Genomic DNA, 70,536 nt, shown 5'->3' on the forward strand with positions numbered 1-70,536 from the left:
ATTAAGATGAGAATGTAATCTCAGGAAGCAAAACTGGAAGTGACTAATTCAGTCAGCAAAAACTGATTCACTTATCTATACAATGTTATGAGATATTTCTATGTAGATTGGCCTATAAAAACATAACTGCCAATCTTTACCTACTACTGGTCAAGGAACAGACCCAAAATCCAGAGACTATTTTCCTCCCTTGGAAAACATATACTGTTCTTTGGCAGAGATCATTTATCAGGTCTCATCATGATCAAATTAAAGCCCCTCAGAATGACTCACCTGTTTGTTCTAATCCACTGTTTGCCATACCTGTTCATTTGTTTTTTCTTTTTAATTTTTACTTTTCACTCTTATAGACTAAAATATGTTAATCAGTTTTGGGGCACGATAGCAATAAGATCCTTCTTTTCCTCCCTCCCTCCTTTCCTTCCTTTCTTTCTTTCTTCAACTTAGGGCCTTGCTGCATATGCTAGGCAAGCACACTACACTAAAGCTATATCCTTAGCCCAAGATCACATTCTTCTTATTTTGGGTCCAGTCGTGGGGCCTGAACTCTGGGCCTGGGCGCTGTCCCTCAGCTCTTCAGCTCAAGGCTAGCACTCTACCACTTGAGCCACAGCGCCACTTCCAGCTTTTTTCTTTTTGCTTATGTGGTGCTGAGGAATCGAACCCAGGGCCTCATGCGTGCAAGGCAAGTGCTCTACCACTGAGCCACCTTCCCAGCCTTGAAGATCACATTCTTAACTATAATGATCAAATTAATATAATCTTAGAATCAAGCTAATACTATCTCTGATAAATGAGTACCTAATCATTCCTATTACATACTGACCCTAGTACCTATCCTTTAAGTGTGTGTGCGCGTGTGGGAGGGGGAGTAGCAGAGAGGAGAGGGGAGGGGAGAGGACAAAATGTCCTCACTATTGTAAAATTCTACCTTACTATGAACTGAATAAAAATCAGAAATGACTGCATTAGACCGACAAGAATAAATCAAAATGGGTACAAGAATGGAAGGAGGAAGGATAAGTAAATGTAGTCATTATATTCCATTTTCATTATATTAAAGAAAATCAACTATGTAACTTGAGGATAGGGATAGGAGGAAAAAATGGGGGAAAACAAAAGAAAGGGTGACACTGACCAAGAAGCGTTGTATTTATAACCTGATTTATGGAGTTGTAACCCCTTTTTTAAAACTGCATAATGATGATGATGATAATAATAATAATAAAAATAAAGAATAAGTCAAAGTGAATTCACAGTTTTATTATTTTTCTGGAACAAAAATACTTTGAAATCAAAAGCACACAGGGAGCTGAGGCAGAAGGATCTTGAAAATTCAAGGCCAGTGTTGGCTACACACACACACACACACACACACACACACACACACACACACACACACACACGAAAACATCTAGTCTAAATACACACACACACACACACACACACACACACACACACACACACACACACACACACACACACACACACACACACACACACACACACTTGAAAACATCTAGTCTAAATTAACAGATAAAAGGACAGAAAAAATTGTGCTGGATAAACTGACAATACATAGAAAATTTCCACACAGTACACATGTTCTCTTTTCTGCCACTGAATGTGACAGTGCTCAATACTGACTAAACCTATTGAAAGAGCACCTTCTTACATTTTATTTTTGGCAATATTGGGAATTGAACTCAGTGCCTTGTACTTGTTAGGTAGGCACAATCCCTGGACTTCAATCCTATTTATTCCTCCCAAATAGCTGGCATGACAGGCACAAGACCACCATTCCCAGTTTTTTGTTTTTGGTCATAGGGCTTGCAATCTGGGCCTGGGTGCTATCCTTGAGTTCTTCATCTCAAGGTGAGTGCTCTACCACTTGAGCCACAGTGCCACTTCTGGTTTTCTGGTAGTTAATTGGACATAAGAGTCTCAGAGACTTTTCCTGCCCAGGCTGACTTTGAACTGTAATCCTCAGATCTCAACCTCTTGAGTAGCTAGGATTACAGGCGTGAATCTGGCTTTTTTTTTTTTTTTAAATGATGAGAGGCTCACTATCCTTCCTAATCCTACCTCTTGGGAAGCCAGGATAACAAGCCACTGTGATTTGTTGTTGTTTTAATTAAAACTTCAGTTTTAAAATATATTACTGAAAGATGGTAGATAATCTATCCTAATTTTTTTAGAAGTCCTTTTCTGTCTGAGGAGCTAGACTCCTTTAAGGAATTAATGAAAATTTCGAAGAGATATCCTTCCTTAAAATAGCATCCTATTACGCTTAATTTTGGGCAGTCATGGGAATTAATTAAATTTGTAGGGGGGTGGGTCTACCAGAGACCTTTGTAGAGCACATTTTCCCCCTTTGTTGTCCATGGCTGGTTTTACTTTAAACTTGAATTACCATTGAAAAAAATCCCCTACTTTCAAAAACCGGGCGCGACGTTCCAGCTCCAGAAACCGCCCCTCTCACTTAATGATTTTACACAAAAATACAGGTTTCAGACCTCCCTGGGATAAAGGTCAAAAGTTCTTCTCTCTTTAGGACAGCCTGCCAGTGGGATCTTAAAGAGTCCTGAGAAGCCAACTGTGATCTCCAGTGGTTATCGTTCTCGTATCTATTTGATTAATTCCCCCTTTTCTTTTTTTCCCTCGTTCTTTGAAAGAGAAAAACCAAAGGCACAATTCATTGGTTAAGTATTCACTGAGACTCTTCTCTGCCCCCACCAACGACAGGTTAATTTACCAGAGTTAGCAGAGGTCTGAATCTGGAAAGGCCCACGACGACGACAGAGGACTCCTAAGGGCGGGTGCCACCAGTAAACCGATCAGGGTAGACCCACCGCCTCTAGAACGACGGTAGAATTAAGTCATGCAAAGTTCTGAGGGCCGGGACTGGATCCAAGTGAACCACGCACGTACGAAGGCCTGGTCTCAATTTCCAGTGTGGGGTGAGTGTGAGGGTTCTGCACCTATGTACTTGGTGTATTTATTAAGAAATCTAATCTGGGCTCTTCTAAATTAGGACCTTTTCTAATTGTCTAAGCAGCCAACGCCAGCTCACAGAAGGGGAGCACAGGCACAGCTGCGCCCAGCTCTAGATCGAATTACCCGCAAACCGCCTTCTGGACTAGCAGCGAGCTCCGTAGAAGCCCCGGTTTCCGGAGCAACCGCTGGGCCTTCCTCCTTTGGCCCCGCCCCCGAGTCTTTCCCGCCAAAGGCTGTTAGCGCCGCGGTGCATGGTGGGACAGAGTTCTTGGATAGGTTTCACCAAATCCTTTCAAAGCGCGGCGTTGTTTTTATAGAGGACCGTGGCCGAGAAAGCAGGCTATTCTTGAAGGCACGGAAGGGACTAATCACCTCTTTCAGGAGAGAAATATAATTTTCGCCAAAGGGCTTGGTCGCCCCACCTAGCCACGGTGCACTCGGGGCAGCGTGGGATGGGGTGGGGGGGACTTTTTTCCTCTCCGGGCGGAGGGCGACGACGCGCGTGCGCGAGCGTCGTTCTCTTAAACCCGTTACGCTCTTGCGCGTGCGTGTTAAGATAAAAAAGCCGCTTCCTCCCGCTTCTCTTCCTTTTCCCCCCCTCCCATATCCGTGCGCCGCGCAGATAAAGGCGCCATTTTGGAGGGGCCGCGGAAGACGTGGTGCCGCCGCGGGCTCGCTCTGCCTTTCGCTAGGCTTGGTGGGAAGGCCTCGTCTCGAGTCCGCGCTTTTTCGTCGCCGCCATGTCGGGAGGTGGTGTGATTCGTGGCCCGGCAGGGAACAACGACTGCCGCATCTACGTGGGAAACTTACCTCCAGACATCCGAACCAAGGACATTGAGGACGTGTTTTATAAATACGGCGCTATCCGCGACATCGACCTCAAGAATCGCCGCGGAGGACCGCCCTTCGCCTTCGTTGAGTTCGAGGACCCGCGGTGAGGCAGCGTGGGGCTTGCGGCCTTACGGAAATAGGCTGGAGTAGTTGGGGCAGGCTCCCGAGGCCTGCACATAATGGGGAAGGAGGGGCTCTTAGGCTGGGGACGAGGCGCTATCGCCCCTGCAGGAGTCGGGTAAGGAACCGAGTCGGTGTGGCCTCTCCGGTGACGGGGGTGCCTTGGACGCCCCCCTCCCCCCGCCCGCAGAACCCATCCGCAGGGCCGGAGCGGGAAACTGAGGCGCGGAGGGCTGGTGTCGCGGTCGCGAGCCTGGCGTGTCCCGGGGTGGGGGAGGGGCCGGCCTATTATGCGGCGCATGTGGGGCTCTTCCAGCGTGGGTGCGCATGTGCGGGGTCCGCTCCTTCCGGACCGGGTGAAGCGTCCCCTGCGGGTCTCTCTCTCTCCCTTCCCTCATCCCGTGTGCTTTTCTGTGATCACGCAGAGACGCGGAGGACGCGGTGTACGGTCGCGACGGCTACGATTACGATGGATACCGTCTGCGGGTGGAGTTTCCTCGAAGCGGCCGCGGAACCGGCCGAGGCGGCGGCGGGGGTGGAGGTGGTGGAGCTCCCCGAGGCCGCTATGGTCCCCCATCGAGGCGTTCTGAAAACAGAGTGGTTGTCTCTGGTGAGTTCGCTTACTCCTCTCTTTGTTGGGTTAAATTTTTTTAGCCTTGCATGACGGGTTTGACGGTGACAATTTTTTTTTTTTTCATGGTAGGTCTTAAATTACTTCATTTTGGGGGTTGAATTTAGTAAATAAAGATTACTGTGGTTGGTGATTTGCCCAAATTAGGTTGCGGTACTAGAATACGAAGATCCTTTACAAATAAATTTGGACTCTGGATCTTACCAGCTCTTTACCTGGACACACTTAAGTACCATCAAGCATTTTAAAATAATCTTTGTTCCGATGTGCTTGTAAGAAACTTGAGATGATTGGTACTAAGGAGGGGGAAATCACTTTTTCAGGACTCCCTCCAAGTGGAAGCTGGCAGGATTTAAAGGATCACATGCGTGAAGCAGGTGATGTATGTTATGCTGATGTTTACCGAGATGGCACTGGTGTCGTGGAGTTTGTACGGAAGGAAGATATGACCTATGCAGTTCGAAAACTGGATAACACTAAGTTTAGATCTCACGAGGTAGGTTATACACTTATTTTTTTTCTTTGGCCAGAATTGGATACAATGATCTTAACAGTGGAATTGCAGGTAAGGATTCAGGCAAGAGTGTCCAAGTAAATTGCCAGATACCTGGTTTTAGTTACTTTGTGTTCATTCAGCATGCCTGAAGACAGGTGAAAGCTTAGATCTTTCAATGGAAAGTTCTGTCTATCCAATAGGGAGAAACTGCCTACATCCGAGTTAAAGTTGATGGGCCCAGAAGTCCAAGTTATGGAAGATCTCGATCTCGAAGCCGTAGTCGTAGCAGAAGCCGTAGCAGAAGCAACAGCAGGAGTCGCAGTTACTCCCCAAGGAGAAGCAGAGGATCACCACGCTATTCTCCCCGTCATAGCAGATCTCGCTCTCGTACATAAAATGATTGGTGACACTTTTTGTAGAACCCATGTTGTATACAGTTTTCCTTTACTCAGTACAATCTTTTCATTTTTTAATTCAAACTGTTTTGTTCAGAATGGGCTAAAGTGTTGAATTGCATTCTTGTGTAATATCCCTTTGCTCCTAACATCTACATTCCCCTCATGTCTTTGACAAATTGTATTTTAAGTGATGTCATAGACAGGATTGTTTAAATTTAGTTAACTTTCCATGCTCTTCAGACTGTGATACTGTGTAAATGTCTATTCTGCTCTGGTTTGTGTGAACTGGGATGTTGGGGATATTTGTGGTTCTTACCTGGGGAAGTTCTTATGTTTATCTTGCTTTTCATGTGTCTTTCTGTAGACATATCTGAAGAGATGGATTAAGAATGCTTTGGATTAAGGATTGTGGAGCACATTTCAATCATTTTAGGATTGTCAAAAGGAGGATTGAGGAGGATCAGATCAATAATGGAGGCAATGGTATGACTCCAAGTGCTATTGTCACAGATGAAATTGGCAGTATTGACCTTATACTAAAGGCAAATATTAAAATTGACTTTATGTATCTTAAAACATTTGCAAACATGCAGTTAACTTCAGCTACAATTGCTGCTCTTTAAACCTTGGCAATTGTGGCAAAATTACATGGCCCATTTTGTAACAATTATTTTGCCCCCCCCCTTTTTGTTTTAATAGGGACTAATGTGGGAAGAAATGGCTAATTTGTCACAGTCCTTAGTTACAACTGTTAATGTGTGATCTCCTGTTGGTGTACATGTGGGTACAGGGTGTCTTTTAAGTCCAACCAGATAGAGTATAATATCAATACTGCTAAATCTGCATGTCCTCTGTGTGACTGATAGAGCGTTGCAATTTCATTTTTTTAAGACAAAATTACAGCAAAATATAGAATTCCAACATATTGATGTAGATAATCTAGTTGGGAGTATTTTTTAAGTCACCTTCCCCCTTTATAAGCTAATACTCATAATTGACTCATGTTTAAAACACTTTAATTTACAAATTAAATTACAGATGGGAGTATTAGATTTAGTTTAGACTTAGATGGGTAGCAGTACCAGTAAACTTTCAACTACATAACACTTTGCAACCACAAAGCCGTGATATGCTGTACAGTAACAAGTGTTGGCATTATCAGTTGAACTGTAAATATAAAATGCTTCTTCCAATTAGTCTCTATGATAATTAAGTTTCTAAAGTTTATCTGACACCATACAGAAACTTGTTTTGGGGAATTTGATAGTTATTGATGTACATCTGTTAAACTGATGACAGACATAACTCATCATTCCCCAGAAACCTTTTTTGATTACAGTATCTAACGTTTTGCCTCCTCTTTTTTGGTTTTGCTGGTTATAAAGGTTTGGATTGGAGAGGGCTCACTGGATCCCAATCCTTGGAGCTGGATCATTGGATTCAAATCATAATGTGGATAGGATAGGGAGGATGAATTACAAGGATTCATGGAGCGGGATCAGATTACCAGGAACATAGGAGTGGATTCCTGCCCCAACCAAACCGCATTCGTGTGGATTTTTTCTTTATTCAACTTAATTGGCTATTCCAAAGATTTTTTTTTTCCTATTTTTGACGATTGGAGCCCTTAAGATGCACGATGGAATTGTGTTTTGCATTTTTTGGTAAAAGGAGCAAAGCGAGGACCTGGAGATAATACGCTGGAGCAATCTCCTTGGAAGGATTCAGCACGAGTAGATGGTAAACATTTAAAGGGGAAAGGGGGGGTTTGTTTAAAATAGTAAATCAGTAAGTCACTTCTAAATTTAAAGAAAACAAATTGGAGTTGAAGAATGAATAGGTTTCCAATTGGCTATTGCCGTTTTTCTTTGAAAAAATAAACATTTTTTAAAAAACTATGCATGGTTGTCCTTTTTCCTCTTCATATAAGATTTTAACTGGGTAACTAGTCTCTTAACAATTGATCCTTTATTTTGATAAGTAAGATAAGATCCTGATTTTTGTGTTTATTAGTAAAGAGTCTTGAAAGGCAAGCTAATAAATGGTATTAACTGACTCTTAACTGTTAATTGTGAAAGTTTTAAAGGAATGAAAAAATGTTAAGGGAGTTACATATGTAATATGGCAATGGAGGATGATGTAGTCTGAAAAAGTAACTACTTCGCTAAATGGAAAAAAGCCAGATAGTGCTTATTGGTCATTTAATTAACAGACTTGTGTAGAATTGGTGATGACTAGTAAATACTAGTGGAGATAGTCTTTGGTATTTTCCATGGAACTATCATAGAAGTGAAGTGCTGAATGTTTAGCACAAATGTATTGGAAAGTCAATACAAATCACTTTTTCAGGGAAGGGTGCCAGTACTGGGGCTTACACTTAGGTACTTCAGCCAGTTTGCTCAAGGCTGGTGCTCTACCACTTGAGCCATACCTCTTTCTTTTTGCTGGTTAATTTGAGATAAGAATCTACCCAGACTGGTTTGTAACCTCAATCCTCAGATCTCAGCCTCTTGACTAGCTAGAATTGAAAGGTGAGCACCCAGTTCACCTTTCCCTTTTGAAATAACTATACCAGAAGATAGATGATTGCTTATTTAGATGAGTCTGCTTTGTAAAACTCAGCCATCAGATTAGTCTCTCCAAACATTTTCTATAGAAGTAGTTTTGCAGCCTATTAGTGCTTACCTTTGACAGACCCTTGCTGCAAAATTTTCATCTTGAGTTTGGAGATTAGGAGTTTTATTAAAGTCCTTAGTCTTGCAGTTTCCTCATTTACTTAGAACAAATAACTACTCTTCCATGTCTCCAACAAAAGACAGACCTTACAATTGCAAGGCTAGATTTGTTTATTCAGAGGATATTTTAAAATCTAGGGGAAACATTTTGATAGGGGGAGATGTGTGCAAGAGTGATTGGGATATGGTAACATATCTTGATGAAACGGGTTTCAGTTCATAGGTGTGGCTAATTTGCTTTGTGTGTGTGTGTAGGATATTCCACAATGCATCAGGTTATTAAAGGGATATGAATGATTTAAGAATATAATTTTTGGAAGGTTAATTGTAAGCAAATCTGAGTGAGTTAAATATTTTGGAAGCAGTGCTGAGATAGAAATGGCCTTTACTCAAGGTAGTCTGTTTAAAAGTGCTCTACTGGCAGGGTAGTTCCAAACCTGAGTTGAAAGTATTCTTTCCTCAATAAGCTTGATTAGAAAGGACTTGGTGCGTATGTAGGAAAGGTAGATGAGTGTAGGTTTTTATTTAAGCTGAACTAAATTTGGGACTTCTGGTCTTAGAAAGTTGACCTCTGTATATTGGCAATTAGAAGAAATTTTGGAGTTATAAAAACTTTTGAATTTTTCCCTTCTATGTCCCTTTAGAATATTGTAGGGAACCAATGATTAGCTTTTTTTCTAACCAAGAAAGCCCTTAAGTCTCTAAGAAGCAATTATTTTTCATAACATCTGAATAACTCATCTTGCTGTTCAGCCTATATCCTATGGGAGACAAAAGGTAAGAAACCTATTTTCTGGCTCCTAATTATTTGGGATCTGAATCTTACTTTAAAAACTAATGCTTGGAGTGTAATTCCTCTTATATATATACAATGGTATTTTTCTGTTATACCTTTAATAAATTCCAAGTGTTCATACACCCATCTTAGTGCTTGTTTGATATGATTAATTCTAGAGTTAGCTTTTTTAACTTGTCTACAAATAATGTCTTGTTAATTAGGGCTGGTGCTATTTTCAAGTTTCTGTGGTAAGATGAATTTCATGTTTGCCTTTTTTGCTTTGTATGTGAAATTTGTAAGACTGAAATAAGTTTATGTATGTTATTTACTGTAGTATTAAAAGGAGAAAGTACTAGACTCAAGTTTTTGTTTTAACTACCTCTGGCTTGTATCACAATATGAAGTATGAAGGCAAGAAAACATTCACAATCTTACCCACAATTTTGAAATGTTAAGGAACTAAGAATACAGCAGATAACATTTGTTGCTAAGCCAATTGAATGTAAAACTGATCAGGATTGGTGATTTCATACTAAATGTGACTTCTACAGAAGTACTAGTATACTTCATTTTTTATTACAGACTTGGTAAGGGCATTTCATTTACCTATATATGTAAGGTATTAAATGTGCTTTAAAAACTGAATTCCAAAGACATCCTCAGGTTTGGGTAACAGTTGTAGAACTGCACTAGGTAACACGGGTTTATTGCTGTGTAAAGCAAGAGTTAGATGGACTAGGAATGTGGCTTGGTAGGGGGCTTGCCTAGCACATATGAAGCCCTGGGTTTGATTCTGCAGTACCACACAAACAGAAAAGGCTGGACATGGCACTGTGGCTCAAGTGGTAGAAAGCTAGCCTTGAGCAGAAGAGCTCAGGGACAGAGCCCAGACCCAGAGTTCAAGCCCCAGAACTGGCAAAAAAAAAAAAGATGGTGAGTGAAAACATGGGATCCTCTGAATTTTAGCTAGTGGAAGAAAAGATGACCCACAGTATAATCTTGCTACAGCAGACGTAGAACACTTAGATTCCATTAAAATCAGTACATGTTGCAGTACTACTGTTTTAAAGTAGTTGTTTCTACTTTGGAACATGACCTACTTAATCCTATGAGGAAAGCGTCTGTAGTTGGCGTCTGTAGTGCTTTTTGAGTAACTTGCTTTAGACATAGACCTGTCAAGTTAAGTGATCAAACTGGCACTTGTACCTGTAAGTGCAGATTTTGGAGTGCTTGCTAGGTTTGAAAGCTATATGCTGGGCAACCCTGAAAGTTTGTATTCATAGAGATCAAGAGGAAGATCTTTTCTATTATAAAAATCAGGCTTGGGCATGGCCTTGTGTTCAAAACATTAGTATCACCAGAAAATAAGGTGCTTCAGTGGTAATCAGAAAATAAGTTGTGAATAGGTCTTTTTTTGTCTTACAGAATTTTGGAAATAACATCTACATCAGTTACAGCTTGCTTTTTGTTATTTTTCCCTGTCTGCTGGGAATTTGAATCCAGGGCCTCACGTGCCATGGCCAGTTTGGGTTATCAAAGCAAGAGAAGTCATATATCTTTTCATAAGGAGGTTATCATTTACCATTTAGACAGGTAAGCAAGACTTGTAACAATATTTCCAAGAGCTCAGCCTGAGTGCTTTATCTTAAAAAGGATTTGAGCATCAGGTTAAAAAGTAATTCCTCATCTTATACCTTAGAATTACCATGTGTCAGTTATTGATGAGAACTATCAACATGAAGACTACCTAGAAATTGAAAGGATGTAGGTTACTAAAGTGGTGTACACATTGAACAAAACCGTTAAAATTACAGGGTTGCCAGATTTACTCCCTCCATTGGAGTAAATAAAGGAAACCATAGAGCCACTAGGGGGAGCTATGACACAAACAAGGAAATTTACTGTAAAAGAAGGGTAGCATATCGTAGCTGAGGTACAGGGTGGTTGTGTCGCAAAACAAAACATGGGAATATGTAACTGAGCCAGATGTGTACTCGGGTAATCATAATATTAACATTTCTTCTAAAAAATTATTTCTATATAAGTGCCTTTATTCCCTGGAAGTAAGCACTTTCTCCTAGAATTAAGTGCAAAAAAGCTAACATGAAAGTGACACTCAAGCTTAGCACTAGTGGTTCATGCCGATAATTCTCTACTCAGAAGGCGGAGGTGAGGAATGTGGTTCAAAGCCAGCCCAGGCAGGAAAATCCCCAAGAGACCCTTATCCAGTTAACCACTCAAAAACCAGAAGGGGCACTGTGACTTAAGTGGTAGAGCTCCAGCTTTGAAAAGCACAAAGAGGCTCGAATGGTGCCAGGCCCTGAGTACAAGCCCAATAGCCATAGCTGATAAAAGTGGTTCTCAAGCCACAAATGAAAATCTGGAATTCCCTTTGTAAAAGTGACTAGGGGCTGGGAAGGTGGCTCAGTGATAGAGTGCTTGCCTTGGCATGTGTGAGGCCCTGGGTTCGATTCCTCAGCACCACATAAGCAGAAAAAGCCGGAAGTGGCGCTGTGGCTCAAGTGGTAGAGTGCTAGCCTTGAGCTGAAGAGCTGAGGGACAGCGCCCAGGCCCAGAGTTCTGGCCCCATGACCGACCAAAAAAAAAGTGACTAAACTTGGACTGGTTAAAATGGTACAAGCTACCGGGCACTAGAGACTCACATCTATAATCCTAGCAACTCAGGAGGCTGAGATCTGAGGATAGCAGTTCAAAGCCAGCCTGGGCAGGAATGTGAGGTGTTGGATATTAGAAAGTTTTTACTAGTTTGGGATGAATGGTAGCAAAGTTCATTACATAAGAGTAGATGTAGGGCTGGGAATATGACTTAGTGATAGAGTACCTGCCTACCATGTATGAAGCCCTGGGTTTGATTCTTTAGTACCACATAAACAGAAGTGGTGTGGCTCAAGTGGTAGAGTGCTAGCTAGCCTTGAGCAAAAGATCAGGGACAGTTCCCAGGCCCTTACAGGACTGACAATAGATGTAGCATGTAGCAAAGAAAAGGAAACCTTGAATGGAACTGAGTCTTAGATAATTTTGTATGTGTATGCCAGTACTGGGGCTAGAACTTGGTCTCACATTCTTGGTTAGCTTTTCCCTCAAAGCTGTTCCTATGCCCCTTGAGCCACACCTCCATTTCTGGCTTTTTGCTGGTTAAATGGGAGATGATTGACTGCAAAGAAATAAATTAGAGTCTTTACTGTCCACGTTGATTTTGAACCTTGAATGTCTGGGCACAATATCTTTTATCCTTAGCAGAGGCATGCCTAGAAACTAGAATTGTCAAGTTCACATTAACTAGAAATCTAAAATGTTTTTAAGCAGTACAAAATTCACTACTAAAGTCTCATACTGGTTTCAGTGACTCATTTTTGTATATAGTAAGGTCAATTGTGACCTTACAAAAACTATCACTCACTTAATGTGAGTCCATTTATCACTATTAACTCTGATTTTAGTTGGTAAATACCATGTTTGGTTTTGTTTCTGTGTGTCCCCACTTTGCAAATACCTTCCTTCAAATCCTAACCATCCTCAAAGGTTCAGCTCAAGTCATAATTGATTTTTTTTTCCTTGCCAGTTCTGGGGCTTGAACTCAGCCTGGGCACAGTCCCTGAGCTCCTTTTTGCTTAAAGCTTGACATTCTACCACTTGAGCCACAGCACCACTACTGGCTTTTACTGAGTAGTTCATTGGAGATAAGAGTCTCACAGACTTTATTGCCTGAACTGACTTTGAACTGTGAGCCTCAGATCTCAGCATCCAGAATAGCTAGGATTATATGCATGAGCCACCAGCTCCTGGCTCATACTTGATTCTTTTTTTTGGGGGGGGGGTCTTGTCGTGGGGCCTGAACTCTGGGCCTGGGCGCTGTCCCTCAGCTCTTCAGCTCAAGGCTAGTGCTCTACCACTTGAGCCACAGTGCCACTTTCAGCTTTTTTCTTTTTGCTCATGTGGTGCTGAGGAATCGAACCCAGGGCCTCAGGCATGCAAGGCAAGCGCTCTACCACTGAGCCACCTTCCCAGCCCCTTGATTCTTGAGTCTATAAAAAGCAAGCTACTTAAAGCTTTCTCCAACATGCATTTAGTTCCTTGTAAATTACTACTGAGTGTCTTACATAATTTTTCTTTTTTTTTTTTTTTTTTTGGGTCCAGTCGTGGGGCCTGGGCTCTGTCCCTCAGCTCTTCAGCTCAAGGCTAGCGCTCTACCACTTGAGCCACAGCGCCACTTCCGGCTTTTTTCTTTTTGCTTATGTGGTGCTGGGGAATCGAACCCAGGGCCTCAGGCATACAAGGCAAGCGTTCTACCACTGAGCCACCTTCCCAGCCCCTATAATTTTTCTTAATGAAAAAATTGCACTTTCTCAGTGAACCAAATATAATACTGATGAGGGTTAATTATTCCCTAGGAAGAAAGTGTTATAGATAAGTCTAGTTCACAAACTGTGGGTAACTGAGTGGACTATTGGAGAAAAGTACTGTAATTCTAACTGTTCAAATAATTCCTCTTTAAATGTGAGGCTAAGAAAGATTAGTTTGCTCATAAAATGTGCATACTTAGCTGGACATTTGTGGCTCATGCCTATAATCCTAGCAACTCAGGAGGCTGAGATCTGAGGCTCATGATTCAAAGCTAACCCAAGCAGGAAAGTTTATGAGCCTTAATCACCAAAAAGCCAGAAGTAAAGCTGTGGCTCAAGTGATGGAGCCTTAGCTTTGCTCAAAAAGCTAAGGGACAAGCCCGGCGCTGGTGGCTCACGCCTGTAATCCTAGCTACTCAGGAGGCTGAGATCTGAGGATCGCGGTTCAAAGCCAGCCCGGGCAAGAAAGACCGTGAGACTCCTATCTCCAATAAACCACCAGAAAACCGGAAGTGGCGCTGTAGCTCAAGTGGTAGAGTGCTCACTTTGAGCTGAAGAGCTGAGGGATAACGCCCAGGCCCAGAGTTCAAGCCCCACGACCGACAAAAAAAAAAAAAAAAAAAAAAAAAAAAGCTAAGGGACAGGACCCAAGTATATGCTCCCAGGTCTGGTTCCCCCCCCCCAAAAAAAAAGTATCCTAAGGAATTGATGTCATAAAGCTAGAAATGGCAGGTAACTGTAATCCCAGGCTTCCAGAACTTTGGAGGCCGAGATTGAAGATTGTTAGTTGAAGGCCAGTCCCAGCTACACAGCAAGACCATGTCTCAAAGAAACTACATTTGGCATTAGCCAAATGTAATGGCTCACATCTCGAATTTTAGAAGTTGGGAGGTTAGGGAGGTTAGACAGGAGTACACCACACGTCTTTAAACAAAAAACCAAAAACCACCTCCAGTCTCCTTTTCACGTTCTTAGCTTGATTCTTACCTAGGAAACCTGGGTGCTGTTTTTGTTGTTTTTGAGATAGACTGTCTTCAAACTCAAAATCCTTCTGCCTTAGTTTTCCAAGGGCTGGGATTACAGATTATACCTCCGTAGGCTGTATATATGAAGATTATATTGAGATTAAAGAGAGTGGAGAGTACATTATTTTTTTTTTATTTGGAAGTCAAAACATTACATGACCTAATCAAAACCAACTATCTAAATCAGTTTATCAAAGCCAGGCTTCCCAATGTGCATACATTTTCACTCTTTGTACCCCAAATTCCACAGGCAACAAGCTTTTATCTCGGACAGCTAATGACTGAAGCTTTGTTTTTAAACTTGTTATAAAGGTGACATAACAGAGGGGTCACAGTGTCACAGGTCAGGTAGCGAGTACATTTCTTTTTGGACAATGGTCAACCCTTCCCTCCCAAAGCTCTTTTTCTTTTGGCCAGTCCTGGGGCTTGAACTCTGGGCCTGAGCACTATCCCTGAGCTGCTTTTTTGTTGTTGGTCATGGGGGTTGAACCCAGGGCCTGGGCGCTGTCCCTCAGCTCTTCAGCTCAAGCCATAGCACTACTTCCAGTTTTCTGAGTGGTTTATTGGAGATAAGAGTCTCCAGATAAGAGTCTGCCAGGGCTGGCTTTTAAATTGGGACCCTCAGATCTCAGCTTCCTGAGTAGCTAGGCCACTTCCCACTTTTTTTTTGTTTAGGTACTGAGGAATCAAATTTGTGCTAGGCAAGCACTATTATCATTAAGGCACATTCCCAGCCCCTCCTTGAGATCTTTTTGCTCAAGCACTGTACCATTTTTAAGCCACAATGCCACTTCAGTTTTCTGGTGGTTAATTGGAGATAAGAATCTCAAGACTTCTGCCTGGGCTGGCTTTGAACAGATCCTCAGATCTTAGCCTGCCTGCCCATTAGCTAGTATTACAGGCATGAGCTATGGAACCCTGCTCTGAAGCATTCTTAATTGCATTCTATGCTTTGCTTTCAGCATGTTTATATAGTGTATCATATTTACATGCAGTTATAGCCTCTTATTGTTTTCTAGTTTTGTGTGTTTCCCCCAGACACTGAATCCTGTGGCTGTGTGTGTGTATGTGCACATGTGTGCCTGCTGGTTGTTGGCTTGAACTCAGGGCCTGGTCACTGAGGTTCTTTTTCTCAAGGCTAGAGGTCTACTGCTTGAGCCACAATGCCATATCCGGCTTTTTCTGAGTAGTTTATTGGAGAGAAGTTTCATGGACTTAGCCTGCCCTGTCTGGCTTTTAGCTATGGTTCTCAGATCTCAGCCTTTCCTGAGTAGATAGGATTATAGACGTGAGCCATCAGGGTCCTACTCAACATTCAAATTTAAACTCAGCCTCACATCTGCTAGGCAAGTTCTCTACTACTTGAGCCGCACTCCCAGCCCTTTTTGTTTTATTTTTCAGTTAGGGTCTTGGGCTTTAATTTGGGTCCAGCTTCAGACTGAGATCCTCCTAACCACTCTCTCCTAAATAGGTATGAGCCACACTGCATGATGTTTCGTAAATTCTGATTTGTTTTATTCTTCAATACGCTTTAAATTTCATTAGCCTCACTTGGCAATTTGAGGAAACAGCTTCTGAGATGCTGAAGTGGCAGGACCAAAACTTGAATTAGGTCACCTATCACCCTTCTGCTTTTTGCCAGTTTGCCTTTGCTAGATGGGAGGTTTTCTAAGGGGAGAATGTTGTCTGACTCATGAACACCTGTAATACCTATTTCCTGCCACTAGAGTGTCCCATGGTGCTGTGTTCCATCCATGTTCTTAACCCTGGAAGCTGGGGGCTATTCCAGACTATTCTAGACTGGTTCATGTAATTAGAGTGCCCATGGCCCAGAGCCCAGCCTCAAGACAGTGCTTTGCTCCTTTGATTTTCAATGTGCACAGCACAGCCAGCTATCAGTGACTTTTACCCTTTTGTGACTCCTAGTCAAACCAGTCTTATGATAAAACAGCAGGCTCTTCAGAAGTTAGGGCCTGATCAGCCACCCTGTAACTAGGCAGCAATCTATAAAAGGCAGGATACAAAATAACCTAGAAATAGGTAAATGTCTACAAATATCTGCATATACTCAATAGCTAGGTATACACTTAAATAAATTCCTAATAGTAATTTCTCTTAGTAAGATCCAAAAAAGCAACACTAGATTATTTACTACTCTGGATAAGTTTTAAAAGCCAGTGTGTGGCAACTGTCCATTTTCTACTTTGTAATAAAAATATTTGTAAGTCCAGTGCTAGTGTTCATGCTTGTAATCATAGCTACTGTCTCCATTTTACCACCAAAAAGCTGGAAGTGAAGCTGTAGTTCAAGTGGTAGAGCACCAGTCTTTTTTTTTTTTTTTGACAGTCTTGGGGCTTAAACTCAGGGCCTGGGCTCTGTCCCTGAGCTCTCTGCTCAAAGCTAGAGCTCTGCCACTTTAGTCACAGCACCACTTCTGGCTTTTTCTGCTTATGTGGTACTGAGGAACCCAGGGCTTCATGCATGCTAGGCAAGCACTCTACCAGTATCCAGGCCCTAAGTTCAAGCCTCAGGACTGGCACATAGTCAAAAAATTTTGCATTATATTTAGCTTGAGGGTTCATCCTTCTATTAGTTTATATATTCAATAACCTTAGATGATCTGCATTGTCAAAGCCATCACTTAGAGTGCCCATGAGTTGGAAGTCTGATTTGGTATTATTATGTAAGGAACATATAGCCCCTCTAAAAATTTGCCTCCTTTCTGCTTTGTACAAATGTGTAAATGGATTATAGTTATTTTTAAGTCCTGGTTTCGCCACTGGAGATCCTTGAAACTATTCCAAGTGACTAGTACAATTTATGGCATTTAGTAAGTGCTCAATAAATATTTACTGAAATAACATGCAATAATTCTGTGACAGTTTTTCTAAGGAGAGAGGTCTTTGTTTTTCCAATTAAATATTCAGAGCATTGTTTTATGTTGGAATTATCATGGCCTTAATTTGGGACTGTATCTAAGATTTTTTTCTTTAGGTGACATCTATGCAATGTGGATTAGGTCTGATATACGTGAGCTCTTCAAGCTACCATGAGAATCCTCTATTTGAGAACTACTGTTGTAGATACAGGACTTGTGTACAGTCCACTTTCCATGCTTTTTCACAAGTTTCCATCTTGAACCTGCTCTAGGACATGGTTTATTTTGAGCTTACTTTTGTTTTGCTTGTCACTGTACTGAAACTCAGGACCTTACACATGTTAATCAAGTGCTCTTAGCCCTTAGCCTTTTTTTTGGGGGGGGGGGGCAGAGGTGAGAGGGAGAGGGAGAGGGAAGGGGATAGGGATGGCATTACTCCTTGTGCTTTCTAGGCTGGCCCTCTAACCACTTGAGCGGTTTAACCAGCCTTAGGCTATTCTTTTTTGGGAGGAGAGCAATACTAGAATTTGAACTAAGGGGCTTGTTGCTCTTGTTTAGCTTTTTCCACTCAAGATTGGTGCTCTATGACTTGAGCTATACCTCTATTTACAACTTTTTTTTGTTAGAGATTGGCATCTCAGATTTGTCCAGGCTGGTTTGAAACATTACCCTCAGATCTCAGCTTCCTCAATAGTAAGGATTTACAGACATGAGCCACTGGTACCTGGGCCTGTCCTCTTCTCTGATGAGAAAATTAATCATACCAGATTACAGATTATAGTTCACACTTGGACCTTTTTACCTTAAATGATCAGAGTAAACTACCTTAGCTAAATCTGTGTCCGAAATCTGTACAACTTCTGGCATCAGTTTTACTAAATATACTATGTAGGAAATTGTGAAAATTGCTGTAATAGTTAATAGATCTGATGCAAATAACCATCTTGTCCCTGAGAAGTATCACTAATGGATTTTATCATCCCATATATTATGTAAAGAATTGGTCTGAAAATAAGTGTATTGTGACTTCCCCATCTAAAATGAAAAGTCAGAAATTATGTGTATTCCAACCTTGACAGAATCTATTTCAGGGCTTGCTTCATACCTGATGCACAGGAAGTGTTTTCACTGGCTTGGGTTGACTACTAACCATCTGTTCCTGAGCATTCACTGCTGAATGAAAGGGGAGAGAAAGTGAAAGGAGAGGTGGAGAAAGAGGAAGCTAGAGAAATAAGAGGAAACAGCTGGAAGCTGAATGTGTGATACACTTACATAAGGTCAGTAAAACAAAAAGTAGAGGGCAGGGTCAAGCCCTGGGAATAAAGAGCTAATTCTGTCGGTTGAGTAAAGCTTTACATACTGTGCTAAAAGAGACTACAGATGCTTCAAAGGAAAATGTTGATTCTTTTCTGGGTACCTTAATAACTTGTTCATCACATGAAAAACTATCCTTCCTGGAATTCTGGTCATTTCTTCAGGCAACCAAGGGTAAAATATTTGTACAGGAACAGGTAAGCTTGAGATATTTTTTACAACTTAAAGACTTAAAACCTAGTAGCTTGAAAATATTGTTTTTTTTAACAACTAGTTTACATGGCCCTTTATGCCTGGCCAAGTTTTGAATATCAAAACTTCAGATAGCTTCTAGTATAGAGACTCAAAAGTCAAGAAACATACTTAAATGACTTGATTCCTTCTTCCAGAACCTTAATCAGCTCTTATTTGGCTTTTGACATTTGTTGACATTCTTTCTAGAATGGAACAGCCTTCTCAAAGCTTAATCTGGTTAGTTTTATGTCATCAAGTTAGTATTATAGTTCACTGCTGCTCAGTTCCTTTGACCAGAAACCTAATGCATAGGTTCTTTATCACCTGTTTCATTGTTCACTGTTCCTCCCTTCGTTGCCATGCTAACATCAAGTTGATCCAGTAGTAAAGAAACTGAATGTGACTGTTGGAGCTGACGTAAAGGGGATTCACTAAGTTGTTTATGCCATGCTTCTACTCTGCACTGATAGGAAGGTAGTACAATTAGTAAATATTTTTTAACATAAAAATTAGCATTTTTAGTTTAGATGATGGCGGTGTAATTTAATGTCATTACATTCAATGTATTTATGATGAAGACATTAGCTACTGAGAAGAGATCCACTTTTGTATATCAGAGCAACTTTATGTAAGAATTTCCTTTTTTTTTTTTTTTTTTTTTTTTTTTACTACTAGCACAATGTTTTACTGAAATGTAAACTTTGTTCAGCCTGACAAATTTGTGTGGTTAGGTCTCTCTCTCTCTCAATCTCATTCTCTCTCTCCCTCTTCTTCCTCTCCCCCTCCCCTCCCCTCCCTTTCTCTTTCTCTTTTTCTCTCTCTCTCTTTCCAAACTCAGCCAATTATCTAGGCCTGGGGCATCTGAGGGCAGTGAGGAACAGGTGTCCAAAGGAGAAATGTTGGTGACTGAGTATATTTTCCAGATGTATTGAATTTCTTACTTGGTGTATTTTTGATCTGTCTTATTTTCTTTCCTACTTGTCATCTATATTATTTTGCTTGCTATTTGTTAAATATTCTGTCAGCCATTCAAGAGTTATAAAATGGAAGTATTTCTACACAAATGCTTTATGAATGATGCTGATATGTTTAGCATTGATTTCTGCCACAGTCAAGAAGAGTGAAAGAGACAAATGTTTTTCTTTGACTTTGGAAGTTTTGGAATCTAGGATGTATGACCTTTCTTATAAATGTTTTAGTCAAGAACCTTCTTCAGGACTGGGAGTGTCAGTTAGTGGTAGATTGCTTGCCTAGCATGCATGAAGCCCTAGGTTCGATTCCTTAATACCACATAAACAGAAAGAGCCAGATGGTGCTATGGCTCAAGTGGTAGAGTGCTAACCTTGATCAAAAGAAGCTCAGGAACAGTGTCTACGCCCTGAGTTCAAGCCCTAGGACTGGCAAAAAACAAAACAAAACAAAACAAAAAAAACCTTCTTCAACTACCAACTACTTCTGTCTACCCAGGGATATGAGTATATTTGTTCTCTGTTCTTTTGGTCTTTGCTGTTCCAGTTGTCAATGAACTTAAGCAGTATTTATTCAGAAGAAAAAAAATCTTCATTGTTTCTTCCTCCTTACTTTGCCAGTTAAAACAGACATAACTAATGATGACACAAACACCATTTCCAACCACATGTGCCACAGGCAAGTGGCTGTACTCATTTAGTATGGTTATCTAGTTCAGGAAGAGGAGAGCCCTTGTGCTTTCTTCCTAGAGAAGCTTGGGGATTTTTCTGGTTGAGCAGGTTGGTAGTAGGAGAGAGTTCAAAGGGAACATTTGTTTTGGGCCAATGTTTTTTGTTTTTGTTTTTGCCAGTCCTGGGGCTTGAACTCTAGCACTCTTTTACTTGAGCCATAGCACCACTTCTGGCTTTTTCTGTTTATGCAGTACTGAGGAATCGAATCCAGGGCTTCAAACATGCTAGGCTAGCGCTCTACCACTAAGCCACATTCCCAGTCTACAATCTTGGTTGTCACTACAATTTGTTGATTGTTCTATTTTTTTTAATGAAGTTTATTAACTAGCAAGTTTGAATTTCTTCTAACTAGATATTCTTCTAGAAGTATTGTGTTTGATTGGTTTTGGCTTGTTGAACAGTCTTACCTAGGAATAGGGAATTGACAACAGAAATTGCTTTCTTTTTTTAGGTTCTAAAGTCTGTATTTCAGCCTCTGTATTCTCAGGGCTTTAAAATCTTTTCCTAACAAAGAAAGAAATACCCTGTTGCTTTCTAATATTTGCTACAAGTTGTCTTTAGAAAAACAAATTTTCGGGGCTGGGAAGATAGCTCAGCGGTAGAGTGCATGCCTTGCAAGCATGAGGCCCTGGGTTCGATTCCTCAGCACCACATAAACAGAAAAAGCTGGAAGTGGCGCTGTGGCTCCAGTGGTAGAGCGCTAGCCTTGAGCTGAAGAGCTGAGGGACAGCGCCCAGACCCAGAGTTCAGGCCCCATGGCCGGCAAAAAAAAAAAAAAAGAAAAACAAATTTTCGTGTGTTGGTTATGGGGCTTCTTGAACTCTGGGCCTGGGTCCTGCCCCTCAGCCCTTCAGCTCAAGGCTAGCGCTCTACCACTTGAGCCACAGCGCCACTTTTGGTTTTCTGAGTGGTTTATTGGAGATAAGAGTCTCACGGACTTTCCTGCCCGGGCTGGCTTTGAACCGAGATCCTCAGATCTCAGCCTTCTGAGTAGCTAGGATTACAGGTGTGAGTCACTGGCACCCAGTTTGGGAATCTGACTTTTGTCAGATATAGGTACAACACAGTTTTTACTTAAACACCAAATATTTTAGATATTCATCATGTCTGAAGGTAACACCATTAATCCATTCACAGAAAGTTGATTTTAATTACTAAGTTTACTGTCTATAGACATTTGTAGTCATTTTGACTGGATCTTATCATGAGGTCTGTGGAAGAAGGCCTGAGGAGAGGCTCATTGTGGTTTAAAATACTGACTTTAAATGTAGATATACCTTAGCCTGGCACTGGTGGCTCACCCCTGTAATCCTAACTACTCAGGAGGTTGAGATCTGAAGATTGAAGTTCAAAGCCAGCTGGGACAAGAAAGCCTGTGGAGACTCATCTCCAAATAAGCACCCAAAAAAAGCAGGAAGTAGAGCTGTGGTTCAAGTGGTAGAGCACTAGCCTTGAGAGAGAGAGAGAGAGAGAGAGAGAGAGAGAGAAACAACTCAGGAACAAGCCCCTGGACCAGCACACACACACAAAAAAAAAACAAACAAAAAACAAAAAAGCCCGGTCTAGGGATTGAGTCCTTTATCTTATTATTTAATTTTAATTATATTTTTCTAACAGTGGAGCTGGTTGTTTTTGTTGATTTTCTTTTTAGGTATTTTCCTTCCAGAAAATATCCTGTTTAAAATTTCACTGGGGACTAGGATGTGGCTCAAGCATTGAAGTGCAAATCCCTAGCATAGCAAAAAATAAAAATAAATCCATCTGACTTTAAAAAGTTGTTTATTTTTATGGGAGAGTTTGGGGGAAAATTCAGGATTTCTTTTTGTCTTATGGACAGAAATACATGATCAGTTTTCCTCAAAAGTAAGACAGTTGTATCTTAGCTCTTGAATAATGAGAACTAGACTCTCTTCACTTGACTTCTACTTCCTGTTAGTGGGAAACCCCTTTCCAGATGCTGTGAGAAAAATTAGAGGAAAGGAATCCTAAGATTCCAAGATAAGAAACACAAGACAGTCCATAGTATTGTCATTAGAATAATGATATTCATTAAGTACTAGTTTTTCTAATCTTGAAGTTTCATTTTCAGCACAGTTTGAAAGACAATAGTTTCATAGGTGAAGGAGGTAAAATGAGGAGATGCACTATGGAGACCTTGAAGTGGATATGTTAAGGCAGGGAAAAGACAGCGACTGTTATCCACTGAATGAAAATACAAAGACATGCAATGTCCAAGGTCAGAGTAAGAACATAAAGATTTTTACCTTACGTTTGCATCTTAGTTTCCTCCTTAGCTTGCATGTATATATAAACTTAGGCTTCCTGAACCAATTTATATTTCTTTTCAAAATAAACTTAATGGATATTTATAGGAGACACAGAGGTCATTATAACAGTTCAGCTGAGTCTTAGAAACTATCATTTTCTGTCCCCTCCTGTCTTAGGCTGACCTTTTATCTCTCTGGTGTGTTACCTGCTTCTACTAATCCAAACCACAGAATTCATTCATCTCCAAAGTCTCCAGGCAATATCCATTGGGGGAATCAGCTCTAAAAGGAACCAGACCAATGATTTCCAGCCCCTTCATTCTGGTGACCGATGACAGAGTGGGAGGGGGATATGCTTGTATAGTGAGTAAAAAAAGTGTCAATTTACTTTTTGCAAACATTATTTGTACTGTGTATGTATTGGGGGGAGTTGGAAATGTGACTTTAGACGTGTCTGGAAGAGAAAAAATGGAAGAGGTAAGATAAGAATCAGTTGGTTTTTAAAGACATTAAAGTCTTGAAATAGCATGCCCATCTGAGAAATCTTTAAACCAGAGTTTATAAAAATACCAGTTGATATAACCACACTAATACAGATTTCTTGGCCTGGAGACACTTGTTTAATAATAGCTTGTCTCTGATATTCCCAGTAGCTACCTCTATGTAAGGAAAGGATAGAAAACATTGACAACATCCTAAAGGCTCCTGATCCTACAAAGTTCCAGTAGCAGTGATGCCTACACTGAAGACTTGAAACTGCACACAGAGTCTGGGGTCACCTCAGTGACATCTCTTGACGCTGTCCAACCAGAAGTTCGATGCTTGTTTTGGGGGGTGAAGAAGGAAGCAGACTGTACTAAAGGACTAAAATAATTTCATGTCAATACTTTCCTGTTTGTTTTTTATTGCCTCTTTTTCTGATGGGAAAGGAGGGGTTTTCGGGTGTAATTTCACATCGTATGTGTAGAGGAGGATGGGGAAGCTCAGCCCTTCACCCAAATATAACCCAGACTTGACATCTCTGCGCGTGGGAAGTGTTTCCCTCCTCACTGGGAGGATCTGAGGCTGCACCCAGTGGGATTTCCCGTTCGGGTGAGGAGGCGATTCAGAGGGCGATGGCTTATCAACGAGAGCAGAGGGCTTAGCCGGCCAGGAAGGACATGCCAGAGGGGAGAGGCACGGGAGGCGAGCGTCCCCCAAGGCGGAGGTGGCGGCTGTGCAGCGCGTGGGTGACTGCAGAGCCAGGTGGCCGCCGCGGCCTGTGCCCTCCGCCGAGGTTCGGATAGGGTCCCGGCGCAGCTGGACACTGGAGTCCGAGTCACCAGAGAGCGCCCGCGGTGCCCAGTGGGCCAGCGCCAGACCCTGGCGTCCTCCATCTTCTCTCCTGCGCTCCCCCTGCTCCAGCTGCCTGAGCCACGGACCGCAGCACCACACACCCCCGCGGGGGGGGACGCCGCGCCCCGTCCCCGCCCCCGGCCCCACCCCAGCCCCCCCGCGGGGGCTCTGACCCCACCGCCGGCGGGCACTGGCTGAGCTCCAAGGCGGCCGGCCGGCGGCTGGGACGCCCGGAGGGGGTCGGGGCCACTGGGGGCGGCGGCGGCCGGGCCGGGGCTCCCCCCCCGCCCGCGCTCGCCGCCGCGGTGGTGCGTCCCGGAGGTTACCGGAAGTGGCCGCGCTCGGCGCTGCCATGTTGAGGAGCCGCCGCTGCCGCTGCCGCCGCCGCCGCCGCCGCCGCTTTGTTGTCGCCTCCTCCGGCTGAGGAGGCTCCCCGAGCGGGGGGAGTGGGGAGGAGGGGGGTCGGCCGCCGCAGCCATGGAGGCCAACTGGACCGCGTTCCTGTTCCAGGTACTGGGGGCCCCCCCGGGGGGGGCGCGGGGGGGACAGGGGGGCCGGGCCCCGGGCTGGCGGGCGGGCGGGCGGGCGGGCGGGCGGGCGCTCCTCCCCTCCCTCCCGGCCCCGCGCTCCGGCCCGGCCTTAATCCCCCTTTGTTTTTCCGCCTGCCCGCCCCGGCGGAGCCCGGCTGCTGAGGTGAAAGGAGGCGGCCTCTCGGGGTGCGGTGGAGAAAGCAGGCCTTGGGGTGAACCCCGGAGCCCCCCCAGCCCACAAGCACGCGCGCACACACGCACACGCACACCCTTCCCGCCCGCCCTGAAGGGGAAGGGAGGAGGCCGACCGCTGTCACCACCCCGCGGCCCGGAGAAAGAAGGGCGCCGGGCCGCTGGAGAGCGCGGGCCGCTCGGCCCCTGCGCATCGGGCCTGGGCCGCAAGGTGGGGTGAGACCGGGGGGGGGTCCCCGATCCCGCTCCGAGTCGCCTCCCCCCGCACGCTCCGTCCATCTTTCCCCCGCGCTCCGTGTTCTTCACCTCCCTCTCCTCTTTTTGTGTGTGTGCTTGCGTGTTGACTTTCTGACCCTCCTCCCACATCCCGCGAATAGCGGGTATCCCCGGGTTCCCCGCCACTCCCCCTTCCCGCCGGTCCCCCCCCCCCGTGTTTACGCCGTGTGTGTGTGGGGGGGTGCTGGGAGTGTGTCTGCCCTCCCCAAACTTTTTCACTGGGTCTCGATTTTGTGCCGTGCCTTGGCAGCTGGCACCCTCCGTCTTCCGTCCAGTCTCCCGCGCGTCCCATTCAGTCCGGGGGATCCCCGCAGCCGGGCCGGGCCGGGCGCGGCGGGGGCCCCGCACGGTCTCCTCGCAGCGCTCTTTCTCTCCCGGCTGGCTCCGAGGGCCCCTCCAGCCGAGTGGGGCGACGAGTGAGGGGAGAGCGCGGACCGAGTCCGCTCACAAAGCCCCAGATGAGTCACTCGTTGGCGTGTTGGTCCGCTCTTTCCGCGAGAAACTTAAGCGTGACCGTAGCGGGTACCGCGGCCGTCCTCTTGCCCTACGTCTTTGGGGGGGAAGATTCCTGTCTGGAGCTTTGCCTCACTCCCGCCCCTGGCTTCGTTTCTGTTTGCAAATGAAGCATTTAGTGGGCAGTCGCGGGGAGCTCGGAGAGAACCTGGGGAACCCGAGGAGGTTCGCAAACTTTTGCGTGCCTCCTTCCCCTCCTCTCTCGTTATCTTTCTCTCTTGGAGTATTTGGTGGACTCGCAGACGTGTGGCTTAGGCGCTTGCGACCTTTAGGCGCTAATGAGGAATGGATGTAGAATTTAAAAGTCCTTCCAGCATCTCTTGGCTCATCCCAATGGAGTCAAAATAGGGAAGGAGTTCAGAGTTACTTGTTGTGTAGATCTGGTCTGTTTTATTAAGACATTTTTCAAATGTGGGCAGTTTGATTTTTAAGGAACTTGCATATATTGGGACTTCATAAAATTGAAAATTCTTAAGATTATGGAACCCATGGACTTTCCCCTTTTCTCATTCTGATCTCAATTGCATGATTGTGCTTTGATGAACTTGATAATACTATCGTAAGTCAATTTAGTGTATCGAAAAGGAAATTACATGACTAGCTGGCATCCTAAATTGTGTAAAGGTAGCACATGCCTTATCTAGAAGCAGCTCTCAATAATCGTTCTAAAATGAAATATTGATGAGCCATATAACTAACTGATTTTCATATTGTTAAAAAAAGAAAAATCAAGTTCTTTTTGTAATGGGAAAACCATATCTTGGAGGAGCTAGCTCAAAGATCTTTTGGAATACTTTTAAAAATTACTGTTATTTCTCTGCATAAAGCAAATCCAAGCTAGTAAAATTTTTTTCCAACTTAAAATGTGTGAAAGCTAATATTTGATCCTGGTCTTGCAATGTATACGGTGAAAATTGTTGGAAAACTTCTAACAGAGTTGAGGAGTCGAATAGAATATATCAGTCTTTTCTGTGGAAAATATGAATAGATAATCAATTCTAACTAATTTTCCCTGGGAAATGTTGAATTAAGCTCTATAGTGTGTTTCCTGGAACATCCTGTTGAATTTATAGTTTTAAAATAATTTAATACCTGCTTGCTTTCCAGATAGCCTAGTGAAAAGTGAAAGTCATAGGTGTTAAAATGTTTGATGGATGATTTTCCTTACAGGACATTCAAGATATGAGTCACCAATGCTAATTTGTTTCAGTACAAAATCTTTTACCCTCTGGCACTGGAGATTTCATGATGCGGTAACCTACCACTCTGAGTGATGAAGTAACACTTCTGTTTTGCTTTTGTCAGTCTTAGAAATAAGGTAAAGCTTGGGCAGGACTAAAAAGCCTTGCACTTGAGAGAGATAGGAGATAAAATGACAAGTTTGATTTCATGATGCTAATCAAAAGAAATTTAGAAGTTGTATTTAAAAAATAAATCCCTTAACTGAAGTCAGACCATGGTTATTCTTTACTCTTGTTATCTGTTGTGAAAATTCAGTGCCCCTTTTAAAAAGACATCAATCATGTAGAAATATGGGTATCCTAGGAATACTCAGAGTGATTTATTTTGGTAGTGGTTCTACAGCATTTTGCTCAAGAAGTGGGAACTTAGTATGATCCTCATAAGAGAGAGAGCATAGCAATGTTGTAAAAATACTTTATGCTGCTACAGACATCTGAATTGGTAAAATGACAGTAAGTGCTTTTAGTATTTCATTGTACTAATGGTTGTTTATGATTGAAAAATGCCTCAAAATGTTACGTTTGAACTTTGTACAGAAGATTTGCATTTTAGACTATTTGACCTATTAGCCTTTGAAATTACACATCTTGAGCTATCTTCAGCTATAAACCTTTTGCATGCTGTATGGAAATGGGTATTCTACAGCCAAGTTGGAAAAGAAAGGGGTAAGATTAGAGTCTGAATTCTATGAACTTTCTACTGAGGTCACTTGGGTGGTAGACTCTGATACTTATAAGAGCTCTACGAATCATATGGACTATAATTTAGTGTTAACTATTAAGTCTAGAAAGATATTCATAAGTAATCATACAACTTCTGAATGAACCTCCAGGATCCAAAGGATATTTAAGTCAGAATTATTAAATTGAAACTGATGCTTTGGATACCATATCTCCTAGTCATTGATGAAAAGTAGTTCCAGGTTCAGCTGTTTTATAGCTATAAACATGAAGCAATGTGTGGTTGGTAGCCATCAGTAGAGGAGGTTGTGTGTGTGTTTGTGTATGTGTGTATGTTTCCTTGTATCTCCCTACCTTCTTCAATCAAGTTAGCTAATCAAGTGATTGTAGAGCCAGAGGGTAAATAATTGTCTAAAGTGTCTGAGATGATGGAGTGGGCTCTTCCTAGGATATTGTGTGTTTAAAATACTTGGAATTCTTCTTAGTGCATATATCTTTTTAGGATTACAAAACTCAAACATAAGCTGGATGCTAGTGGCTCATGCCTATAATCCTAGCTACTTGAGAGCCTGAGACCTGGAGGGTTGTGGTTCTAAGCCAGCTCAGGCAGAAAAGTTCTTAAGACTCCCATCTCCAAAATAATGAGCAAAAAGAAAGGCTGCAAGTGTGGCTCAAGTGGTAGAATGCCAACCAAGCAAATGAGTTCAAATTCTGGTATTGACTAAAAATAAACAAAACACAACAACAACAAAAATCTCTCAAGCATAGGAGCTTGGGCTCGCTGTCAAGAGAGTTTCAAAAACAATTGTGGTATAAAGAACATTAGGAAGAAGTATTTCAGGAATTATTGCCATCATTTCCTAAATGTTTATCCATATGGATGTGTGAGAATCAAAACCAAGAAAATAACTATTCATAAATACCAAGAACCCAACCCACATTGAAATGTTGGTTTCAGTGCAGCTAAAGAAACTTTTCAGTGTCCAGTTTTGGAGTGGAGAAGCACATTATCATAGAAAATGTCTAGCACTTTACCAAAAATCTTCAACTGCTGGAAGAAGATGGACATAAAAGGAATTTAAGTCTTTATAGTTTCGTTTTTCTATCTTGGTGAGTTTATAGAGTCTGAACAGCTAGTATTGCTAAAGGATACAGATTCTACTGGAGATTAAATGACCTGAAAAACAACTGCCAGGTGTTTTGCCATAGACTACCATCAGATGCCTTCCACGTTGATTAACAGCAGGTTTTGTTTCAACCAAATCTTTCAAAAGAATTAAGTGAAAACTTTAAAAATAAACAACAATTAGCATGTGTATTCAGATAACTAGATTCCTCTCATCACTTAGCAACAGCCCCTTTCTCAGTCACTAAGAGTTTTCTTCGGAGGAAGGGAGCAACAAGGATGCTTAAGAGATAAGAAATAGAATTATGAGTGAGGGAGTGAGTGTGTGTGTGTGAGTGTGTGTGTGTGAGTGTGTGTGTGTGTGTGTGTGTGTGTGTGTGTGTGTGTGGTTGCTGTAGTAAGGTATGATAAATACTTAAGTCTGGAGTGTAATTTTTCTTGACATGTTACTTAAACTTGGTTTTGGCTCTGATAGACTAGTGCAAACTGATTTCAGCTGGTATGGCACTTATGAAGCAGGTAACTAAGCAAGTAAGCAACTTAAGTTGCAAAAGTTTTGTGTGTGCAAAGTAATTTTGAATGCTTTGTATTGGAAGCTTTGCGAGTTAACTAGGTCTTTGGTGGATCTCTTCTGCAGAAAATACCTCTTGGACTGTTGATTTCTAGTCTATGGTCTGGAGCATGTTGAATTTTGAAGGTCATTGTGAAAGGCTGAGTTTCTCAAGTGTAAATGTTTGGTTTTAGGCCCAGGAAGCCTCCCATCACCAACAGCAGGCAGCACAGAACAGCTTACTGCCCCTCCTGAGCTCTGCTGTGGAGCCCCCTGATCAGAAACCATTGCTTCCAATACCAATAATTCAAAAACCTCAGGCTGCACCAGAAACATTAAAGGATGCTATTGGGATTAAAAAAGAGAAACCCAAAACTTCATTTGTGTGCACTTACTGCAGTAAAGCATTCAGGGACAGCTATCACCTGAGGCGCCACGTATCCTGCCACACAGGGATCAAGTTGGTGTCCCGCTCAAAGAAAACCCCCACTACAGTGGTTCCCCTTATCTCCACCATCGCTGGGGACAGCAGCCGAACTTCGTTGGTCTCAACCATTGCCGGCATCTTGTCAACAGTCACTACATCTTCCTCGGGCACCAACCCCAGTAGCAGTGCCAGCACCACAGCTATGCCCGTCACCCAGTCTGTCAAGAAACCAAGTAAGCCTGTCAAGAAGAACCATGCTTGTGAGATGTGTGGGAAGGCCTTCCGAGACGTGTACCACCTCAATCGGCACAAGCTCTCCCATTCAGATGAGAAGCCCTTTGAGTGTCCTATTTGTAATCAGCGCTTCAAGAGAAAGGACCGGATGACTTACCATGTGAGGTCTCATGAAGGAGGCATCACCAAACCCTATACTTGCAGTGTTTGTGGGAAAGGCTTCTCGAGGTACTCCATTTTGCTTTGCTTTTTCCATTGTGGTGTCAGTGAACTCTAGTTTTGTCTCTGGGATCTAGGTTTATATGAGAATAGATATGGGCAAACCTGTGTTTTTGGAGGAGATTGGTGATATAAATATTATACCTTTAGGTCAGTTTGGTGTGGTTGACAAATGGTGACAGAGTGATTAACCTGTTATTTCATCTAAGAAGTGCCTTGATAGACTCAGGCCTTCATGTGGCATATGGATACTTCTTATTTGCCAGTTTATAGACCATCAGTTTCCACCTGTGTTGGAGGACTAGAGATGAGGTTCACTGAGCAAATCAAAGGAACATACTTCCTGGAAGTTGGGATGACCTTGGATACTCACAGTACATTTTTCCATTTTTCTGTGGACATTAACATTTTATTAATCTTGAAATCTTCATTTGTGAAAGCTTTCCCAATTAATATAGTTAGTGGCAGGTATTCCTGATCCTGTTAGGTAGGACTAAAACTTTTGAGTATTTTGTAATTAGAGAGTCAAGAACCTAATATCATTTGATGTTGACTAGGAGAAAAACAACAGCTAGAAGGACTGAGTTTTGTTTATGGTAAGAAAGGTAAGGAGACTTCGGGGAAGAGGGAAGAGTTGGTAATTCTGCTAGCTTTCTTTAAATTCCCCCCTCTGGTCTACCAAACATAGAAGCATCACATAAGTAGCATTTCTCTATGTGTGTTCCATTACATCTTCTGTTTGAAACTCTCTTTCACAGGCCTGACCACTTAAGCTGTCACGTAAAACATGTCCATTCAACAGAAAGACCCTTCAAATGCCAAGTAAGAGTTAAAATGACTTATCCTTAGTGTAGCACTTAATGCACAGTATCCAAAAGGTCTGAACCAGTCAAATCTCACAATTCTTGAACAGTTTTCAAATCACTGACTCGAGTAAATGTGGTCCATTTGATTCTAGTTTTATAAAATATAAATGACAGCTTCTGTATAAGACAAGATCATTTAAAAATGTGTGTTATTTTTATTAAGCTATATTTCCCTTTCCTTGGGTAGCAGCATTTTTGGTATGAGAATATTTATAATCATGTGGAGATTGTTGTGAATTCAAAATGAATAAAAGAATGAAGAGTTTAAATGTAGGCAACAGTGAGACATTGTTGGGGGGGTAGAATGAAGAGTTTTAAATTAATTTTTGGGTTGATGGATAAGGAGTTTTAAGTATAATAGAAATAGAGAAATTTTTTCCTGTTTTCATCGATTAGATTATTGTCTGCTGTTACCAAAACGGTTAATTTTCTGGTTACTTGAAAATATGTTTAGATTTGTGATTTTACTTGACTTGTTATGGTAATGACTGTTTCAGTTTACAATTTTGCCATATCAAATGACTGTTTTAGACATCACTAATCCTAGTTTGTTGCTGGAATTGTGCATTGCTTTCAATCAGTTAAGTTTGTTAATAACTGGTTTTATTAAGTAAATTATTTGAGGTCTAAAAAAAAAACCTAATTGGAGGAAGGATGTTAATATCTTTTAGTGTCTGCTAAGTGTGTCAGGCTCTTAATCCCCAATAGTTTTATGGTAGGTATTATCACCACTCTGCAGATAAAGAACATCATGTAGGTTAAGTAACTTGTTCAATATTAAACTGTTTAGTAAATTGTAAAGCTTAACTTAAATTCTCCCCAAAGGGAGAATCTAAAATTCACCAAGTGTTTTAGTATGATTATAATTCGCTAAGTAACATATACAATGGAAAGTCAACTAAATAAGTTGACTTGCTGACATGGATAGGGTAATACATAGAATATAACATACTTTAAAACGAGTAGAACAGGATAGTCTATATTTAAAAAAAGTTTTCCTCCCTCATGCAGACGTGCACTGCTGCCTTTGCTACCAAAGACAGACTACGGACACACATGGTGCGCCATGAAGGCAAGGTATCATGTAACATCTGTGGGAAGCTCCTGAGTGCAGCGTATATCACCAGCCACTTAAAGACACATGGGCAAAGCCAAAGTATCAACTGTAACACATGCAAACAAGGCATCAGTAAAAGTAGGTGATGCTTTAGGTAGTCTTTTACATTTCATATTGATAAAACCTAGATTTTCCTATAATAGAGGTATTTTGCGTGTTCTCACGACTGTATTAATGTTCATTTAATATATTTCCTCCTGTCACCAGAATGGTGAATAGACATTAATAGAGAGAATGTGGTAGTGTCAAAGCTGTGCATTACATTCATGCATGCAAATCGTATTGATAACCTTTCCACTCTTTTTGTTTTCATCCTGTGCTTATCTAGTAATACTAATATAGCAGACTACAGCTATTTTTTTGTGTGTTCTTTTTTCATGTGGGTTGAATAAAAGGCTCTACTGTGTTAGAATTGAGTCAACAGAGCCACATTAGGAAGCTTGTTTTATACTAGGTAATTTTACTTGTTAAACTCAGGAAGATTCTCAGGTATGTGTCTCCTAACTCCTGATTTTATTAATAAATGTCCCTAATAATAATAATTTTAAAGGTGTGAAGGTAGTGTTAAAAAGCTTGTTTTTCAGGAGGGCACCAGTGGCTCATACCTATAATCCTAGCTACATAGGGGGCTGAGATCTGAGGAATGCAGTTTAAAGCCAGCCCAGGCACGAAAGTCCGTGAGATTATTTCCAATTAACCACTAGAAAACCGGAAGTTGTGCTGTGGCTCAGAGTGGTAGAGTGCTACCCTTGAGTGAAGAAGCACAGGGAAAGCTCCCAGGGCCTGAGTTTAAGCCCCATTGCCAACCAGGGGAAAAAAGAAAAAAAAAAAAGCTTGTTTTTCAAACCCAAACCTTTAGCGGAACAGGGTATATCATAGTCATTTAAAGGTTTGAATACTTTGCTTGCCTTAAGTTTAGAGATGAAGAGCAAATATTCCAGAGACTTAAGGGTAAATTTTAATATTTTGATTTTACCTAGGCCTCTTTTGGGGGGGTTACTCTAACCACTAGATTAAGAGTGAGGAACCTCTGGCCTACAGTCTATATAAAGCCATGAAGTTATTTGTTACAGGACAGGACACATAATTCTGATTGGCTGCCTACAGCCCGTCTGTCTATAATTTTATATGGCCCATGATACTATACATACTCAGATGGCCTTTCTTGAAAAAATGCTTCCCTATTTCTGCTAGAAGAATGTAGAAAGTATTTTCCTAAAATTCTGTATCTTACATATAGATTGCATATGACAGAAATATCCAACTTTCAAAAAAAAAAAAAAGGCTCAAGTGGTTGAGTGCTAGCCTTGAGCTGAAGAGCTGAGGGACAGCGCCCAGGCTCAGAGTTCAGGCCCCACAACCGGACCTCCCCCCCCCCAAAAAAAAAAAAAAAAAAAAAAAAAAGGGCTGGGAAGGTGGCTCCGTGGTAGAGCGCTTGCCTTGCATGCATGAGGCCCTGGGTTTGATTCCTCAGCACCACAGAAGCAAAATGAAAAAAGCCGGAAGTGGCGCTGTGGCTCAAGTGGTAGAGCGCTAGCCTTGAGCTGAAGAGCTGAGGGACAGCGCCCAGGCCCAGAGTTCAGGCCCTACGACCGGACCCAAAAAAAAAAAAAAGGTAGCCATGGATGGCTTAAATGAATGGGAAAGAAAGCTTAATGTGTTTTAATCTCATCTCCTTTTATTAGTACATTGAATTATCTGCAGTGTCATACTTCAAAATTTATTTTTAGCATATATTACTGTGGTTAAGTAAGCAAATATATTAGTATAATGAATATTGAGTCCATGATAATATTACTTGTCTTCCACTGTGTGTGTGTGTGTGTGTGTGTGTGTACACACGTGCACTAGGTATGGGGCTTGACTTGGGTCCTCAATTTTGCTCTACCATTTGAGCCACAGCTCTCCACTTTTTAGGACACTTATTGTTTTAATGTAGCAAACAATTATTTTCTTCTTAATATTGGTTTTCCTTAGGTCTCTACATTTTAAAATGCACTACTTTATTTTGATCAATGGAGACACAAGCAGATAAAAACAGCAACGTAGTAAGAGGCATTAAATAATAAAATTCATAGACATGAGGAATCAAAGTATCTTAAGTTTGGGGTTTTGAAGAATTAGCCATACATTTTCAAGCTAAACACAGTGTTTCTGGTTTGTTTGGTAATATATAGCATGTATGAGTGAAGAGACCAGCAATCAGAAGCAGCAGCAGCAACAGCAGCAGCAGCAGCAGCAGCAGCAACATGTGACAAGCTGGCCAGGGAAGCAGGTAGAGACCCTGAGATTGTGGGAAGAAGCTGTCAAAGCACGAAAGAAAGGTAAGATGGAGATTTTAGTGCTTTAGGTGTGACTGGAGACATGTTTTCATGTAGTATACAAAATGATCAAAGGAGAGAAACGTTATGGAAACATGTAAATGTTATATACTGGGAAATATCTGATCAAGTTTAGTTGCAGCAAGCCAAGTTTTTATAAGGTAAGTTTTTATAACTAGGAAATTAAAATTCTCAGTATTTTCTATTCTTTTGATTTTGTTACAAATTTGAGGTAATATTAATCCTTCGTTATGAAGGATTAATGCCAGCTTCCATGCATTGTGGGCTCCTTTTTTATTTCTAAACTATTCTCAGTTGTAGAGGTAGGTGAAACATACTTGTCTTTACGTAAGTAACTTGGGTAACTTGGGTTATCTTCTGCTTTTTTAATGATCTTTTCCACATTGGATTATTTAGTACATGATTCATTCTCTACTTTCTGTAGTTTTCTCTTTTGGTCTTACTCTTGATGTCCTTCAGTTTATTACAGGGGCTGTTTTTAGCTACACTTGTCTGCACCTCTACTAATAGAGACTTTACTTTCTCTGTATATCTTACAAAGAATTAATCTCAACATGCTTATCCACTTACTAGCTACAGCTTTAACTTATAGGTTACTGTGCAGCCATTTCAAATAAATCATTTTGTTACTATACTATCAGTCTTAGGGCAGATTCCTGAATTCTTTCCCTCCTCCTCTAAGCCTTGCTGTCTTACTCCTTGATTTTATTTTTAAATTTCTATCTGTTTTATCTATTTATTTATTTACTCTGTGCCGGTTTAGGGGCTTGAAGTTAGGGCCTGGGTGCTTTCCCTGAGCTTCTTTTGTTCAAGGCTAGTGCTCCAGCACTCGAACCACAACTCTACTTCCAGCTGTTTAGTGGTGGTTAATTGGAGATAAGAGTCTCATGGACTTTCCTGCCCAGGCTGACTTCAAATGACAATCCTCAGATCTTAGCCTTCTGAGTAGTTAGGATTACAGGCATAAGCCACCAGTGCCCAGACTACCCCTCTATTTTAAAGTTTAAGAGATCCTCTGTGAGTAGTTTCCTCTATATGTAATTCTATTACTTCGTAGTTAGTGTCTTCCTTCCTTTGCTTTCATGTTTGTTCTTTTACTTAGATCTCTTCTAACATCTTGTAATTGGATAAAATAAAAGGCATAGTACCATCCTCATACATCGACTGGCATTGGAGAAAAAGGGCACATCTTGTTCCTTCTTTTTGTCTGTTTGTTTACTAACTCAGGCCTTGAGCTTACTAGGCAAGTGCTTTGCCACTTAAGCTACACCTTCAATGATTTTGTTCCTATCTTCCAAATGAAGATTTGTCATTATTTTTATAAAAATGCTTTGTCAAAGCCAGGCATTAGTGGTTCATGTCTGTAATCCTAGCTACTCAGGAGGCTGAGACTTAGGATTATGGTTCAAAGGCAGCCCAGGCAGGAAAACCTGTGAGATTTTTATCTCCAATTAACCACCAAAAAGCCAGAAGTAGAGCTGTGTGTCAAGTAGTACAGTGTGATGGCCTTGAGCAAAGAAGCTCAGGGACAGCACTTGGCACTCAGGCCTTGAGTTCAAGCTCCCAGACTGTTAATTAATTAATTTATTTCTGGACTGTTATTTCTATGCATGCACATACACGCACACAAATGCTTTGTCAAAAAGTGGAGGGTGGAGAGAAAAATGTAATGCTATGATAATTATATTGCAGGGATGAAAGTACATTGAGGAATATTTTACTTAGAGAAGGAATAAGAGTAAAAGAGTTTTAAGTCATACTGAAGAAAAACTGTTAATAGCTCATTAGTGGCGCTGCATTTCTCAAAGTGAAAATCTTTTCAGGAAAACAGTAGAAGAACCTTAGCAATGCTACCATTACCTCATAATTGAGTTGAATTTCTCTCCCATTCTTTGTTTCTGCATTCTTTTGTTTGGTATTGTATTTCAATTTGCTTTGCACAATGAGACTTGATTGTTTAGCTCATCTTCTGACCTTTCTGAAACAAAATACTATTGTGCTTCTATTTGTAGCATGAATCTCTCTGGAAATGACCACTTGTTTTAGAAACCTCTATATTCTTCTGAGTAAAGTCATATTTTAGGGGAAAAGACATTACTGAACTGAAAATCTAAAGTTAAATCACAGTGTCTCTTTAAATATTAGGTCTAGACAAGCAATGGTAGCTCATGCATATATTCCTCACTACTCAGGAGCCTGAGGTCTGGAAGATTGCAATTCAGGGCCAGCTGGCATAGATGTTCAATAGACTCCATCTTCAAAATAATTAGCAAATAGGCAAGGCTGGAAGCATAGCTAAAGTGGTAGTGTGCCAGCATAGCATGTTTAAGTGCCTGAGTTCAGATATGAGTACCACAAAGCAAATAAAAATGAAAATAAAATATCTTACTCTAAAGTTATAGATAGATACATAGATAGTTAGATTCTCAAACCTTCAGGGGAGTTTTAAAAAATATGAATTTCCTAGATTCCATGTAAATTTTATTATTAAATATCCTGGAAATCTGTTTTTTTTTAAGAAGCTTCCTAGATAGATAAGTAGGTAGGTAGGTAGATAGATGATAGATAGATAGATAGATAGATAGATAGATAGATAGATAGATAGATAGATAGATAGATAGATAGATGACTTTGATCATCTTCTAGTTTTTGGGAAATACTGGTGTGGAATATGCAGTTAGATCATTGATTAAAGAACAGTTGCTTACTTAGGGGTCCACCTGAGGTAATATGGCCCTTATGCGGTCCATGTGCAGACTTCTAGTTTTAGTTTTGAATGGGTTTTTCTTTTTCTTTTTTTTTTTGTTTTTGGGTCCGGTCGTGGGGCCTAAGCTCTGGGGCGTGGGCACTGTCCCTCAGCTCTTCAGCTCAAGGCTAGCGCTCTACCACTTGAACCATAGCGCCACTTCCGGCTTTTTTCTTTTTGCTTATGTGGTGCTGAGGAATCGAACCCAGGGCCTCTGGCATGCAAGGCAAGCGCTTTACCACTGAGCCGCCTTCCCAGCCCTTGAATGGGTTTTTCTGTTTTTACACCCAAGTCACCACCAGCCCACACATTTTCCCCCAATACCATTTTATGGCACATCAGCCAGTGGTGCTAAAGTTTGTTGGGGATTAAGTTGGGGGTGTCACCTTTGAAGAAAATTTCCTTTAAGAAATGTCCAGGTAGCCAGGTGTGCTGGCGGCTCACGCCTGTAATCCTAGCTACTCAGGAGGCTGAGATCTTATGATCACGGTTCAAAGCCAGCACTGGCAGGAAAGTCCGTGAGACTCTTATCTCCAATAAACCACTAGAAAACCAGAAGTGGCGCTGTGGCTCAAGTGATAGAATGCTCACCTTGAGCTGAAGAGCTCAAGGACAGCACCCAAGCCAGAGTTCAAGCCCCAAGTCTGACCAAAAAAAAAAAAAAAAAGAAAAGAAATGTCCAGGTATTGCAGTATACCCCAATCCACTGCAGGGTGTCCTTGCCTTAGTACTCATGGGTATGCTTGGTAGTATATGTAGTATGTGTGATTAAATGATTCAATAATAAAGTAGGTGATTAGGTCAACGTTTGAAGGAAGAGGAAGTACAAGTGACAAGGACAACACAAACCTACTGAGCAGTATTTATATTAACATAATTAAGAAATGTAAGCAGAAAGTACAAATGTATTTAATTAGAACAGTTTTCCTATGACTCTAGCTTATTTATCATTCTCTAATTAATGCATTTTAAAAAGCTTAACAGAATGTGACTTCACTTCTAAGAAGACTTTAACATGTCATTGAGTACACACACCTTTCTCTGCTAGTGTGCCTTATGAGAAGATTTTTCTGATTATCTGTTATTGTGTAACCATTGGCCCAGCTCTGTAAACAAGCTCTTTTCGCCTGGCCTGCTGGTGGTTGGCTCTTCCCAAGTCTTTAGAACTCAGAAGAACTGCATGAAGTGGTAGTGAGGACACTTAGCCCTACTTGGTATCTCTGCCCCCAGAGTGCCTTACAGAAGTTAACTGGTCCAGCATCACTGTGAGGTAGGTAAGTAAATCTAAACTTGAAACCCAAAGTGCAAGGCTAAACAAATTGCCTAAGTCCTTGCAGGAGGCAAAGCATCTGCGAAGAGATTCGCACATAGGTCCCTGGCTCCCAGGCTTGGGTACAGAGGATCCTCTCTTCCTGTTCATCATTTGGTAGAAAATTTGTAATTTGATTTATTAAATGCTTGTCTTTCTTGTAAAAGAAGTTGATTCAGAAACTGTGAATTTTGTCCACTGTTTTGAGAGTCTAAAGGCCCTTTTGTCTTCTCATTTTAGAAGCTGCTAACCTGTGCCAAACCTCCACGGCTGCTACGACACCTGTGACTCTCACTACTCCATTCAATATAACATCCTCTGTGTCATCTGGGACTATGTCAAACCCAGTCACAGTGGCAGCTGCCATGAGCATGAGAAGTCCAGTAAATGTTTCAAGTGCAGTTAACATAACCAGCCCGATGAACATAGGACATCCTGTAACTATAACCAGCCCATTATCCATGACCTCTCCTTTAACACTCACTACCCCAGTCAACCTTCCCACTCCTGTCACTGCCCCAGTGAATATAGCACACCCTGTCACAATCACATCTCCAATGAATCTGCCCACGCCTATGACTTTAGCTGCCCCTCTCAATATAGCAATGAGGCCTGTAGAAAGCATGCCTTTCTTGCCCCAAGCTTTGCCTACGTCTCCGCCTTGGTAAACAGTATTATACAATTGAAATATGGGTTAAAGTAAATATTTGCCAGCAGCTTTTTTTAGTTGATTAAAACAAAAAGCAAATAATGAAATTGGGATATTTTATTATATTAGTTAATAAGACTATAGTAGTGTTTTCCTCCAATTTGGCTGGGATTATTCAAAGTAGGGTAATATGTAATTTATCACTGGACCACTTTAGTTTAATCAGAGATTCCTTTTAGCTGACAGCATTGCTTAAACAGGATAGTATTTGGCAGGATGAAATGCCAGAATTAAAACCAATCATAAAAAAGCAAAGCCCATTTCAAAATAAAAACAGCATTTACCATTTCTAATCCCAAGGAGTCATTTTATTCTAAACACTAGCAGAGCTCTTCATACACAAGGTGGATGGCTGATTTTATCCTGAAATTATAATCTGAAATCCACAGATTGAGAGCTAGTGTAGAATTGTCTGTGTTTATTATTTTTATGAGTAAGTACATGCATTGTAATAAAATGCATTTCAGAGAATATGCATTTTACCTTTGGGAATATGTTAATTTCAGGCAGCATTCCCTATGGGAAAGGTGATACCAGCTCTGATATGCAAAGCATATGATAATTTATCATTCTAACTTCAACATATAATAGGGATTGTGACCTGATATTTGGAGATGTAAATATTGCTCAGCATATTAATCCTGATGGAATATAGCACTGTAGTTGACTTTTTAAAAAAATTAAAAAACAAAAAAAAATGTGTTTTTGATAAGAAAAGGCTGCACCTGACAGAGGAAAGTCAAGTGTGCAGACAGACAGGCTCCTAACAAATGGAGGCCAGTGGGACTCCTTTTCAGGAGCCAAGGAGTACTTTGGAACAGCTCATATATTGCTTTAATTTGGAAGACGCTGGAGGCACTGGGATGTGATATGCCCCTCTCTCTCCCAATCAGAGCCTGTTGATGTTACAACAGGGACAGATGTGTTAGATGCTCACTAGAGTTTATGTCTTATATTAAATTGTATACAGTTTTTATTCTAACCACTAACTAGGTAGTATGCCCCTTCAGAACAAGCAGCGTGTATCTTTTTATCCTCCTTCCGTTTAATCAAGTATTGTGCAGATTTGTTCATTCAACTGTGTAAATATGGACGTCACTTTTTTTTTTTTCTTTTAGAAAACATTTGTATCAGCTTTGTGGTGTTTTCAGGGAGACAACGCTCTGCACTCTCTGTGGAACCCAGCAATGATTGTGCATGTTGAGACATGTGCTTTTTATTTCTTAACAGGATGTTTTATCTCTGTACATAGGGTAGAAACCAAAAGCTAAGAAAACAGATACTCTTTACACCATCATGCCACACGTTAATGTTTTTGAAGCATTGTGTTTTGTGTTTTTTTAAAGAAGCTAACTAAAACCAAGACGCTGTGATTTTTTTTTAAGTTGCAATATGTTTTTTGTTTTTTTTCTTTTCATTTTTTTAATCTTGCAGTTAAGAGAAATGGAAATTAGTTGTGTTAATTCTGCAGAATGTTTTCAGGACTGACTATCAAACTGGGCGACTTCCGTTTATACCCCACTGTGTCAGTTCAAGCATCAAAATACCTTGCATCTGAAGCAGACTCTGAACATCAGGGACAGGTATCTATCTGTGTGTCATTATTCAAAACAGTTCTAGGGGGTTGAACTACATAGTAAAGAAAAATTAAATAAATAGTACCTAGTGTAAAATAATTTTATAAATGATCTTTTGTACTTTAGGACATTAAATTGTACAACTTTTGTATATATAAAAGCTTAGGAACTTTCTGTTTAGCAGGAAGGCAACACATTCCTACACTTTTAATGTATATGTTTGTTATAATGTCCATGTAAACATGCCCTATGTTTGTGCCTTTTAATTAGTTTGTCTCAATAAACAAAATGTAGAGAAAAATATGTAGCTATGACTTTGTTATAACTGTTCTTATCCACAGTACAAAAATGGTTTGTTTTTAATATGTAGAGCATTATGTGTGGACTACTGGCAGGACTCGTGTAGAAAAGGCCCAGGAGTAACCCTGCTGAGGTCTGGATTGGGAAGGCACACGTTTGGAGGAAGCCTTCATATCTTTCTGTGCATATCCAAGACTGGGCTCTGGCTCTGCCTTCTGGGACCTATCATGTCTTTGGTAGGCTGGAAGTCACAATCCTTCATGATTCAGATAGCTCAGGCTTCCTCCACAGTGGCTAAAGGAGCAATCTTCAATAGGGGCAGGTGTGGGCCCTACCTGAAGGCTTGGAGTATGGTCGTCAGAATCTGAAAGTATTAGTTCTTTTTTTTTTTTTTAAAGATATATACTAGAAATGGTTGTTTTATCCATTCATTGTATGGTAAACAGGATGGAGAGTTCATTGTATGACTTCAGTTAAAATGCTATTTTGTATGCATTCTTTATTCACTTAAGAAGCTTGTCTGCAATAATAAAGCCACGTCGTGTCTTTTGGGGGGGGAGAGAGTTGATGGCAGGATGATGGTAAGGCAGACCACCGCAGAGGGGCCAAACAGGTTGTCTGGTGACACTCTTTTAAGTCTTGGAACTGGAATTGAGTTGTGATGCTGATGAACTGAATCAACCAGGTGAAGGCACGATGATCACCACTCTATGGAAAAGCAGAATATGTTTTTCCCTTTTGGTTGTAACCTGGTTGAGAGCTTCCCCTTTATCAGATTGGCAGCTAAACAGTTGTATTAGATAATCCCCAAATCTGACATCCAGCCTGTTATGCTCTAGGGCTTGCTGCTTGGCCTGCATTTGCCTTTTATTCTGTATCCATTTCCCTCCTAAGGTGTGCTCCTAAATGAAGGTTTCTATGTAAGCAGATGATGATTTTACCTGTCAATACCAGCACTGTATTACTAACATGCAAAATACTGCAGATTTATTTTGACAAATTAAAAGTTAACCAGTCACAAACGCTATGATGGATTGCTTAATGCTGAGATAGAAAAAATGAAGCACTACTTCTCAGGACAGGGCTGGAAACAGTGGGGAGGGCCAGTACTGGGCTGTTTGGTATCTCCATACCATGCAAAAGACAGGTAGACAAGCACCAGGCTGACTAGAAGGGGCCCTCTCCCTGCTGTACAACACGGCTGACCACAAGTAAGCAATGTGCCGGGCATTGAGGGGCATGTTAATGATTGAGACATCAAGAGGCAGCTCAGGGAGATGTGCCCAAAAGGCAGTATCACTGAATAGCAAGGCAGTGAGCGACACTTTCATGGAAAAGTTCTGGATATTTATATGTTTTTTTGCTTTTGTTTTTTGTGGGGCCTGAACTCTGGGCCTGGGCGCTGTCCCTCAGCTCTTCAGCTCAAGGCTAGCGCTCTACCACTTGAGCCACAGTGCCACTTCCGGCTTTTTTCTTTTTGCTTATGTGGTGCTGAGGAACCCAGGGCCTCAGGCATGCAAGGCAAGCGCTCTACCACTGAGCCACCTTCCCAGCCCCTCTATATCTGTTTTATGTAGAATTGAGACCTTCCAAATTTTTCTGTGAAAATTGCTTTAGTATTTTGACTGAATACAATTAGAGGGAAAGTGTGGTGTTTTTGTCCTAGGAACAAGGAAGAGTTTTCAGTCTCAGCTTCCAGATGTCTCAACAGGATCCTTCAATTTGGTCCTCTGGAGACACCTGGGTTCTGAAGTAGATTGGATACTTGACATTTCCACTTTAGTATTTTTTTTTCTTTGTCCTAGATTAGGACTTGAACTCAGTATCTGACACTTTCCCTAACTGCTCTACCACCTGAGCCATGCCTCTAGCCTCTACTTTAGTATTTGCTATGACCACTGGACAGAAAGAGTCTTATAGCTTGAAAGAATATTGGGTCTATAAATCACTGGGGAGTGCCAGAATGCCCTTGGGACTGCCCTTGGCAGGTAACTGGATCATCTTTGCTGAGGCCGACAGCTCGGAGTGCAATGATCCAGGGCTGAGTTTGGGTAGTGGTACAGATTCCAGCTTCTCTTGGCAGCCACCTATGGGCAATCGAAAGCTCTTTAGTTACCAAGAGAGGAATGGAGAGTGAAGGAACTTAGGTCTTAGTGTGAGCTAGCTTTCTCAGACCTACTCAGTCTGAGTTGACTAGTTTTCTTCCTCCAAGATGGGCACTTGGTTTGGATCTTGCCGATGGTCCATGCATGTCACAGGAATATATCACTACTGACTACATCATCATTTCAGAAATTTTCTTCATCCCTGACTATCCACCTTCTTCCCAGACCCTATATATCTCTGAAAAGGGCACAGTGTGAAGAAGTTAACTGTTAACTACTGAGGAAGGATTCTCTCCCCTGATCTTGTAAATTTGCATTGTTGAATCAGGCTTCCTCAAAGTGAAACTCACCTGCATTTAGCTGAGTCAGCCCAAGCTAAAGATGGGTGTTTGAGGAAAACATTCTGTTCTTTTCAGCAAGCTATTCCTTTGGCATGAAAGCTGAAGAGTTGGAGGAGAACAAGGAGAAGGGGAGGAACATGCCCTTTCAGTAACAGGTCTAGCAACTCAGTTTGGCCGTCAATGCCCAGGTCCACAGCTGGGGCAAACATCTACTTTAGAAGCTATTCATAGAGATGAAAGTCAGCTTCAGAAACTGGGATGAAAAGTAAGACCTTTATCAATCCAAAGGACAGATGAAGGCTACCAGAGCCTTTTCTGCCAGGGTCACTACAGAGTCAACCAGATTCAAAGGTATGACTTGACTTGGATCCTCCAAGTCCCATGCTCTGAAGCCCAAACATTCCTGTCTTTGTTAGTGGTGGGAAAAGAGCCAGAGAGAAATCAGTTCTGCATGTGGAAGTAGGGGGAGAAGTCTGTGAGGTTGCAAAGAGGCTAAGGAAAAAGAGTCAGATTTTGGAGACAATATCCTTGTGCTACCTATGGTATCACCCCCAACCCTTCTCCTGCTATGGGCTGGACATTATTCAGAGGACTCATAGGCTACTAGCCTATGATCATTTCAGCTTCTGTTAATAGGTAGAAAAGATGTGCTCTGTTTGTCCAGATAAAGACAACATCAATAACTGAAGAAAAAGGCAAAATCCAATTGATTAGGATAGAATCCTCTTGCAGGAAGAACCTACAAGTCACTTTCTGCTGGAAGAGGGGGACCTATTCCTTCCTGGGATCCTATCCCAAGAATGCAGGCTCTGGTTTCAGGGTGGCCCTGTCCACAACAAGAGAGTTCTGTCACCTTGTCAACAACAGAGGCCCTGGATCCTTAGGGATCTCTGAGGGAGAAGAATTGGGGGAGGAGGGAGGGGATGTCTTTGGAAAGAGAAAAAGGAGACAGCAATTGCTTATGCTGTTCTCTTGGCTTAGAATGCCTTGCCATAAACAGCTCTCCAACTTATTTCCTCCACTGTGAATCCTAGTTATCCAGCAAAGTCCACTTTAAATGTTGCTCCCTTTGAAACTGCAGACCGGTTGGTTCATTCCTCCTTGGATGACTTGGAGGATGTTAAAAGTAGAAGTCCAGCACTCTAAGGGTGGGAGGCTAGTTCCTAAATTGAATGGTAGGTTTTAAAAAGGTTGCTACATCCCTAAAATCTCTCATCCCAAATTCGTGGAGGCCATGAGAGCTGTGATTTCTACTGTCAGCTGTGTAGATGAGGCTCAATGTCCAGGAGACTTGAAATACACCCACCAAGGCATAAATGATTCTACACAAAGGTGAGTGAGAATGACCTCAAGAGGATCCAAAGTGGCAGAACACTTGACAGAAGAGACAGATCAGGGAGCAGGGAAATCACAATGCAATGTGTACTCAACAGTAGAGGCTTGGAATCTGATAGCATGAATGTAGTATATAGTCCCTCCTATTTTTCTTTTTTTCTTCCTTCCTTCCTTCTTTCCTTTTCTTTCTTTCTCCATCTTTCTCTTTCCTTCTTTCCTTCCTTTCTTTCTCTTTCCTTCTTTCCTTCCTTCCCTCCCTCCCTCCCTCCTTTCTTTCTTTCTTTCTTTTTTTTAAATTTATTTATTTATTTTTTTTTTGGGTCCGGTCGTGGGGCCTGTACTCTGGGCCTGGGCGCTGTCCCTTAGCTCTTCAGCTCAAGGCTAGCACTCTACCACTTGAGCCACAGCGCCACTTCCGGCTTTTTTCTTTTTGCTTATGTGGTGCTGAGGAATGGAACCCAGGGCCTCAGGCATGCAAGGCAAGCGCTCTACCACTGAGCAACCTTCCCAGCCCCTCTTTCTTTCTTTCTTTCCTTCTGCCTTTCCCTTTTGCCAGTCCTAGGGCTTAAACTCAGGCCCTGGGCACTGTCCTTGAGGTTCGTTTGCTCAAGACTAGCACTCTGGCTGGGCGCCGGTGGCTCGTGCCTATAATCCTACCTACTCAGGAGGCTGAGATCTGAGGATCACTGTTCAAAGCCAGTCCAGGCAGGAAAGTCAATGAGACTCTTATCTTCAATAAACCACTCAGAAAACCATAAGTGGTGCTGTGGCTCAAGTGGTGGAGCACCAGCCTTGAGCTAAAGAGCTGAGGGACAGTGCCCGCTGAGGGACAATGCCCATGCCCAGAGTTCAAGCCCCATGACTAACAACAACAACAAAAAACAAAAAAACAACAACAAAAAAACTAGCACTCTACCACTTGAACCCACAGCACCACCTCTGGCTCTATCATTTGAGCCACACTTGCACTTGTTTTTTTCTTTAAAAAAAAAAAAAAGATACCTGGTGATTGATTGGGTGCTGGTGGCTCATGCTTGTAATCCTAGCTACACAGAAGGCTGAGATCTGAGGATCACAGTTCAAAGCCAGCTCAGGCGGGAAAGTCTGTGAGACTCATATCTCTAATAAACCATCAGAAAACTGGAAGTGGCACTGTGGCTCAAGTGGTAGAGCGCTCCCCTTGAGCTAAAGAGCTGAGGGACAGCAGCCAGACTCAGAGTTCAAGTCCTATAACTGACAAAAACAAAAACAAAAAAAAAAAACACCACCACCTGGTGAGTGAAGATACCACCAGTTTATTCTTTAGAAAAACAGTTGCTACCATTAAGGCAGGCAGGGCCCTGATGGCAGGGCCTAAACCAGGGCAGAATGTGGGAATAAAGAGGAGGAAGAATGTAGGAAATCCAGGAAGTAGAAATCCCTGAGTTTACTGTGGGGTTTGCATGTGGGATAGGAGAGGCCACATGTGAGTTCTAACTCCAGTGAATGAGAGGTGTCTTTATTCTGGTCAGGGAGGATATGGACATGACAGGTTCCAGACTGGCCACCGTAAAGGTGAAGTGGCCATGGATCAGCCTGCCAATGAATGGCAGCTACACATTCCAGATAGAGGACTCAAGATGGAGAGACTGCAGGGAGGCATTCATCAGCACAGTCCACCTGAGAAGTGGGTCCATAACCTTAATAATAATACTAGCTGTTATTGCGCATGTCACATGTTAGGAGCTGTCGAGGATGCTCTTACACACAGACTTTCCATTCTCACCAGAATCCTTTGAGGTAGACACCAGTGTTAACTCCAAACATAGACAGAAAAAGCCACGGCACAGAGAGAGTTAAGTAAATGGTTTAAAGATATACATACATCAGACAAGGGAAGCCCAAGGTGTTGGTACCTGCTCCTTTCCATGAAGCTCTGTGTGTGTACATCCTAGGAAGAGGGGTTTATAGGAGGGAGAGAGGGTAGAGTCTTGGAGAAGGTCCTGGGATACCACTGATGAAGAAATGAGTAAGTAGGAGATACCAGAATCCAGGAAACCCTTGTAAAGGAGGCATGAACAGATCCAGGGCTTTGATGGACCTAGGAGTGGGGCCACAGAATGTTCAGAAAGGGGTGGGGATGGATGTGCTGGGATTTGCAGCCTCTGGCGGTGAGGTGGCATTCAGATAATTCAGATGTGGAGGCGTGGGGGAGGGAACTCTCTGTATTTGATGTTAGCCTCTGAACTTGAGGTGTCCAGTGTAGGCAGTGTGCACAGAGGTGCATCACAGGGCAGAGATTTGGACTGGAAGTCGGTGTGGTCACCCAGAGGATATGAGGAAAGCTTCCAGAACAGATCCTAAAGAAGAATAATACATTAGCAAAGCCCAAGGACGGTGTGCTCAAAGGACAGTCCATCACCACGATTGTTCTTACTGTTCCAAACCAATACTCGGGTTTGAACTCAGCATCTCACACTTACCAGTCTGGCTCTCTATCACTTGAGCCACACCTCCAGTCCTGCTTTCTAGTATTTTTTTTTTTTTTGAGGAGTCTCATAGCCTTTTATGCCAGGGCTGGCTTCAAACTACTATCCTCTGAACTCAGCCTCCTGAGTAGCTAGGATTACAGGTGTGAGCTACCAGCCACCTGCGCCATGACTTTTTAAGAAAAAATTAGTAATTATAACAGTAATATATTTAAGCATGCTATGAACAATCCACAGGCTAGTACAAATAGGGAAATCCCCAAGTTTGCAATGGTATCTTTTCAGTCCTGAAATGCAGAAGTGGCAGGGATGAACTATAGAAAGATCTTGCCAGTAAGCAGAAACGTGGTAGATGAGCGGCAGCTGTGGCAAATGTAAGGCAACACAATAGATAACATCGAGTAGTAAGAATAAGGTCTACTGCCCGGGAGAATAAATCTTGGGCTGTCCATTACCCCTTGGGAAGGGAGCAGCAAAGAGCCATAGTAATCTTTAACGGGGGGGGGGGCGGGGGGGTGTTTAGGGACCATCTCCTGGGGAGGCGGGCGAGCCCCAGAGATTGAATGTATCACTTACTTGTGCAAGGGCAGAAGGAAGCAGGGAGCCCTGGGGGGTGGTCTGGCTATCCAGTCCTGGAGCTCAGCTCGACATGTTCTCCTCAAGCTGGACCATGAAGGTTCCTTCAACTTCCCTTAGTTCCCAACTTGCTGAAGAAATATGCGTGTGTGTGTGTGTGTGTGTGTGTGTGTGTGTGTGTGTGTGTGTGTGTTCCATCAGGTAGTCCGGTGGCGGATCCTCCGCAAGGTTAGCGGATTGTAAGTCTTCCGAAGAAGGAAAGGCATGCATCCTAGGGGTACAGACAGCATGGGCAAGCGGCTCTCGAAGGCAGGAGGGTTTAGCTGCTTCAGCGAGCGGTTGGGGCCAGAGTTGAAACGGATCTAGCCTCCAGGGCAGGAGGCTTCCCGGTGCCACCTTACCCAACCCTACCCATCCCCCAATCGGAGCCCCAAACCAAACCACGCGGCAAAATAGCCAAATTCGACTTCCCATTTTATTAAACCAGTTGATCAGTGGAAAACTTCCACAAGTCCCAGGTGATGGGGGTGGGGGAGGACAGGGGAGGAGGCCGGCGAGAAGAGTCGCTGGGGAGACAAGGACCGGCAGTACCTGCTAGGGCGAGTGGGGGGTCTTAGCTCTGACGTGCCGCCATCCCCTGGTGGTTTCCTTGATGGAGCGGGAACTCGCGGGGAGCCCCCCCCGCCCCCCCGCGTCGGTCGGAATCTGCACCCCCGCCCGCGGTTCTCCGCCAGCATCTGCATCCGCGGGGACAGCCCAGCTCTTGGGTCTCCTCGGGGTTCAGGTCTCCCGGCATTGCTCCCGGAGCCGGGAGGGGCCGGGGACTCCCCGCACCCCGCTTCGCCCAGGGGACCCCGCAGGCCGGAGGCTCCGCCGCGGCAGCCGGTGCGGGAGGGACACGCGTCCCCGGGTGCTCCCCTCCCCGCCATCGCCGGGGCTTCCGGACCGCATCCCCCCCCATCCTGCTTCCTTCCTTCTTCGGAGAGGGAGGGGGAGCCTGGGGGGGCGCCGCGGCCTCCCCCCCCCCCCCGCTCCGCCCGCGGCCCCGCTCCTCCCCGCGCGGCCCCACTTGTGGCCCCGCCGGCTGCCGCGCAGGGACAGCTGCATTTCTCGCCGCCCGCCGCTAGGAAGCCGGCCGGGCCTCGCCTCGCCTCGCTTTCCCCGCCTCCCCGCGCCCCGCCGCGCCGCCCGCCGCCGAGCCGGGCAGCCGCCGCCGCCGCCGGCCCGCGGCCCCTCCCCCGCCCGCCCTCGCCGCCGCCGCCGCCGGCCCCACCCGCCCGCGGGCAGCGGACACGCGCGCGCGGCCACCGGTAAGACCCTCCCTTCGCTCCCGCCGCGGGGCCGCCCGGAGCCGGGGCGCAGACCCCGCCGCGCGCCGTCCCGGCCGCGGCCCGGGCTCCGGCCCCACCTTCCCGGGGGTGGGAGCCGGGGGGGCGGGGGAGCCCACCGGCCCGGGCGCAGGCGGGGAGGGCCGGGCGGGCCGTGGCGAGTTTGATTCCCGGCGCTGTCGCCGCGGCTTCCCGTGGAGCCCGCGCCTCCCCAGCCGCGTGCGGCAGGACCCGGCCCCGCCTTTCCTCCCTGAGCCCGCAGTTCATCCCAGGCCCCGGGCTCCCCGGGGGAGGGGGAGGCTGGAAATCGAGGCGCGCGATCGCGGGGGGATGGTGGTCGTCCGCGGGGTGCACGGCGGAGGCGGGGTAGGGAGGCGAGGCCTCTCCGAGCCGGGGCGGCCCGCGTCCCCTCTCCCGCTGCTGCTCCTCCTTTTGTGTGGGCGCCCCCCTCCCCGGCTGGCTCTGGCCTGGGGTGCTCGGGAGGTGGGGGGCGCGGCCTGGGAAGGGGGGGGGAGCGAAGGCAAGCGGATGCGGGGCAGCTGGGGGCTGAACTTGGGGAGTGGGAGGGGAGGCCAGCTTCCTGCCCCCGCCGATGTCCCAGGTCGCCTCAGCCTTGTCTGGTGTCCCACCCCGTCCCCTGGGAGCTGCTTCTCCCGGAGACTCCGCCGGGGAAAGTTCCGAAGCGCTGTCCCCGCCCCTGCTCCCCCCCTCCCGCCGCGCCCCGCTGGGACTCGGTGCCCCCATCGCTGGGTCCTGGGGAGGTGGGGGGGCTTGGCATTTGCCCTTTATTCCTGCAGTCCTTCCTTCATCTTCTCCAGCGCACGGTTGACTTGAACCTAGCACTAGCCTGTCCATTTGTTTTCCCACCCCATTAAAAAAGAAAAGTTTTAGCTCCCAGAAATTTACACCGAATTCAATTTCTAGGAAAGAAGGGGAGGGTGGTCTTAGATGTTTCCCTTTCTTGAGGAGAGTAGAGGTTGAGGGGCTAATAGACTTTAGAATCAAGATGTTCTACAAGTGATACTGTGTAGAGGAAAACCATGTGTCTCCGCTCAGCATCTTGGAGCCGTGGGGGAATCAGCTTTTCCTTTGGTTATTATCTTGGGGGCACTCTGAACCTCCTGGCCCAGGAGCAAGGACACCTGAGAGGAGGTATTCTGGGCCTTGCACCCAGGGTTTTCTGTACAGCCTGGTAGCGTTAGCCAGGCTGCCTGAAGGAAGTTAGGGACACTTGAGTTCCCTCATGGAGGAGAGGTCCTGTCACCTAGCTAGATACGGTGTGAGGGTGGAATCTCCATTTGAATAGCAGGTGGCATGTCTGGGCTGCTGACCCGAAACATAGGTAAAAGCTGGAGGGTGTTGTAAAGCTGCGTTGGACCCCCTTGTCTACTTTCTGCCGGTAGCAGAAGCAGGAGACAAGGGAACACAGTTGGACACATCCTCAGTAGGAGAGCTCCTCCTGGGCAGCTGGTATAGCCCAGGGAAGAGGATATAATTAGGATGATGGGCAGCAGGTTAGAGTCTCCTTTGAGAATCTGGTGTAAATTCTATTCTTCCTCCATCCACATGTACAGGGACACGTTTGTACTCGGTATCAGCAGGTTAACCTCCCCTCTTGAATCCAGGACCCCAAGGACTTCTGTTTTAGAAATGGTGATCTAGTCTAAGCTCTTCAAAACAGATCCTTCCTTTGTGGCTGGTCAGTGAATAATCCCAGGGGGCAAAGAGCAGGATTCTTGTTAAGACCTTTTCTCATGGCCTTCTTATGCCACTTTGGGCTCCAAGCCAGGGAGACCTGGAAGCTCTGGCTCAGTTCCCAGCTCCCTGCTGCAAACTAGAGGACAGGGGGCAGCTGAGGCAGCCCTTCTCCACAGGGCTATTATCTGTGGTGGGAAGGCTTTGGGTGCTAACCTGGAGCCAGTGGACTATTGAATTAGAGGAGAATAGAAGGGTGAGATGGGTATTGGAGGATTTCAGCGTGGTATGGGAGCCAGGCTCTTTGGGAAACTCCTGGCTCATTTTGTGGAAATGGGTGAAGGGCCTTAATGGAGACTGTTGAGTATCAAGACTGAGGGACAGATTGTCCAAAAATGGGATGTGGGTAGGTTCCTTTGATCCCTTGGGAGTGTAGAAGGCACGTCAAGGTCAGAGGATATGATGTAGGCCCAAGGAGGCCTAGCCTGCCATTCCTTGCTTTCCCATAGTTCCCTGGGCCCTGGGGCTGCTGCACAGGTGGTTGTAGCCTCTGCTCTTGCTAAGGATCTGGGAGAGTCTTTTGGAGGGTTTGAGAAGCCCTCCTTAGACTCCATGCACCTCTGCTCTGCCAGAGCAATACATACGATGGACTCTTAATGATACGGCACACGTTCTTATCATTTATCCTGGCACATGTTCTTATCATTTATCCTAAGTGATAAGTGCCGTAAGAATGCTCAGAAACATCCCTCCCTTCTCATCCGATGTGAAATGGCCTTCCCGCTGTGGCAGCACCAATGGTCTCAAGAAGCTCTTGGTGGAATACAAGAGTCCAACTTGCCAGACGCCAGTGGCTCATGCCTGTAATCCTAGCTTCTCAGGAGGCTTAGATCTGTGGATTGTGGTTCAAAGCCAACTCGGTCAGGAAAGCCTGTGAGACTCTTTTGTTGTTGTTGTTGTTGTTGTTGTTTTTGGTCCGGTTGTGGGGCCTGAACTCTGGGCCTGAGCACTGTCCCTCAGCTCTTCAGCTCAAGGCTAGTGCCCTACCACTTGAGCCACAGCGCCACTTCCGGCTTTTTTTTCTTTTTGCTTATGTGGTGCTGAGGAATCGAACCCAGGGCCTCAGGCATGCAAGGCAAGCACTCTACCACTGAGCCACTTTCCCAGCCCTGCCTGTGAGACTCTTATCTCCAGTTAACCATGAGAAAACTGGAAGTGGCATTGTGGCTTAGCGTGGTAGAGTGCTAGCCTTGAGCCAAAGAGCGCAGGGGCAGCACCTGTTTGAGCCCCATGACTGATGGAAAAAAGTTCCAACTCTCCTGGCCTTACCTGCACCCCGCAGGAACCCATCCAACTCACTAGGATTTTTTTTTTGCTTTGCTTTTTGGCAAATGGCACCGCTCACACCTGTTTGTTTCTTCTAAGTTTCCTAGTTGCTCTACCACTAGGTAACACAGTTGAAGGTTTTCCAGAGCACTGGATGCATGGATCCTCTCTGATTATTCACGGTGGCTTGGGACAATTGGTACCCTCTGGCTCCTATACTTATAGCAAGTGAGAAGACCCTAGAGACCCTGAAGGGCCATGGTCCAGTAGTTTTGGACTTGGAAGACATCTTGGTGGCATGCAAGGGTCCTGTGGCAGTGGCTGAGAATTTGCCTTCCCCGGTGGCCCGGTCTTGACTGTGATCTGTAGCCCTGGCTTCCACAGGGTGGGAGTTGTAGATCCTAGCTGCATTGGCTCACACTGCTCCTCTGATCCCCTCTGCTTCCAAACTCCAGGAATTCCTCGGCTTTGCTGCAGTTCTTAGCTCTACCGGTTTCTCTCAGGCCTTTGGGTGGTTTTGTTTTGTGGTCTGGAGATTGAATCCAAGGCCTCACACATGCTAAGAATATGGTCTCCGTTGAGCTACACCCTCAGCCCCAAGTCAGGCATCAGGTAGAACTTTGCTCTGTACCTTACTCCAAGACTTTTTCAAATACCACAGTGTCTCCTGTTAAAGGAGATCTAATGTGTGTGCCAGGCAGAGTTAAGTGTTCATTTGACAGAAGCTATTGTTATTGTTTCTGCGTGTTGGGTGCGAAAGTTCTAAGACTTGTTATTAAGGTGAATCTTTGGTTCAAACTGTAGGGGCTGAGGCTAAGCTTTGGGGGGGGGGGCGCTGGGGGAGAGTTGAAGCTCTTGAATTCTGAGCAGAAGGGACCAAACAGTAGAGGTATCTACGTGGGTATGTGCTAAAATAGAGCTAAGCATCATAGAGTGAATGTCTCAGCATTTGTTGTCCTCCTTCTGGAGCATGAGCCCTTTAAGCTGGGCTGCAGTGGGGTTGAATGGATTATTATTATTATTTTTTTTTTTTTGGTCCGGTCATGGGACCTGAACTCTGGGCCTGGGCGCTGTCCCTCAGCTCTTCAGCTCAAGGCTAGTGCCCTACCACTTGAGCCACAGTGCCACTTCCGGCTTTTTTCTTTTTGCTTATGTGGTGCTGAGGAATTGAACCCAGGGCCTCATGCATGCAAGGCAAGCGCTCTACCACTGAGCCACCTTCCCAGCCCCTGAATGGATTATTATGAGAATGTATTATTGGTCCCAAGGACAGGGCCCCTAGTGGGAAAAAGGTTGGTCAGGTAGTCAGTGGAAGAGTGCATAGGGTTTTCAGGGCAGAATGGGCTCTAGAAACCACAATCCCAACACTGAGAGATGAGCCTATCACTGCTGTGGGATGACCACCACCACCACCTCCTCCTCCTCCTCCTCCTCCTCCTCCTCCTCCTCCTCCTCCTTCTCCTCCTCCTCCTCCTCCTCCTCTTCTTCTTGTCAGTCATGTGGCTTGAACTCAGGGCCTGGGCGCTGCCCCTGAGCTCTTTTGCTCAAGGTTAATCGGAGTGGTTAATTGGAGATGAGTCTCAGGAGGACTTTTCTCACTGAGTGGCTTTACACTGTGATCCTTGGATCTCAGCCTTCTGAGTAGCTAGGATTACAAGTGTGAGCCACCAGTACCTGGCTCGGGAATGTTTTTATGCTCCACAAGGGCCAGCTTGTTTACCCCTCATGAGACCCTGGGTCATCATATCCATCTTCCAGAGAAACATAGTCTTCAGCGCTGTTATCAAGGGGGTCAGTTACTTGCCCAAGATCATGGAGCTAGAAAGTACTTGGTGCTGGTGGCTCATGCTTATAATTCTAGCTGCTCAGGAGTCTGGGATCTGAGGATCACAGTTCAAAGACATACAGGAAAGTCTGTGAGATTCCTGTCTCCAATTAACCACCAAAAAGCTAGAAGTGGAAATGTGGCTAAGTGGTACAGTTCTAGCCTTGAGTGAAAAAGGTAAGGGACATAAGGAATAGCACCTGGGCCCAGAGTTCGAGCCCTAGTACCAGTATGTGCTCGTGCGCATGCTTGCGTGCACGTGTGTGTACACACACACATACACATATAATCATAGGCCTGGAGGGTACCACTGAGTGCCATTGGCTGAGACCCGCTGACCAGGTTCCTCAACCAGTCACAGAGGTCACCAAAGCATGGGTCTGCCCTCAAGAGGACTACCTTTTAGTGACAAGACAGCCTAGAGTTCCATTCACCATGGCAAGAAAAGTTCTGGGGCTGGTGGTGTACCTCAGATTTCCTCGCATGCATAAAGCCCTTGTTCCAACTCTCCACTGAAAAGCAACAATGACAACAAAACCTAAGATGAAGTGTTGAAGAAGGATGAATGCCAGCTGGAAGTGCTAGAACAGATTGATAAAGTTTCCTACGTGAGAGGACACATGATGAGAGTGAGGATACAGTTGGCATCTGCCTCCTGGGTTCCTAGTCTGAATCCTGAGGACATCACTGTCTTACGCCATGAACTCTCTGAGTCCGACTAAGTGACCAGGGTGTGTGTGTCAGAGGAAAATCAGTGCAGGGCACTGGCCAAGGCAAGGCAGGAACTGGGCAGGACAGTCAACTTCCTTAATGTCTTTATGGTTTTCAGTCGCCAAGTGACACTCACTTCTTTCAGGGAACACACTGAGCTGGTGGCTCACACCTAGCTACTCCTAGCTACTTAGGAGGCTGGGCTATGAAGGATCATAATTTGAGGCCAGCCTAGGTTAAAAAAAAATCATGATGCCTTATCTCAAAAATAACCAGCAAAGCTAGGCACCGGTGACACAGGCCTGTAATCCTAGTTACTCAGGAGGCTGAAATCTGAGGATTGTGGTTCAGAGCCAAGTCTGTGAGATTGTGATCCCCAGTTACCCAAAAAAGGCAGAAGTGGAGCTGTGGCTCAAGTGGTAGAGCACTAGCTTTGAGCACAAAAACTCAGGGACAGTACCCTGGCCATGAGTTCAGACCCCAGTACCAGAACAACAACAACAAAACACTAGCCAAAACAGGGCTGTAGGGAGCGGCTCAAGTGGCAGAAGTTCAGTGTAGCAAGTACAACGCCCTGAGTTCAAACCCTAGTACTGCCAAAAAAAAAGAAAGTGACAGAAGTCTCATCAAGATCACTGCTTAGGGGATTCACGCTTCATGCTTGTGTCTCCCTGTTTATACCTAGACATAGAACCAGACGCAAGTGAATTTAAATTGTGTAGAAAGGAGTCAAGTAAGACATGAGGCGTATGTTCCTGATAGGATGTGAGATGTAAGAAAAGGGACTCATAGGAGTGGCCTCCTCTCAAGAGCTTGGGAAATGGGAACAAGTTTCATTTGTCTTCGTGGTCTAAGAAGTTTCATCTGGAAACAGGAAGATAAAGTACAGGCCCCTAGAGGTTTGGGTCAGCACAGTGATAGGTGGATGAAAGGAGCTGGAAATTTTTTGAGCTAAAAGTTTCCTTCACTCTGACCTTCTCCTTACCCCCATAGAAGTGATTGAAGAATGTCCAGTGATTCTGGGCAACCCATCCATGAGTTAAAGAGACCAGATATACTTTGTCTGCTCAGCAGCTGGGTCTGGGGCAGCAAGCATGCTCTCTGGGTAGGGTCTACAGCCCTATAGGATGAGGTCCAAGCCTTGGGAGAAGAGAGTCAAGAAACCTGGAATTCATTAAGTATCTGTCAGATGCTGGCTACAGCTAGCATCAGCTAGCACTCAGAAGGCATTTCCAGAAGTAGCTAGTTGGTTTTCTCATCCATCCTGTCAGCTTTGCGCCTAGAAGAGTTTTGGGTAGACATACAACCCTTGGTCAGCTTTGTTAAATGAGTGAGCAAATAGCACACAATTCATCCTTCCATCCTTTCTTTTTGGCACTGGTACTGGCACTGGAACTCGGGGCATTGTCCCCTAGCTTTTTTGCTCAAGGTTGGTGCTCTACCACTTGAGCCACAGCACAACTTCCAGCTTTTTGGTGGTTGATGGGAGATAATATAGTCTCACAGATTTGCTTGCTCAGTCTGGCTTTGTACCCTGATCCTCAGATTTCAGCCTCCCTTCTGAGTAGCTAGAATTGTAGGTGTGAGCTACTGTTGCCTGCCCTAATTTGTTCGTTCTTTCTTTTCTCTCTCTCTTTCTCTCTCTCCCTTCCTTCCTTCCTTCCTTCCTAACTTACTTCTTTCTTTCTTTCTTTCTTTCTTTCTTTCTTTCTTTCTTTCTTTCTTTCTTTCTTTCTTTCTTTCTTTCTTTCTTTCTTTCTTTCTTTGTTGATTGTGGGGCTTGAACTGTGGGCTTGGGCGGGGCCCTTCAGCTCAAGGCTCAAGTCTTTCCTCCCGGCCTGGCTTTGGGCCTGGCTTTGAACGGCAATCTTCAGATCTCAGCCTCCTGAGTAGCTAGGATTACAGGCATGAGCCAGCGGTGCCTGGTGGCCAATTTATTATTTCTATTTGACCATTCCATTGCTGGGCAAAGGCACTTAGCCTTCCTGTTCTGTTTTGCTTACACCAACTGTATGATGGTTTTTGTAATATGCCCTACCCAGCATCCCCAAAACAGAGAAAAGGGGCCCACAGGTCGGCTGAGAGGCAAGGGTAAGGTTGGTTAACAAAGCAGTTTTGAGAACACTTCTCAAAATGTGTAATTCATCTAACATGATGGCTACCGAGGTCTTAGAGAACAGCGGGCTCTCAGTAGGGAATCTGATTAAGGATGAATCAGTCTGGGTGTGGTGATGCACAGCTATAATTCTTGTACTTAGGAGGCTGAGGCAGAACCCCTGCCTTGGATTTCCAGCTCCAGTTTGGGCTCCTATGTAGCAAGACTCTGTATTAAAAACAGAGGAAGAAGAAGAATGAATTGGAGCTCTAGCTCAGTAGGAGTATGCTTGCCAGGTATTGTGGAGCGTTGGGTTTGATCAGAGATGCCACAAAAGAAAAAAAAATGTGTGAACATATGCTGAACAAAAAGTTCAAAATATTGCTAGGCACTGGTGACTCAGGGTTGTAATCCTAGCTATTGTGATAGGAAGATCACGGTTTGAAACCACCCTGGGCAGACAAATCCAAGAAACTCTTATCTCCAATTAACCACCAGAAAGCCAGCAGTAAGAGCTATGGCTCAAGTGGCAGAGCACCAACCTTGAGGAAAAAAGTCAAAGGGACAATGCTCTTACTTTAAGCCCCAGTGCTTGGTGCGGGGACGGGGTGGGGTGGGGGGAACATTTGCTGGGTGTAGGTAATCCTAGCTACTCAGAAGGCTGAGATCTAAGGATTGAGGTTCAAAGCCAGCCCAGGCAGGAGAGTCCGTGAGACTCTTATCTCCAGTTAACTACCAAAAAAACCCAGTAGAGCTGTGGCTCAAATGGTAGAGCCTTTGCCCTGAGCACAAAAGCTCCAGGACAGTGCTTAGATGCTGAGTTCAAGCCCTAGCACCAGAACACACACACACACATACACACACACACACACACACACACACGTACGTTACACACACACACACACACACACACACACACATACACACACACACACACACGTACATTTAAAATACCAGGGACTGGAAGTATAGTTCAAGTGGTAGAGGCCGTGCCTAGCAAGTGCGAAGCCTTGAGTTCAAACCCTAGTACTGCCAAAAAAAAAAGAAAATGACAGAAGTCTCATCAAGATCACTGCTTAGGGGATTCACGCTTCATGCTTGTGTCTCCCTGTTTATACCTAGACATAGAACCAGACGCAAGTGAATTTAAATTGTGTAGAAAGGAGTCAAGTAAGACATGAGGCGTATGTTCCTGATAGGATGTGAGATGTAAGAAAAGGGACTCATAGGAGTGGCCTCCTCCCAAGAGCTTGGGAAATGGGAACAAGTTTCATTTGTCTTCGTGGTCTAAGAAGTTTCATCTGGAAACAGGAAGATAAAGTACAGGCCCCTAGAGGTTTGGGTCAGTACAGTGATAGGTGGATGAAAGGAGCTGGAAATTTTTTGAGCTAAAAGTTTCCTTCACTCTGACCTTCTCCTTACCCCCATAGAAGTGATTGAAGAATGTCCAGTGATTCTGGGCAACCCATCCATGAGTTAAAGAGACCAGATATACTTTGTCTGCTCAGCAGCTGGGTCTGGGGCAGCAAGCATGCTCTCTGGGTAGGGTCTACAGCCCTATAGGATGAGGTCCAAGCCTTGGGAGAAGAGAGTCAAGAAACCTGGAATTCATTAAGTATCTGTCAGATGCTGGCTACAGCTAGCATCAGCTAGCACTCAGAAGGCATTCCCAGAAGTAGCTAGTTGGTTTTCTCATCCATCCTGTCAGCTTTGCGCCTAGAAGAGCTTTGGGTAGACATACAACCCTTGGTCAGCTTTGTTAAATGAGTGAGCAAATAGCACACAATTCATCCTTCCATCCTTTCTTTTTGGCACTGGTACTGGCACTGGAACTCGGGGCATTGTCCCCTAGCTTTTTTGCTCAAGGTTGGTGCTCTACCACTTGAGCCACAGCACAACTTCCAGCTTTTTGGTGGTTGATGGGAGATAATAGTCTCACAGATTTGCTTGCTCAGTCTGGCTTTGTACCCTGATCCTCAGATTTCAGCCTCCCTTCTGAGTAGCTAGAATTGTAGGTGTGAGCTACTGTTGCCTGCCCTAATTTGTTCGTTCTTTCTTTTCTCTCTCTCTTTCTCTCTCTCCCTTCCTTCCTTCCTTCCTTCCTAACTTACTTCTTTCTTTCTTTCTTTCTTTCTTTCTTTCTTTCTTTCTTTCTTTCTTTCTTTCTTTCTTTCTTTCTTTCTTTCTTTCTTTCTTTCTTTCTTTCTTTCTTTCTTTGTTGATTGTGGGGCTTGAACTGTGGGCTTGGGCGGGGCCCTTCAGCTCAAGGCTCAAGTCTTTCCTCCCGGCCTGGCTTTGGGCCTGGCTTTGAACGGCAATCCTCAGATCTCAGCCTCGCCTCCTGAGTAGCTAGGATTACAGGCATGAGCCAGCAGTGCCTGGTGGCCAATTTATTATTTCTATTTGACCATTCCATTGCTGGGCAAAGGCACTTAGCCTTCCTGTTCTGTTTTGCTTACACCAACTGTATGATGGTTTTTGTAATATGCCCTACCCAGCATCCCCAAAACAGAGAAAAGGGGCCCACAGGTCGGCTGAGAGGCAAGGGTAAGGTTGGTTAACAAAGCAGTTTTGAGAACACTTCTCAAAATGTGTAATTCATCTAACATGATGGCTACCGAGGTCTTAGAGAACAGCGGGCTCTCAGTAGGGAATCTGATTAAGGATGAATCAGTCTGGGTGTGGTGATGCACAGCTATAATTCTTGTACTTAGGAGGCTGAGGCAGAACCCCTGCCTTGGATTTCCAGCTCCAGTTTGGGCTCCTATGTAGCAAGACTCTGTATTAAAAACAGAGGAAGAAGAAGAATGAATTGGAGCTCTAGCTCAGTAGGAGAATGCTTGCCAGGTATTGTGGAGCGTTGGGTTTGATCAGAGATGCCACAAAAGAAAAAAAAATGTGTGAACATATGCTGAACAAAAAGTTTAAAATATTGCTAGGCACTGGTGACTCAGGGTTGTAATCCTAGCTATTGTGATAGGAAGATCACGGTTTGAAACCACCCTGGGCAGACAAATCCAAGAAACTCTTATCTCCAATTAACCACCAGAAAGCCAGCAGTAAGAGCTATGGCTCAAGTGGCAGAGCACCAACCTTGAGGAAAAAAGTCAAAGGGACAATGCTCTTACTTTAAGCCCCAGTGCTTGGTGCGGGGACGGGGTGGGGTGGGGGGAACATTTGCTGGGTGTAGGTAATCCTAGCTACTCAGAAGGCTGAGATCTAAGGATTGGGGTTCAAAGCCAGCCCAGGCAGGAGAGTCCGTGAGACTCTTATCTCCAGTTAACTACCAAAAAAACCCAGTAGAGCTGTGGCTCAAATGGTAGAGCCTTCGCCCTGAGCACAAAAGCTCCAGGACAGTGCTTAGATGCTGAGTTCAAGCCCTAGCACCAGAACACACACACACACACACACACACACACACACACACACACACACACACACACACACACACACACACACACACACACACACACACACACACACACACACACACACACACACACACACACACACACACACACACACACGTTTAAAATACCAGGGACTGGAAGTGTATAGTTCAAGTGGTAGAGGCCGTGCCTAGCAAGTGCGAAGCCTTGAGTTCAAACCCCAATATTAACCAAAGGGCGGGGAATCACTGAATGGCCCATTTTAGTTCCCAGGATGAATTTCATTGGCTTGTGCGAAGTAAAGAGAAACCAGCTTGGCAAAGAGCACTTGCCTCAACTCTAAACCCAAGACTCTCTATTCACTAAGAAGGCATTCTTGTTTTAGGAGGATGTCTGCGCAGATCGGGTTCTTTCGGAAGTTGGATGATGCAGCACTGTGGTCCCACAGGATGATAAGGCACAGGAAATGATTTCGCTTTGTTCAGGTCTGAATTAGTTTCGGTTTCAGGCTGTACCAGGAGCTGAGAGCTGGTGAAAGCTAGGGGAGCCAGCGGAGCTTGGGGCGTCCACCACTGGTGCTATATCAGCAAGTAGCATCTTGTGTTGGCACCCTTAACATTAGTCCCTTTAACAGGATGTAGTAGCATACTCCTATAATCTCAGCATTTAGAGGACTGAGCAGGAAGATCATGAATCTCAGGCCAGACTGGACTACATAGGCAAGAACCTGTTGTCTAAAGAGACCCAATAAACTAGACCCGGTTGTGCAACATTTTCTTGCATTTGACTTTTCTTTAAAAACAAAAAAAGTGTTAGACACTGATCATGTCTGTCATACTAGCTACTCAGGAGTCTCAGACCAGTCTCAGATTGCAGTTCGAGGCTAGCCTAGGCAAAAACATTCACAAGACCCCATCTCAACCACTAAAAAAGCAGTGGTATGTGTCTGTTGTTCCAACTATGTGTAAAAAGGAGGATCATGGACCAGACCTACTAGGGCAAAGAGCAAGATCCTACTTGAAAAATAACAGAGCAAAAGGGCTGGAGGTATGGCTCAAGTGGCAAGACACCTATCTTGTCAAACACAAGCACTGAGTTCAAACTAGTAGCACCAAAAAAAAAAAAAAGTCGAAGTTTGAGAACTGATAGTTGCAGACTTGCAGACCTTTGCTTGTTGATGCATCCTGTAAGAACTTTCAAGCTGTCATTTTTCTTAAGACGGTTACAGCAGTCTGGTTGTTTCACAGGGCATCATTACCCTAGGAAATCATTGGTTTCTTCCTGCCTGGTTCTGGGTGAGGTCTTACAGATGTTTCATTTCATCTTAGCTGAGGTAGAACATCATGGCTTTCGATAAAACGTCAGAGTCATAAATTTATTTTATTTCAAAAAGGGAGATTTCCTGACTTTTAAAGCCAGAAAGGATTTTTGAACATAAGTCAGTCTGCTCCTAGAGGAATTGTGGGTCCTAGGTCCTTAAGCACCTTGGGAAGATAAATGGTATGTGGTTAAGAACAGCTGGGTGCTGGTGCCTCATGCCTGTAATCCTGGTTACTGCAGAGCCTGAGGACTGAGGTTTGAAGCTAAGAAAGTCCATGAGATTTTTATTTCCAGTTAACCACCAAAAAACTAGAAGTGGAGCTATGGCTCAAGTGGTAGAGTGCTAGCCTTGAGCAAAAAAGCTCAAGGACAGTAAGTAGGCACACACTGAGTTTCAGCCCTGGGATGGGCATAAAAAACAAACAACAACAAAAAGCCCACCAAGTCAGACTGCTTGTGTTTGAATCCAACCACTGAGTTTTGGAGGCATGTCACTCAATCTCTCTGAATTAGTTTCCAAACCCATACAATGGGAATTATAATATTGGTAATGACAATCAAATAGGTACTAAATCCTTAGCCCAAGAGCTTATTGTAAAATCTCAATAAATACCAACTGCTATTATTATTATTATTATTATTTTGTTTTGGGGGTTAGGCATTTAGTTTTGTTTTTAATTAGCATACATTAATTATACATGGATGATTTCATTTTGACATTTCCATTCATACGTGCAATGTATTCTCATCATCTTCCCCCTCTATCTCTGACCCCCAATCTCCCTTTCTCTTTCTCTCTTTGTGCTGGTCCTGGGGCTTGAACTCAGGACCTAGGTTCTGTCCCTGAGCTTTTGTGCTGAAGTCTAGAGCTCTAGCACTTGAGCCACAGCTCCACTTCCAGCTTTTTCTGCTTATGTGGTGCTGAGGAATCGAACCCAGGGCCTCATATGTGCAAGGCAGGTACTCTACCACTGAGCCACCTTCCCAGCCCACCTTTCTCTCTCTCTCTCTCTCTTTCTTTCTTGCTTTCCTTCTTTCTTTCCTCCTTCCTTCCTTCCTTCTTTTCTTCCTCCCTTCCTTCCTTCCTTCCTTCTTCCCCCACTTTCTTATTATATTTTTGCCAGATATATAGTGGTTCACACCTATAATCCTAACTATTCAGAAAGCTGAGATCTGAGAATCATGGTTTGAAGCCAGCCTGGGCAGGATAGTTCATGAGACCCTTTTCTCCAATTAAGCACCAAAAAAAGCTGGAAGTGAAGCAGTGCCTCAAGTAGTAAGTGAAAACCTTGAGCACAAAAGCTCAGAGCCAGGGCTGGGAAGGTGGCTCAGTGGTAGAGCGCTTGCCTTGCATGCCTGAGGCCCTGGGTTCGATTCCTCAGCACCACATAAGCAAAAAGAAAAAAGCCGGAAGTGGCACTGTGGATCAAGTGGTAGAGCGCTAGCCTTGAGCTGAAGAGCTGAGGGACAGCGCCCAGGCCCAGAGTTCAGGCCCCACGACCGGACCCAAAAAAAAAAAAAAAAAAGCTCAGAGCCAGCACCTAGGCCCTGAATTCAAGTTCTAAGACCAGTGCAAAAATCTATATCTATATCTATATCTATATATATTTTTTTACCTTTAAGTAGTTGTACAAAGGAATTACCATTCAACAAGTGTGTTTATAAGTACAATGCATCTTGATTGACACCACTTCTTCCATCATTCTCCCATCCCTTCCAAGCCAACTTCACTCCTTAATCTTTCTTCAGTTTCTTTCCTCAAGCTTTTGTAGTTTTCATTGTAGAGGTTTTTACCTCCTTGGTTAAGTTAATGATTAAGTATTATCTATTGTTTTTGAGGTTATTGTGAATAAAATTACGTTCCTTAGCCTGTTTGTAAATGTTACTTAGAAAGGCTGTTGATTATTGAGTATCAGTTTTATATTCTGCTATATTCCTGAATGTATTTATGAGCTCTAGGGTTTTTTGGTGGGGTCTGTAGGTTCTTTCAAGTATAGGATCATATCATCTGAGAATAGGGATATCTTGATTTTTTTGTTCTCTAGTGAAATCCCTTTTATGTCCTTCTCCTTGCTTAACTGCTCTGGAGAGGCATTCTAGAATCATATGGAACAGGAGTAGAGAAAATGGACACCTTTGTCTCATTCTTTAGCGGAAACAATTTCAATTTCTCCCCTTTTAATATGATGTTGGCTATAGATTTGTCAAATACAACATTTACTAAGTTCAGGTACATGCCTTCGATTCCTAGTTTCTCTAGAGCTTTTATCTTACAGGGATGTTGAATTTTGTCAAAGTTTTTTCCTGTGACAGTTGAGATGATCATGTGGATTTTGTTCAGTCTTAGGCTCTTCAAACACGTATTAAGTTGTAAGTTCTTCATAAATTAGATGCTACTGCTGCTACTGTTGTTTATTGTTATTGTTATTATTATTTTGTGCCAGTATTGGGGCATGAACTCAAGGACCTGGCGCTCTTCCTCTCACAGCTAACACTACTAGTTGAGCTACACCTCAACATCTCTCAAATTTGTCTTCTTGGGTTGGCTTCAAACCTTAATACTCAGATTTCAGTCTGAGCATCTGGAATTATAGACATAAGCCATTGGCACCCATCTTGCTGTTTTTATTTCTAATTCTTTTTTTAGTATTAGAGTTTAAACTTACGATCTCAAATTTGGCTGGTACCCTCCAACTTAAACCACACCTCCAGTCTAGGTTTTTGCTGTTTATTTTGGAAGTGGCATCTTATGGAGTTTTCTGCCTGGACTAAACCTAGAACCTTGATCCTCTTCCAGATCTCAGCCTCCTGAATAGGCAGGATTACAAATGTGAACCACCAGTGCCCAGCATAACTTTCTTTTTTTTCCCCTGATTTCATGAAATCTCAGTTACTCAATAGTAGAGCCAGGGCTGCAGTGCTAAACTCTTCTTACTTTTAGTTCTCTCCAGCTTGGCCATAAGGTGATTGCATCTCAGTCGTGAAATATATGCAGAGCATTATGAAAGAGCGACTGTTCGTAATAGAAGTGGACTTGGGGCTTTTGTTAGGTATAGTTCAACTTTGAACTTGAGGGCATGTATGTACCAGATCATTTGTTTCCATGCCTATCATTTACTAGCACTTAGTGGTTTCCTAAATACCATATTCGTTGCTTCTGCTGAGAAGTCTGGGATGTTTTTGAGAGGTTGTGTTGAAGGGTTTTTCTCACATTGGAAACACCATCTCAATTGGTAGAGATAGCAAAATAGGCTTTTGAGCCTAAAGGAAATATTTCTGTAGCTTGGTTGCTGTGTATCAAGGGTGAAGACAGTGCAGATGTTTTTGTTTTTTAAATATATGGGCTTGGCAGCAGTCCACACATCTTAGGCCATGCCTACACCAGTGCTGACTCACACTGACCTTTTGCAGAATTGCTGACAGCCCAGGATCCTCCCAAGGGAGACGTTTCAGTCTGTGAGATTATGGAAGTCTGGTGCTCCCTGGCTTCAAGCGGTCTTTGACGTCTTCACTGGGGTGGCACTCTCACCCTAAGGATGCTTTGGAGTGTTTTCATGTAGTATGAAAAGGAACAGAAATTGTATTTGGCAAGGCCTACATCACTCCCTGGAGACACTGCTTTTCTTCACCAGTTACAGAATTGTTAGATGTGCTGGTGATGCTGATGCACAGACTGGTCAACTTTCCGTGCTCGATGCAGGGAGTGTTTAAAATGGATCAGGCTGGGCACTGGTGGCTCACACCTGTAATCCTATATACTTAGAAGACAGAGATCTGAGGATTGAGGTTTGAAGCCAGCCTGGGCAGGAACATCTGTGAGACTCTTATCTCCAATTAGCCACCAAAAAACCAGAAGTGGTGCTGTGGCTCAAAGTGGTAGAGCACTAGCCTTGAGCAAAAAAGCTCTAGCACAGAGCCTGAGTTCAAGCCCCATGACTGACAAAAGAAGGAAATTTAAAAAAAAAAAAAAAAGGATCAGTCGTGAGTATGCAAATTACAGTATTCCACCAGAGCCCCACTTTGTATGACAGTGCCATTCTGAGCTGGTCAGTTAACTTTTTAATTTTATCTATTTTTAGAAGTTACTTTATTGTTATTATGGAGGTGGTGTATAGAGGGATTATGTTTACATGAGTCAGGTAATGAGTACATTTCCTTTTGATTAGTGTCATCTGTTCCCTCATTTCCTCCATTCCTTCCCTCCTGTCTCCATCTATGAGTTGGATAGTTCACTGTCATCAATGTCTAGTGCTGTCCACTGCTGCACTTTTTCAGCCCTTTTTCTCAGATTCTGTGTCCTCCTCCTACCCTCCCACAGGTATGCACAGATACTGTATATAAGGTAAAGAATACAGAATCATCAGAAAAAGAAAAGAAACATATTAAAAAACTTGTACTTTCCTTGAGGCAGATTTTTGTGTGTGTGTGTGCCAGTACTGGAGCTTGAACTCAGGGCCTGGGCACTGTCCCTGAGCTGCTTTTTTCAAAGCTAACACTCTACCACTTGAGCCACAGCACTAGTTCCAGCCTTTTCTGTTTATACAGTACTGAGGAATCAAACCTAGGGCTTTAATGCATGCTAGGCAAGCACTAGACTACTAAGCCACATTCCCAGCCCAAGGCAGATTTTTTTCCCCTTATATCAGTACTGGGGCTTGAACTCAGGGTCTAGGCTCTGTTCCTTAGCTTTTTTACTCAAGGTTGACACTCTACCACTTGAGCCACAGTTCCACTTCCAGCTTTTTTTTTTTTCCTTATGGTTAATTGGAAATAAGACTCTCACAGACTTTCCTACCTGGCCTGGCTTTGAACCACAGTCCTCAGATTTCAGCCTCCTAAAGTAACTAGGATTACAGGCATGAGCCACTAGCACTTGGCTGATCTCTTACTTTGTCCCACAACCACAAATGGGTATGGACCCATCTATTCAATAGAGCTGGAAAGAATCCCAGTTGCACAGGATTGTTTTGATGGCCTAATAATAACAGCATTTATTGCATGCTTATTGCATGCCCATAAGCTTTCTAAGTATATAAGGATATTAATGTTGATTAATCAACTCTACTGGAGGTAATGTTATGACCATGTTCCAAAGAGGAGACTGAGGCACAGAGAGGTTAATGTATCCAACATCACACTGTGGAGTCTGTGCATGTGTTCTGCACAGAGCTCTCTATTACGGCAATGTTGGGATTGTTCCTTGTTGGTTTTCTTTGACAGGCTGAGGGAGGGATGAACTGAGCCTGGAGGCAGATTAAGTGTACAGATCACAGAGTTGGAAAGAATGAGGAGACAGAACATGAGAGCTGCTTTTTTGGATTTATGGAGAAACAGCTGTTTCCAAGTTTGGAGCTGAGCTGAGGAGATTCGGCAGGGCTGGGGACATTCTCTGGGTGGATTTTTACTATCTGCTGAGAGGGATCGCATGCCTGTGGGCTTAAGAGCCACGTGTCTCTTTCTCTTCCTACCACATTTTATTTGAAAACCTATCTTTAAGTGGCAACTCAGTCCCAGTTGCAGTGGCTATAGGCATTTAGCAAACTGCCAAGGAGAGTGGATTTTGTTTGGTTTTGAGACAGGGTCTTGCTGGCTGTGAATTGTTGATCAGATGCTTCCAATGATTGATCAACAACCTCATGTCTGCTGGAATTGTGTGAGCCACTGCGCCGGTCAACAGTGAATTCTTGAGCCATGGTAGGAAAGGGAGGGGAGATGTTCAGTGGAGTTTCTTAAGTGCCTGGAGCCGGTAAGCATGGAGCAGTTTATTTAGTGCCATGGAGCAGTTTATTTAGTGGACAGAGGGTTGGGGGACTTAGGTGATTTCCCTTTTTCTTATGGGTTGATTTAATAAGAGAATGAATCATCCTATTAGCTTTCATCCTGGAGAAGCAAGGAGGGAGGCGAGCAGAATGAGGTGGCATTTGACTGAAGCCAGCAGCTCTCTGGCGCGTTGGTGGCTCCTGCCAAGGATGAGGTGCCTCCAGGAGCTTTGGGAAGGGTTCCCAGCTTCCTGTCTCTGCAACCTGCAGTCCTCTTTATCCTTCAGGGTTCTGGTACTATAAGCTTCAGAAGGAAACAAACAGGGAGTGTGTCATTAAAAGTATATTACTGGTAGGCTGGGAATGTCGCTTAGTGGTAGAGTGCTAACCTAGCATGCATGAAACCCTGGGTTCGATTCCTCAGTACCACATAAACAGAAAAGCTGGAAATGGTGCCTGTAGCTAAAGTGGTAGAGTGCTAGCCTTGAGTACAAGAAGCTCAGGGACAGTGTCCAGGCCCCGAGTTCAAGCTCCAGGATTGGGGGAGGGAAGGGGAGGAGTATATTGCTGGTGACCAGGCATTTGCACACTATAATCCCAGCTATTGGGAGGCTGAGATTGGAATATAGACAGTGTAAGGCCTGCCTAGGTTAATTACAAGACCCTATCTCAAAATAACAACAAGAAGGGCCAGGTAGAGTACTTGCTTGGATTGCACAAAGCCTGGATTAGATGCACACTTTGATTGGAGGCATGGTTTAGTTGGTAGAATGCTAGCCAATGAGTGAAAGTGCCAGATACAGAGTTTGAATCTCAGTCCTAAAAAGAAGAGAAAAAAGAAGTCGAGCTCTGGTGGCTCACACCTGTAATCCTAACTACTCAGGAGGCTGAGATCTGAGGATCATGGTTCATAGCCAGCCTGGGCAAGAAAAGTCTATGAGACTCTTATCTCCAATAAACCACCCAGAAAACCAGAAGTGGCTCTGTGGCTCAAGTGGTAGAGTGCTTTCCTTGAGCTGAAGAGCTAAGGGACAGCACCCAGGCCCAGAGTTCAAGCCCCACGACCGACAAAAAGAAAAAAAGATCCCCAGCACTAAAAAAACAAAAACAAAATCAAACCTAACAAATATGCTGCTGTGAAATTCATTCACAATAATGGTCATTTTGAAGACATTAGCATAAAAATTTATGTCATAAAACTAGACAGTGAAGCTGGGCCCCGGTGGCTCAAGCCTATCATCTTAGCTACTCAGGAGGCTAAGATCTGAGGATTGCAGTTCAAAGCCAGCCCAGTCAGGAAAGTCTGTGAGGCTGTTCATTAAACTACCAAAAAAGCCAGAAGGTAGAGCTGTGGCTTAAGTGGTAGAGTGCTAGCCTTGATCAACAGAAGCTCGGAGATAGCATCCAGGGCCTGAGTTCAAGGCTCAGGACTGGTGGGCACACACACACACACACACACACACACACACACACACACACACACACACACACACACACACACACACACACACACACACACACACACACACACACACACACACACACACACACACACACACACACACACACACACACACACACACACACACACACACACAAAATTAGAAAATGGGACAGTAGTTTCCATAGCTGGGCATCAGTGGCTAATGCCTGTAATTCTAGCTACTCAGTAGTCTGAGTATTGTGGTGTGAATCCAGTCTGGGCAGGAAAATCTGTGAGACTCTGATCCCCAATTAACCACCAAAAAAGCTGGAAGTGGAACTTTGTCTCAAGTGGTTGAGTGCTATTGTTGAACAAAAGAAGCTCAGGGACAGCACTAAGGCCCTGAGTTCAAGCCCCAGAACTGGCATTAAAAAGGAAGAAGAAGGAGAAGGAGGAGAAGGAAAGGAAGAAGAAGGAGGAGGAGGAGGAGGAGGAGGAGAAGGAGAAGAAGAAGGGGAGGGGGAGGGGGAGGGAGGAGGGGGAGGAGTAGAGAGGCATGCAATGAGAACTTTCAGATAGCTGGAAACAGTTTCTGGGTCTGTCCCTACATTTCCCAGTGTTTGCTTTTCTTGATCATGTTCCCTGATCCTGTTTGCCTTGGTCTCCTTTCTGTCCTCCCCTCCTCCCCCCATAGTGACTACTGTCCATAGCTCCCCTTTGGAGAAAGGACTTACTCTGGATCAGACATTTAATTTATGTAATTTAATCTGGGATTTAGGCCAATCTTATGGGCCAGGGATTATTATCTTTTGGGATATGCGAACTGTGGGTGAGGATGAAGTAACTTGACAGAGTAATACACACACTTCCTTGCATAGAATTTGGTTTTGTTTTTTGTTTTAACCTTTTGCTGTGAGAGCTTGCACACATACACAAAAGTCGAATCTAAGATAGTTAAATACCCACAGACCCATCACCATGCTCCTTTACACTTTGAGAGAAGCCCTGGTAGACACATTTGGGTGAACTGGAAGAAAGTACCCTTCCTCCAGGGTCTACAGTCTGGTAAGCAGGGTGTGAGCTGGATTCCAGTCCTGTTTGCCTCATTAGAATAGCATCTTATGAAATAAACAGCCTGAATGCTGTATAACTGTATGTGGTGACTCCATCTACCTAACTTTCCCTTTTCTCAACTAGCTTTTTGCCTAAAGAAAGGAGACTCTAGCCAGATACCTGACCGTGTAATGATTTCTCTGATCCTCAGCTATTTGGGATGGGTTGCATATCTTATAAGTTGAGGGTTTATTTTGTAGTTAAAATCAAGGAGGAAGTCATTCTCTACAGAAATCACTTGTGCGCTCCCGTTTCCTTCTGCTGCTCCCGTTTTCTGCTCTTGATGCCTTCTCCCCTCTCTTCTGTGCCCACGGCAAGGAAAGCACTTATCTGTGGCCAAGAAGCTATCAGAGAGGAGAGGGTGGAGCTCAGGGTGTGAAGGCGTGGTGTGAACTCTCTGGGACTGCTGCCTTGGCCTCCTGGTGGCTTAGTTCATCTCAGGGGTGGGCTAGCCAGGCTTGGGTAGGAGCTTGGCTTTTGCTCCTGTAGAAGGATTTCTTTAGTCCCAAGTGGGGCCAAGGGTTACCAAATGGGGAACTTCTTCGGGGTAGCTATTGGATTTTTGTTTTGTTTTTCTAATTACCGTGTCCTTGTCTGTACTCGTTACAAAGCTTGGCTTTGGTGCTCCAAGACTTGTTAAACAGATGAACATTACACAGTTGAATGCAG

The 70,536-nt window shown here is 44.0% G+C and overlaps 3 protein-coding genes and 1 long non-coding RNA gene across 6 annotated transcripts in view; all 4 read left to right on the forward strand.

Annotated features, from left to right (window-relative positions):
* Positions 1-3,543: 3,543 nt before the first annotated feature.
* Positions 3,544-7,189, forward strand: Srsf1 (serine and arginine rich splicing factor 1). Its single transcript, XM_069993221.1, has 4 exons — positions 3,544-3,931; positions 4,374-4,558; positions 4,903-5,075; positions 5,276-7,189. Exons 1-4 carry the CDS (start codon positions 3,738-3,740, stop codon positions 5,468-5,470), a joined length of 747 nt encoding a protein of 248 aa, XP_069849322.1. The 5' UTR covers positions 3,544-3,737; the 3' UTR covers positions 5,471-7,189.
* Positions 7,190-10,137: 2,948 nt separating this feature from the next.
* Positions 10,138-23,704, forward strand: LOC138807446 (uncharacterized). The gene is made up of 3 exons (XR_011366153.1): positions 10,138-10,579; positions 18,333-18,530; positions 22,946-23,704. It is a non-coding gene; the product is annotated as an uncharacterized lncRNA (long non-coding RNA).
* Positions 23,705-24,430: 726 nt separating this feature from the next.
* On the forward strand, positions 24,431-42,083 carry Vezf1 (vascular endothelial zinc finger 1). 3 transcript variants are annotated; one of them, XM_069993222.1, is made up of 6 exons: positions 24,431-24,613; positions 29,407-30,101; positions 30,851-30,914; positions 31,952-32,153; positions 34,253-34,399; positions 38,713-42,083. In XM_069993222.1, the coding sequence occupies exons 1-6, from the start codon at positions 24,581-24,583 to the stop codon at positions 39,138-39,140; spliced, it is 1,569 nt and encodes a 522-aa protein (XP_069849323.1). In that variant the 5' UTR covers positions 24,431-24,580; the 3' UTR covers positions 39,141-42,083. The 3 variants fall into 3 exon arrangements, with proteins under 3 accessions (XP_069849323.1, XP_069849325.1, XP_069849324.1); XM_069993224.1 differs by having other exon boundaries at positions 24,434-24,613; positions 31,970-32,153; XM_069993223.1 differs by lacking the exon at positions 24,431-24,613 and adding an exon at positions 26,608-27,521 and having other exon boundaries at positions 31,970-32,153.
* Positions 42,084-49,118: 7,035 nt separating this feature from the next.
* Positions 49,119-70,536, forward strand: part of Cuedc1 (CUE domain containing 1) — a 96,461-nt gene continuing 75,043 nt past the window's right edge. The window contains exon 1 of the mRNA XM_069993225.1: positions 49,119-49,193. The gene's annotated coding sequence lies outside the window, so the exon portion shown is untranslated. The remainder of the gene's footprint in view (positions 49,194-70,536) is intronic.

This window comes from Dipodomys merriami, unplaced genomic scaffold, assembly GCF_024711535.1.
Source record: "Dipodomys merriami isolate MVZ:Mamm:240054 unplaced genomic scaffold, mDipMer1.0.p SCAF_42, whole genome shotgun sequence".
Lineage (NCBI taxonomy): Eukaryota > Metazoa > Chordata > Mammalia > Rodentia > Heteromyidae > Dipodomys > Dipodomys merriami.

Coding starts and splice junctions, on each gene's coding strand:
- Srsf1 (XM_069993221.1), top strand. CDS start 3,738: ATGTCGGGAGGTGGTGTGATTCGTGGCCCGGCAGGGAACAACGACTGC. Junction 4,559..4,902: donor AAACAGAGTGGTTGTCTCTG/GTGAGTTCGCTT, acceptor TCACTTTTTCAG/GACTCCCTCCAAGTGGAAGC. Junction 5,076..5,275: donor CTAAGTTTAGATCTCACGAG/GTAGGTTATACA, acceptor TCTATCCAATAG/GGAGAAACTGCCTACATCCG.
- Vezf1 (XM_069993222.1), top strand. CDS start 24,581: ATGGAGGCCAACTGGACCGCGTTCCTGTTCCAG. Junction 24,614..29,406: donor GGACCGCGTTCCTGTTCCAG/GTACTGGGGGCC, acceptor GTTTGGTTTTAG/GCCCAGGAAGCCTCCCATCA. Junction 30,102..30,850: donor TGTGGGAAAGGCTTCTCGAG/GTACTCCATTTT, acceptor TCTCTTTCACAG/GCCTGACCACTTAAGCTGTC.